At 42.9% G+C, this 64,031-nt stretch overlaps 1 protein-coding gene across 1 annotated transcript; it reads left to right on the top strand.

The window, feature by feature from the left end:
• The first annotated feature begins 32,783 nt into the window (after window positions 1-32,783).
• On the top strand, window positions 32,784-59,026 carry CASR (calcium sensing receptor). Its single transcript, XM_045556928.1, has 6 exons — window positions 32,784-33,152; window positions 35,465-35,771; window positions 39,633-40,517; window positions 51,045-51,275; window positions 55,621-55,744; window positions 57,344-59,026. The coding sequence occupies exons 1-6, from the start codon at window positions 32,968-32,970 to the stop codon at window positions 58,843-58,845; spliced, it is 3,234 nt and encodes a 1,077-aa protein (XP_045412884.1). The 5' UTR covers window positions 32,784-32,967; the 3' UTR covers window positions 58,846-59,026.
• The last annotated feature ends 5,005 nt before the right edge of the window (window positions 59,027-64,031 follow it).

The following is a 64,031-nucleotide window of genomic DNA, read 5'->3' as shown; positions in this document are numbered from 1 at the left end:
TAATATTTATTTATTAAGAATGTAATTTGTCTTGTAATCATCCTGATGTTTTTAATTAGGATTTTTATTATTGGTTACAAAGTTATATAGGATTTTCTTTCTATTTTTTCCATAGAAAAATAATTCATAATCTCTGTTATTTTTAATGCATGGTTTTCCAGAATGCAAGGATTTTTTAAAAAATACACATATTACCCCCAAAACAAGTTGATCTCATGGAAGTATAGAGTACAATAGTGGTTACTAGAAGCTAAGAAAGGTGGTGGGGGGTGGTGATAGCCAGAGGTTGGTTAACAGATACAAAATTACAACTAGAAAGGAGGAATAAGTTCTAGTGTTGTATAGTACTGTAGGATGACTATAATTAACAACAATTTATTGTATATTTTTAAATATCTAGGAGAGCAGATCTGGAATGTTCTCAACACAAAGAAATGATAAATGATTGAGGTGATTGATATGCTAATTACCCTGATTTGATTACTACACATTGTTTAAATGTATTGAAATACATTGTACCTCATAAATATGTATTATGTGTCAATTAGAAATGATAGGCCGGACACAGTAGCTCACACCTATAATCCCAGCACTTTGGTAGGCTGAGGTGGGAGGATTGCTTGAACCAGGAGTTCAAGACCAGCTGGGTAATATAGCAAGACCCCATCGCTACAAAAAATTTTTTTTAAATTTTTTGCGGTGGCACAGTCCTCTCATCTCAGCTACTCAGGAGGCTGAGGGAGGAGAATCACTTGAACCCAGGAGTTCAAGGTTGCAGTGAGCTATGATCATGCCACTGCACTTCAGCCTGGATGACAAAGTGAGACCTTTTCTCAAAAATAAATAAATAAACATATATTATACCAGAAACACTTGTATCCCTAAACAATACATTATTTAATGTTGCAAAGTTTTCAATTTTGTACAAATGCAGTCATACTCTTTGCGTTACTGTCAATGTGCTTTTTTAAAAAAATATTATATTTCTGAGAGTAATTCATGTCAATGACTATAGCTGTGGTTTATTCATTTTTTTACTGCTGTATAGAATTTTGTTGTATTAGTGTGCCAAGTTTATTTATCTATTCTTCTGTAACTGGAGCAATTGGTATTTGTAGTTTCCTCCTGTTATAAAAAATGTTATGAACATGATTCCTTGGCACATATTCAAGAATCTCTAGGAAATTATACCTAGGGGTAAAAGGAGAAAAATGGATTTCCAAAGTGATTTTGCCAATGTAAACTTCCTCCATTAATATAAGAGAGTGCTCAGTTAAGCACATCCTTGCCAATAGTTGAATTGTTGCCAAATTGCTGTGGTTTTGATTACCAATGAGTATGCGCTTCTTTTCTTTCTTCATTTTTTTGCCTCTATGAAATGCCTGTTGATGTCTTTTGCCCATTGTTTTTCCAGAGAGAGGTTTCTATTTTTCTTTCAATCAGAATGCTATATATTCTGGATATTAATCTCTTTATTTACATTGCTGCAACTATCCCCTTCCAGTTTGTGGCTTGTTTTTTCACTTTTAGAATCTTTTTATGAATACTAGTTCTTAATTTAATGTAAACAAATTTGTCATTTTTTCCTTTTATTATTTGTGGATTTTTTAATTTAAGAAATTTTTCCATACCAGAAGTTGTAAAGACATTCTCATATTATTGTCTTTTAAAGTTTTTAAAATTTTTACCTATTTCAATCTTTAAGCCATTTGCAATTGATTTTTGTGTATGATCTGAGTACAGTTCCAAATTCATTTTTCCCACATGGATAACCAATCATCCCAATACTGTTACTTCTTCCCCCAATGCACAGTACCATCTGTCAATTATCAAGGTCCTGTGTACCTCTGACTCTTTTTCTGGGCTCTCTCTTCTATGCTGCTTATCTTCCCTGCCACCATTAACTGTCGTAATTATTACAGGGGAATATTAAGGTTTGGCAACAAGTAGCGTGGGCCTCCCTTCTGTGTTCATTTTCTTTAGCAGTATCAGCTATTCTCAGGCCTTTACTTACCCATCTAACTTAGTAAGAATCAGGCCTTTACTTACCCATCTAACTAGTAAGGATCAACTAGTCAAGTTGAGCAACATGCACACACATATACATACACACTTGCTGAGATTCTCTACTACAACTGCAGTGAATCATTGATGAATTTGGGGAGAACTGACATCCCATCAGTGTTGAGTCTTCCTATCTATGAACACAGGAGAGCTCTCCATTTATAGTCATGTTTCACTTAATGCTGGGGATGCATTCTGAGAAATGCATCATTAGGTGATTTTGTAATTGTGCAAACATCATAGAGTGTATTTACGCAAACCTATATGGTATGGCCTAATACACACCTCGGCTAGATGGTACAGCCTGTTGCTCCAGGGCTACAAACGTGTACACCATGTTAGTCTACTGAATACTGTAGGTAGTTGTAGCACAATAATAAGCATTTGTGTATCTAAACATAGAAAAGGTACAGTGAAACTATGATATAAAAGATAAAAAATTGTACACCTGTATAGGGCACTTACCATGAATGGAGCTTGCAGGACTGGAAGTTGCTCTGGGTGAGTCAGTGAGTGAAGGCCTAGGACATTACTGTACACTACTGCAGACTTTATAAACACTGTACACTCAGACCACACTAAGTTTACTAAAAATAAAGTAATTTCACTAGTGTTATGATGGCTGTGGCGTCACTAGGTTTTAGAAATTTTTCAGCCCCGTCATAATGTTAAGGGACCCACCATCAAACACGCAGTCCGTTACTAACTGAAACATTGGCTTGTTTAATTCCAGCACTGAGTGGCCGTGTGTTTTGGAGCACATCTTTCTCACATTTGATTGGAAAGAGCAAACCTCAAGTTTAGCCTTGGAGAAAGAGGCAGGATTTCATGCCTTATCTGTAGATTACTTAGGCTACCATAGTAGAGAAAAAGGATCCTCCCTGTGGTCCCCCCTCAGTCACTGGAGTTTGACATTGGGGTTTGGGGTCTCAGCTAATATTCCTCTGAACCTGCATTTTCCTATGAACGCTTGAGGGCAAGATTTGGGTAGTTCTGAGGCCCCAGCCAAAAACCACCTCCTAAGGCAGTAGTTCTCAGACTCGGGTATGTATCAGAATCACACATTGTTGGGCCCCGCTCCAGAGTTTATATGACTCAACACGTCTGAAAATTTGTGTTTCTAAGAAGTTTCCAGGTGACACTGATGCTGCTGGTTCTGAGTCACCCTTTGAAAAACTCTGTTCTACTGCTGTCTCCTTAAAACAGTCTCCTAACAGTGGACAGTTCAGAGATAAGGAAATAAAATGATTAAAGTGTCTGAGAAGGAAGGAGGCAGACTGCAAAGAGTGACCATGAGTACTGCCCCTGGAAGATGACAGATGGCCACCCCAAACATAGGAGATTGGAAGGAGAGGGAAACAGGGGAAAATGGGAGATTTGGGATAGAACAATGGAGGGAACACATGGAAAAGTATGAAGGGGGCCATAAATAAGCAAACACACCAGGTGGGGCTGACTATTCAGTTTGCATCCCACAAGATCATAGAGGGGAAGAATGACAGGGAGACCTGTGCCGCTTCTGAGAGGGAAGACAGGATGCCCATTCAAGGATCAGTTCTTTGTAAAGATTTGTTCCACATAGAGATGGGTCTCTGCAAGTAAGACAGTAAGTGCTGGACATACAGAAGCCCCAGGAAGTAAGAGGCAATGCAAGTTTCCCGTTAAACAGAGAAACTGGAGATATTCTTTAAGTGGAAAAGGGAAGGTACTGTAAGTAGACAAGGCTGAAGGTCATTCACTCACTTCAGGAGCTGTGGTCCCTGCCAGAGATGATTTGATGGGCTCAGGTTCAGTGAGGTGGCAGGGGTGGGGCAGGGAGAGTCATCTAAGGAAGAGGAAGTTGGGGCCATCACCCTGATGCATGGGAATCAATACCAATGAGCCAGGGAGACCCAAAGGCCAGCTCTGCACATGGGACTGGAATCATGTGATGCTTTTCTGGGTTTCCTCTCATCAACAGGGTGACTAAACAACTGATTAACACATTGACTCACACACACACACGCACACACACACACACACACACACACACACCAAATTTCCTTGGGGCCACAGTGTTTTATTACAAAAGTAGAATAAATACTTTGAGTGTAATTTAAAGGTAAATATAAATAGAAAAATGAAATTTATTGACTTCTATTCATTTAATCCATGTTTTTAGAATTAAATTGTCAATATTAATTGTAAACAATAAGTAATTTTATATATGCTTCACGCAGCCCCAGGGTCAAAACTAGAGTGAGTTAAATACAATTCTCATGGCAGTTAATGTGTTAAAAAGAGGAAAGTATAAGTTCTGCTTTCTGCTCCCGTACCTGCTGCCTGCCAGGGCTAGCTTGCTCTCTGGGACGTCGTGTCTTAAAGCTGCCTCCGGCTTTGGTAGCCAGTGCACAGCACAGCCGAGCCGGAAGGAACCTCACAGGTCCGGCTGAGCCTACAGCAGGAGGGACTTGGCAAAGGTCAACCAGGGTAACTGCCTTCATTGACTTGATTTTACATATTTGTCATTAGCACCACTTGATTCAATTTATTGACTTATATGAAAACATAAATCTGTGACTTCATATTTACTCTATAAAACCTGAAAAGCTTACCTTGGATTTATATAATATCTTGCCTCTGGATAAACTCAAGTAGCTTCATATGTATAAGTGTATAGAAACCAGTGAAAATTATATACCTGGGAGGAGTTTTGATCCCAGATTTTCTACAAACAATTGTTGAGTAAGTTAATTCATTGTTCTGTGATTCGTTGACTCATGGGAGATTCAGGGTAAAATTACTTTAAACTCCAAGAATGAAAGGTGCATTGGGATTTCAAGATAGTTCTTAGAATTGCAGATTCTTCTAGTGGGACATGCATATCTCGTGCCCACAAGTACCCAGGGCCAGATGCACCCTCAGCCTCCCTTACACCTGATCACCCAGCCTCTTTTTGAATATGTTTACACCCTTACATGTATATTTATTGTTGCATAGTCCTAATTTTTAAAACAGGGAAATTTTTCCTGTGCTGTGTTGGAAACCTAATGCATTGTTGTACAGCTCTGATGGTTAGAAAATTCTTCCTTACATCACTCCAAAATCTGTTTCCCTGGAATTTGTCTGTCTGCCCAGTGTATGCCCACCTAGAAGAAAACCAGGAACTCTTTCAGCATCCTGAAGACCCCAATCATTTTCTAACTAGAGCTCTTTTCTCCAGGCAAACTCACAGGGAAGGTCAGTTCCCATAGTTGTTTCCTTATCATGGCTTCATTACCAAACCTTCATTGTTCCATTTTGCCTTCTCTGGACATAGGCCAGCTCGCCTGGGTTCCCTCTCTAAGACTGAAATATACATACTTGGCACCATACCCCATATGAAGTCTGGGCCAAGGCTGAGTATGATATGGGTCTTAGTCCTCCTGGTCCTTGTTAACAGCCCACTTCTTTAGCAGTCACCTGACCCTGTGGCTCATATATTGTGTATAGACAATCCAGATCCTTCTATGTTTTTTCTTACTATTTGGGTACACTTGCTAAAACAAGGTCAAAAACACTTATCTGAATTGCTGAAATCAACACTCATTTTTATCTGCCATTCCAGCAACCATACCCAAAGAGAAGTCAAGGGTAATCTGGGACAACTTGTGCAAGCTGGCTCCTGACTATTTCAGCTGTGCTTACTGAGAGGTACAAGCCCACTGCCTGAGAGTATCTTTCTCATTTCTTCCACATGGTTATCCCCTGGCCAGGATCTACCCTTTGTTCTGGACCCATATCATACTCAGCCTTGGTGCCCACGCTTGGCTCCTTGACACTTGATCCTGTGTCATGCCCTCTTCTTAAAAACTCCAAGATGACTTTTGGAAGTGCCTGGGATTTTGTTGCTGTTGTTGCTGTTTCCCTATCCCTTTGTCCATCTGCTCTCTATGCCAGATCCTGCCATTTGCTCTTTTAGGCTTGTTGATTCTACTTTATGCCCCTGTTTTCTTTTTTCTAACTGTAGTGTCCATTTGAAGATTCTTTAATGGAGGGTATCTATTTTTTCTCATTAAAGCCTTTGATTTGTGCTGTCTTCTAAAAGGAAAAAAAGCCTTCTTCATAACTTCTTTAAAAACATGCCACAGTGGCTTTATAGTATCTTAAAGGTGGGGGGGCATGGGGGTGCAGTATAGACAAACAATTGCAGAGCTGGAAGAGAACCCAATTCTTCTAACCCCCAGTCTAGAACCATCATGCTAACTGCAGTCTTTCACGTACATGGCTCAGACAGGAGAATGAAGACACAACATTGCTGTTCTCTCTTACTTCACAATGTTCATAAACCTCAGGGAGTGGGTGAGGCGGGTGGGGGTGGGCAGATCATCAAGATTATCTAACACCCCATGCCAAACACACCTGAGTCCTAGTTCTGCTCTAACAGGGAGAGGTGTACTACTATTCAGGTAAACTCAGTTGTCATTCACTTTGTACCTGGACCAGATAGGAACACTTTGCGGTCTACACTCTGATGGCTAGAGTTTAGGCAAATAAAATCTCTCTTGGTTGCCAAGGAGTCCTTGGAATGCAAATGACTAAGAAAAGACCATGTCCCATAAATGGACGCATGGCAACAGGGTAGTAAGGCAAATTCCTTGTTTGAAAGCACCCACAGCACAATGTCTTTTCATTGACTGGACTAAGGGTCACACAAAAGCCCATGATAAATGAATTGCTTTTCTCCAGAGTCATTTATTAACCTCATCAGTGTGGAATGCATCACTGAGAGACTAATCTTTGCCACATACTCAAAGGCATAAACTGGAGTTTTCAGGCTGCTAAGGGGGAAGGTGGAAGAAAGAAAGAAGTAGGTTTATTCCTACCCTTGCTGCTTTCCTAAACATGCAGCACCTTGAAGGACAGATAGGTAAAGCGTCTTTGCTGACACATTTGATGAAGCTGGGCCTGCTGTGATTACAGCCCTCTGCTTCCACGAGTGAGCCAAGGGCACAACTCGTCAGTTGGGCTGTGCATGAGGCATAAAATAGTCTGATCTATTTTAAATCAACACGCCAGTGTGTGCACAGCCAAATGAGCGTGGTCCCCTTTTAAGCAAAGCCCATTGAAAAGCTTTCCATGTATCCCTTAATGTTTCCATGTTGCTCAAAAGATTCTTAGGGAACTGAGTGAAGGAAAGCACAAAAAAGAAAATGACAGCCATCTGTGTCCACAACTCCGAATTAGCTGCTGTTAATATTTTAACATACTTGTTTCTAGCATTTTTCTATATTTAAGAAATTTCTTTCTGTTGTTTCTCATTAAAATGAAGCATGGCTAATTATAGAGATTTCAAATATTGCAAAAAAGTACAAAAATTAAAAGGTTTTTAAAATTATTTTTGTTTATGTTTAAGTTGTTTAAATTTTTTTTTTTATTTCAGTAGATTTAGGGATACAAGTGGTTTTTGGTTACATGGATGAATTGTATCATAGCGACATCTGGGCTTTTAGTGTATAAAAGGGTTTTTTTAAGCACCTAAAAATCTATCATTAATATTTGGTGAACATTATTGAGGATGTTTCTCTATACATCCCATTGTTTTGAATATCATCAGTTTTGACAAAGTTTCCACCTTTGAGAAAGGATTTGATTTTTCAAAATAGGTCAGCATTTCCAGGAGCCATTTAAGTCGAGTGAATAAAGTAATAATTAAGCTAGGTAACAAGATTTTGGTGCCAAGTCAGGTATAATTGGTTTTCTTGGACAGCTCAGAAATTGCCATGGGGGGCACCCATGTCAGAAGTGGTCAACAAGAGCTGCCTGGAGAGAGGCTGTCTCTGAAGGACAGGTGGGGGGTTGCAGAAGCACTGGGGAACATAACCTCTGGCCTGAGCCAGGGCTGTGCCCTTTGAGGGCTGTGGACCTCGGTCAAGCCCTCAGCCTCATTGAGCCTCTGTTTGCTCATCTCTAATGGGACGTTCATAATGTCCACTTTTTACTAGCTGTTATGAGAATCAAATTAGTTCAGGGACATGAAAGCTCTTTTGCAAACTATCAAGCCCTATACAAATGTTAGGCACTATTTATTTAAGTATATTTGTCAGATTAATCTTATTTCTTGATGGGCACATCTCCTATAGCTACAGTCAGCCCACAGGCAGCTACATCATCAAAGCCTAACTGGGTGGGGCTGCTCTCCCCACTTCTGCTCTCCTTGGGCTGCAGGTTTGTCCCTTCAAGCCTTGCTTGCCCTTGACTTGATGGTCATTTTGCCTATTTTTTCTGATACCTGAGTGCGGGCAAGGGGGACAAGGGAGGCTGGCAGGACACAGTTTGAATCACCACCATCATGGTTTCTAGCTTTCTGTAGCCTGTGCAGTGAATGATTTCAGTCCGGGGTGTCTATTTTGGAATTTTAGAAGGATATGGTAAGTTTCCCTAGCTACCTCGAAGTTCTTCTGACTTTCAAAACTCATCAACTCATCTTCACTGAATAGGGGAATATGAGATCTGGAAGGTTTTTCAGAAGTTCCCATATGCATAATAAAGGGAAGAAAGATTAAAAACTATAGTTACCTCATCTGTAAAAATGAGAGTAAGAACTGTGTCATTCTAATACTGGTTGGAAGGACTAAATTTCAGGCACTTAGTACAGCCTGGCATAAAAAGTGATTAATAAATGTTACTTATTGTTCATGGTTATTATTATTAATATGAGGATTAGAACTTATAGACTCTATAAGTGCAATAGTCCATTTGCATTGCTATAAAGAAAATACCTGAGGCTGGGTGATTTTATAAAGAAAGGAGGCTTATTTGGCTCACAGTTCTGCACACTGTACAAGAAGCATGGCTCCAGCATCTGTTTCTGGTGAGGATTTCAGGGAGCCTCCAATCAAGGGGAAAGGTGAAGGGAGAGCAGACCTATCACATGGCAAGAGAGGTAGGAGGTGGTTCCAGGCTCTTTGTTTTTGTTTGTTGTTGTTGTTGTTGTTGTCGAAATAGATTTTTTTTTAAGTTCAGCATATTATGGGGCTACAAAAGTTTAGGTTACATATATTGCCCATGCCCCCTCACCCCCGAATCAGAGCTTTAAGCGTGTCCATCCCCTAGACGGTGCACATCGCACTCATTATGTATGTATACACCCATCCCCTCCCCCCACCACATCTGCCCGACACCCGATTAATGTTATTCCTAAATGTGCTCTTAGGTGATGATCAGTGAAACCAATTTGATGGTGAGTACATGTGGTGCTTATTTTTCCATTCTTGGGATACTTCACTTAGTAGAATGGGTTCCAGCTCTATCCAGGAAAATAAAAGAGTGCTATATCACCATTGTTTCTTATAGCTGAGTAGTGCTCCATGGTATACATATACCACACTTTATTAATTCACTCATGTATTGACAGGCACTTGGGTTGTTTCCACATCTTTGCAATTGTGAATTGTGCTGCTATAAACATTTGGGTGCAGATGTCTTTGTTATAGGTTCCAGGCTCTTTTAAACAACCAGCTCTCACATGAACTAATAAAGTGAGAATACACTCATTATCTTGGGGAGGACACCAAGCCTTTCATGAGAGATCCAGCTCCATGACCCAAATACCTCCCACCAGGCCCCACACTCAACACTGGGGATCAAATTTCAATGTGAGATTTGGAGGGACCAAACATGCAAACTATATCAGTAAGTTAAAAAGATATCTGTGTATATGGCAATAGTGACTTTGGACACATGAAATAGTAGTCATCACCAGGGAGCTGCTGTTACTCATGCATAATTTGCAGGTATAATTTTACTATTTGGAATATCTACTTTTTTATTTGTATTCATTCATTTGACATATATTTATTGAGTGCTTACTATATGCCAGGCATTGTGCCGTGCATGGGAGATACAACCTTGAGCCAAACAGACCTCATCCCCATGGAGCTGACTGTCTAATGAAGGAGACAAGCAGTAAACAAATAATTACAGGAATGAATATTCCATTGGAACTTGTTTTGAGTACAGTGAAGAGAAAGTACAATTCTAGGAGGTCATTAGCTGAGGAGACGCAGGCTCAGGTGGATGGATGGCAAAGGGGCAAGGAGGATGCAAGGAAAGTTTCTGAAGCTAATTGACATGTGACTTAAGATCCAAAGAATGAGTCAGACCAATGTAGCAAAGAGTAAGGAGAAGCAGATTCCCAGCAGAAGGAACAATATGTGCAAAGGCCTTGAGGCTGGGAGGAACAAGACATAGTCACATCTGAAGCAGAGGAAGGGGCTGTGGAGCAGAAAATGAGATTGGAGGCTGCAGGGATCTAAACCTGGGAGGGCCTCCAAGACCGTGATGAGAATTATGGTCTTGACCCTCACAGCACATGGAAGCCATTGAAGTGATTTAAACAAGATGACCAGATTTCTGTATTCAAAGATCATTCCACTGCAAGGGGAAGCATGGATCAGAGGGGGTCCAAGAGGATGCAGTAGTAGTGGGCCTGGAAAGAAGTAGAAAGAACCAAGAGTTAATTAAGAGGCAAACTCTACAGGATCTGCTGATGAACTGGATGTAGGAGGTAAGAGAGGAAGGTGGGAAGAATCTGTTCATTCATTCAGCAAATATTTATTGAGCCCCTCCTGAATTCCAGACACTCTGTTAAGTACGTACTGAGGATTCAACTATGATCAAGACAGGTGAGTCCCTGCCCTCAAATCAGGGAGCAGTAAACAGACATCAGATGCATTTTGTAGGTAAAACCAACAGGCCTCATGGAAGGTCCAAATGACCCCCAAAGAAGTGGTGGCATGATTCAGTTCAGAGGTTGACAGCCTGGTGTAGCCTACCCATAGAAACAGAATCTATGATTCATCTCTTCAGTCATAGGCCAGGCCAGGAATTAGGGACCCTAACCCAGCACCAGGGTAACTGGGATCAGGGCCAGGGGTCACCAAGACTGGGGTCACCAAAGTCACTTGGGTGTCTGTAGCAGCCCACAGTGAAGGGAGGGGTCTGTTGAGCTGGGTTTCTACAAGTGCTGCCTGCCCGGGGCCACAAGTGGGAGCCAATTCAAAACCTGGATCAAGGGAGGGCTGTGCCAACAGTGGAGGTTAAAGTGGCAAAGCTGCCAGTTCAAAGTTAGAGGGGCAGAGATGTGCCACCTATGACACCAGTTGGGTGAGACATCTGGTGAATGATTCAGACATTTGAGATTTATTTGTAGGATAGCAAGCAGTGCAATCCCAGTGTTCTTTAGCTCTTTGTGATTTAGACAAGGGAGATCCCTGTCTTGCAGACTTGGTTTGATCTAGAGCATGAGGCCTTGTGTTAGCCTCACCAGTAAAATACTTGCCTTCTTGATCTCATTCTCCTGTTTCTCTACCACCTTGACATCATTTTGCACATAAGGTGAAATATTCAGGATTATGTGGTAAGTTTCAGCTCAGTTGCTGCTATGTGGATATGCCTGCATGCACATACATGTATACAAATGTTGTGTCTACCCTGGTGAGCATGTGTGACAGCTGCGTGTGAGTAATGGCTATGTCAGGGCATGTTATCCTGCAGGGCAACAGGCATCTCCACGCTATGAGTAACATATGTAGTTAAAGAATAAGCAAAATGAATCAAAAGTGATAGAAATCAGAATAGCAGTCGGGGATGTAATTGACAAGGGGTAGCATGAGGGAGTATCCTTGGGTGCTAGAAAAGTTGTATATCTTGATCTGGATAGCGGTTCCATGGATGTTGTACACATGTAAAAATTCATTGAGCTGTACTCTTAAAAATTGTGAACTTCATCTTACATAAGTTCTGCCTCAAAAATTTTTTTTAAAAAGAGAGAGAAGAGCCACCTGCTCCCAAGACACAGAAGATGAAGAAGGATGATCATTCTGGTGTCAATCACAAAAAGCAGAAGCATGCCCCCTCCTGGAATTGTTTGTGCCTAACCACTCCTTCCTACCCGTCCTCCAATCTCAGTTCCCAGCCAATGCTAATTCCTACCCAGCAACATGTAGTAGTTGGCAACTCATCCTGACAATAAGCCAAGAGCCAGTGGAGAGTCTGGTAGTATGAATTATTTCCAAATATAGGGAATCCAGTGTGACACAGACTGAAAATTTCTAGAGAAATACAAGACAGCATCCCTGTTAGGCATCATCAGCTTCCCCGATGATAACAGTTAACTGCAAATGAATTAAATTAAGTAAATCATGGAACACCAAGGATTTACAGCACTTTGAGCTTGAGATCCAGAAGAAAAGAAAGACGAACAAGAAAATTAAGAGAATGATTTTACTTTTGTTTTCTTGTTAACCTTTGTTGGCAGGATCACTGTTTTTGGACATTCTACAATGCACATTAGACCATTAAAGGCTCTGATAAATCCTGCAGTAAAGAGACATGTTTAGGTTTTTTTAGCCCAACATTTCCATATATATTTGATCAAGAACACTTTGGGAAATGCTACAATAAAGCTGCCATTCATTTTCTTTTCCCCTCACTCCCTTCCTTGAAGAACCATCAATCCTCACTGTTCCAGTTGCCATCTTGATGCTAAAGTCTCTCTTGTCTCAGCCCCAGCCCTCCCTAGGGCTGTAGGACATCCCTGCCCATAGCAAACCTTCACCCAGACAGATGGTTCACAATGGGGCAGAGTAGGGATGTATAGAGGTTCAGAGGAAATTCTGAATTCATGAATTCTTCATTCAACAAATATGAAAAATGAACCTGAAAGGATGGAAGAGGCTCTATCTCTGTAGTTTTCATTAAGCTACATTGAGAACTGAACCCTAAAGTCAATGAATCTTTTGTTATTAAAGATCCAGAACCTTTAGTGATCTATGGCCACTAGAAAGACAATAACAATAAAAATTAACAACACAAATCTCTAGGATGACACCACTGAACAATGCAATCCCAGGGAACAATGCAATCTAGTTTTAAATTCTTTCTTCATCATTTATTACAGCATGATTTGGCCAAGTCACTTTACCTCCCCTAGTCTCACACAGTTCATCCTATGAGTAAGGATAATATCTATGTTGGGATGATTTAATGAAGAACTATGGCAAATATAAAATACCTTTTACCTACTGCTAACCTCCCTCTTATTTGTCCATTTAACTCTCATCTTCTCCCATTTCCTTTTTTTTTTTCCCATTAAGCTAGCACAGTCTCCACACTAACACCTGAATCCACATCTATTCAAAGCCCTTCTTCCTACCCCAGCCAGCACATTAAGAATTCTACCAAAAGGGGATATCTAGCTGGCAGCTTTCTTCCAGGATTGCAGCAGATTGATCCTTTTTAGAATAACCTCTAAAAAACAAAAACAATAGTATTATTTTAGAGTAGATTCTGCAAAATGAGATAATGGAGACTGGAAGAGGCCCTTTGCCCTGGGGAGGGTCCATTCCTAGCCGGGGGTAAAAACAATTGTCTCTGACCCTTGGTTTTCTCATCTGCCAAATAATTCCTCAGGCACCCACCTGAGGTACACAGGCTGTCTGCATAAAGTGCTTGCCTGTACCACTTTTCCCATGAAATATTCAAGAAGGGAGGAGGTGGTTGAGCACATTACTGCATCATTTCTTAAAGAAAAAAAAAAGACTGTTTTTCTGCAGACATCTGAATGACTCTGTGGTCAAGTCAATATGGCTACCTCAAAAAATATATATTTTGCCCAGTGCAGTGGCTCACACCTGTAATCCCAGCACTTTGGGAGGCCAAGGCAAGGGAATCACTTGAGGCCAGAAGTTCGAGACCAGCCTGGGGAAATAAGTGAGACTTCAGCTCTATAAAAATTAGCCAGTGTGGTGATCAGGCTGCTGCACTCCAGCCTGGGTAACAGAGCAAGACCTAGTCTCTTTAAAAAAAGAAAGAAAAAAAAAAAGCACATCCTTCCTGAGATGCACATGCCTATGAGAGACACTAGCAGTCTGAGAGGGAAGTGAATTAGATTGTCCAGTAGAAGAATATTGAACTGGGAACCTGAGAACTGATTCCAGTTCAGGTTTTGCTAGTTACTAGTTGTATAATATTGGACAAGTCACTTAATTCTCCTGATTCTCAGATAATTTTGTTGTTGCTATTGTTGTCTAAGTATTATGGGATTAACACTAGTAATCTTTTCTTGGTCTGTCTCATAGGAGTGTTAATAATGCTCCATCTTTTCTTCCTATGTCTAGTCATATTTTGAAAACACATTGGTTTCACTATAAATGCTGTTTTGTAAGTTTGTTTTTTATTTATTTAATAGCGTATCATGAGCATTGTCTCATGTACTTAGGTGGTTTTATGACATATTCTTAAAGACTGCATGGTACTCTGAGACTATACCATCTCTGCCTACCAATCCTCACCTGTTGGACATGGAGTTATATTATTTGCTGTTAGAAATAGTGTTGCCAGATGCAAAGAAAAGGAAGGAATCTGAGTTCCTCAAATTAAGATCACACTGCTCGTGTTCTGTTTACATAGATCCATCTGTCTCTGGCTGGAATTGGGACCCTAAAAAGAAGAGGGACTGAAACACTGGTCACTCAGAAGAGCAGAAGGGGCAGAGTAGAACAGGGAAGGGTGTGCATTTGTTTATTGGGGACTGAAGTGGCAGACACCCGCATGTGCTTGTACAACAACCCTGTGAGGTAAGGCTTATCCCCTGTCACATTTGCTGCAAGAGCTGACTGAATCCATCTCACAGCTACCATGTTGAAAGGGGAAACTGACTGAAAAGGGCCCAGAACCACCACTGTGTCACCTCTCCTAAGCCTTCACCACCCTCTCCTCCCCACCATGACACCTGACCTTGACCTTTGCCTGTCTGCCCCTTTCATGCAGGTGCATGCACCTTTCACGCCCCACTCCTCTCAAATACATCCTTCAAATAAACCACTGATTAATCCTTTCTGGACTGCTCAACCACACATTTAGCATTTTATAAATGATCTAATTTTCAGATTCTTAGGGTTAAAACAGTTGATTTACATAGACTTGCTTGTGTACAGTTAAGTCCCTTCAAGATTGAAAATTCCCTGTTTGAGCTTAAAATTTCATAATCTCATAACATGGACATTCTACACTAAATGTATATCTTATTGTAAACAGTCTGAAATTTAACAAATATATTTTTTAAGTCTGCTAAACACTTTTTGCTATCCTCTGTACTCTTCCTGCCCTCCCCACCTCCTAACCCTCAAAATCAGGACAGACTAGCAGCAAAATTTCCTACTTTCTTACTAGAGCATGTGGAGATCATTTGCATTTCTGTTTAGGTGAGTTTATTTAACAATAGCTATGGCAGTGGGCAGGGCCCACAGGAGTCTATACCCTTCTCCGCTACTACACAGCTACTAATTAGATGATAGGGAGAGCTAGAAGACTGCTGACATCCTTTCCAAATTTAAAATTCCATATCACTTGGCCATATCTTAATGTTCCAGTGGAATGGATCTTTCCATTGTGGTTTACTTTCTTTTGTAAAAAGTTTGCACACTGAAAATGAGAAATAAGAAGTCTTCCATTCCATACCAAGTAAACTGAAATGAGAGAGTACATCCTACTCCTAACACTGCTGACCTCTGGAACCTTGCCTAGCCGCTTCCCCTCTCTGAGCCTCAGTTGACCCATTTGTAAAATGAGAGATTTATACTGAACTTATCCTGAGATGCCTTCTGGCCCTGCCATTACAGTATTGGATTCTAATACATTCTCAGAAGTGTCTCTCTGGTCTTATCAAACCCCTCGAGGAACCGACCGGCTCCTCCAAGCCCAGCCCAGGTGTGTGCTAGGGCGGCTGAGAAGTCGCCCGCGTGGACCAGTAAAGCGAAAGGCAGCGTCCCCTCGCCGTGGGGGCTGGAGCCCAGGGCCGGAGAGAGCCACTCCTTCGGCGCCACGCTTTGCAGGTCAAAACAACCTCTCACTGCTGACGCCACAGCCGGCTGGGGCTGCAAATCGAGCTGCGATCTTTCTGCTCCAGCACAGCCCGCCCGGCGGCGGATGCGGGCGCGCAGGGCTGCCAGGGCGGCCGGCCGTCAGCAGCCAGAAAGGAGCCTGCTCCCCGGGATCCTCGCCCCGCGCCGCCGCCACCGGACAGTCTCTGAGCCCCGCTCTGAGGGTGGGCGGCGCGGTGGGAGGCAGACGGAGACCCTCTCCCCTGAACAAGGCGAGGAGAGGAGGGGACAGGGACAGAGGCCACTTCCAAGCCCAGCCTTCTACTGAGGCCCCAGCTGCATGGAAGGACTGACCCAGAACCCCCAGCCCCTGCTGCCCAACTGGGTCATCGGACAGAAGAAGCAGCCAAAGCCCAGAGAGGGGCAGTAGTCGGTCCCAACGGGGAGTGGCAGAGCTGGGACTAGAACCACTGTTCTCCGGCCCCTTCTAGTCCTCTGTGCCCTCCTCCACGCTTCTTCAGCAAAGGGCTTTCTCTTCTTTCCGTTTCTTCACAAACCTGCTTCCAAATTGTTGCACTGACCTATCAGAGTGATACTTAAAGAATCGAGGGTTTGCACATTTGACACCTGAAACCCACCCATCTCTCCCCGTGTTATCTACCACACACCTTCCTTGCTTGTTCTGCTGTATCAGCTCTGCCTTTTTGCAGGTTTCTGAGTGTCTTCATCCTCCTGCAGTCACTTTAGAGACCTGGGAAAATGTCCCAACCGTGGTGCCATTGTAGAGGTGTGTCGCTCATCTAACCCCATCCCTGTGTGGACAGGATGCTAACTGCTCTCAGTGGGCACCTTTGCTCTGACCCAGCTGTTGGGTGGCCTGCCTGGCTTTCTGCCCCTGTCCTGTCTCTCAGCATCATACACCTGCTGTTTGAAGGTGGCCATCCTGGGCCATCCTGTGGGTGACTTAAACCAGTAGCATTCTAGGACCAGTTGGGAGGTGGCAAGTCACCATCCTGCTCTATTCAATTAGCATAAGGCACTGGTAGGGGAGAGAGAGGAGCGTCACTATCACTGTCATATGAAGAACTAATGTTTACTGAACATTTAGTGTGTGCTAGGCTTTATGCTTAGTTCTTACAACGATTATCTTAATATAATCTTTATAGCATCCCTACTGTTGATATTCCTGGGTTACAGATGAAGAAACAGAGGCACAGGGATCAAATAATCTGCCCCAAGTCACCAGCTAGTAATTGTCAAAGCAGAGATTTGAACAGCAGGCTCATCCAGAGCCTGTGCTGTCTGTCAGCTGTCATGCCTGTTGCCTCTCACAGGGGGATAAACATTTTGGTGTAAGGAAAGGATACTAAAAGGGGAATAAAGAAACTTGGCTTCCATTCTTGCTCTACCTCTGTGTGATGTTGGGGAAGTCACTGAGCCTTGCTTTCCAGGTGCATGAAACACCTGAATTGCATAAAACTATATGCATTATGTGCATTTGTCTGGGACCAGCAGCCACAGTTTTCATCAGCATCCCAGAGAGACCCATCACTCCCCCCCTCCACACACACACTTTATACATAAATGCATGTATGAGAACTCTCTGGACTATCTCATCTTTATAGCCTTTTTCATGATAAAGGGTCTACCCTACATTCTTTTCTAACATTTTAATTACTAACAGGCTTGAGCAGTAGCAACTTCAAACTACTGCCACCTGTGAACCAGAGCCCCCTCTGCGGCTGAGGGGTGTGGCGGGCCCCTGGCTGCCCGCCGGCCTCTCCAGCGCACCCGCATGTCCAGATACCCATCGCAGGAAGGACGACATTGGCATGGGATCATCAAATTCACCCTCTACCTACTTGCAACACCTCAGCATTTTTACTTTAGCCTGTTGTATTCTTTGTTTTGAGGCTCCAAGAAAAGATTCAAAATCCTTTTTTCTTTGTACTATAAAAGGAATTCTAGTGATAGAGCCTCCAGTAGACATGGGGGAAAGCAGCTGTTCATTATCGAGCATGTCTGTGTCCTGAGCATACAGCAGTGAATAAGACAGACCAGGCCCCTGACTGCGGAAGGAACAAGAGGGACAGTGGCAGGGAAGTGCCAGGCAGATGCACAGGGTGCTACGAGAAGAGTTTGAGCCAGTCCCTAAAGCATGAGGAGGAATGAAGTAAGCAAGAGGTTCAGGTGGTGGAAGAGCATTCCAAGCAGAGTGGGACGGGCCCAAGACTCTAAATAACCTGGCCCAGTGGAGGAACCGAAGGGAGGGCAGACAGGAGAGCAGAGAGAGGGAGAGTGGTGTGGGAGATGGCATGGGAAGGGAACAGGGCCAGTGTGTGCACGGCTCTGGGAGTCACCAGCTAGGACACCATCTGGCTGGGTGACATTAGCAAGGAAGGTAACATCTCTGATCTCCCATTTCCTTAACTTAAACTTGAGAGGCTTGAATTAGATGGCCTTGAAAGTCCTTTTTGACTCTACTATCCTGTGATTTTGTGACTTCAAAGAGAGTGAAGTGATCGCTGAGAAAGAGAAAAGCAGCTCCTGGCAGCCCAGACGTGGGTGCTCCTGTCATCTAGGCCTTGGTCTCCTGTCGAACATTAACAACCCCAGAGAATGTCACCGTCAAGCAAGGCCACTCTGGGACTGTTACAAAGATAAAAATAAGACCACCCTACAATCATGTCTGAACATAGACAGAAAACCAAACATCTCCCTATCCTGGCTCAGATGGGTGACTGCTCCTGCTTTACAGTTAGTTTCAGTCTCACTTTAGTCTTCCTTCCTTCTAGACAAGATTTATTAAGATACCAAATCATAGAACTTAGCCCTGCTTCTGACAGCATGCAAAGCCCCGCTTCCTTAAATCCTCCCCCAAATCACCTAACACAAGCCCTAATCCTGTAGGTCCTTTCTAGCACCTTCTCAGTGAGACACCTCACAGTTCTCCTTCTCTGCTGCAGGTAACAAACCCAAATTCTCCAAGCACGCAGTGCGGGGCCGGCCACGAGAAGCAGTGCCCCCTACGCTTTGCACCTGAGCCGCCCCTCTTGTCCCACTGGAGTCGCAGCCCCGTCCCAGTGCTCTGTGTCTAGAAGGCATTGACATCAGCCCCTCCTTTTCTGACTGCCCTCCTCTAGCTCTCCACCAGCGCCCTGCTCCGGGGCTCAGGGTGTCCATGGACTGGAGCTATGAAGTAGAAGAGGAAAAGAAAATGAGGAAGAGAAACACCAGGGGATGAAACACAAGGCGACGACTTCATGAGGAATTTTCTCTCACCTGATGATAAGGGAGCAAAATGAAAACTATCTCAGGGGAGGGCCGGGGCGCGGTGGCTCACGCCTGTAATCCTAGCACTGTGGGAGGCCAAGACGGGTGGATTGTTTGAGCTCAAGAGTTCGAGACCGGCCTGAGCAAGAGTGAGACCCCGTCTCTACTAAAAATAGAAAGAAATTATATGGACAGCTAAAAAATATATATAGAGAGAAAAATTAGCCAAGCATAGTGGCACATGCCTGTAGTCCCAGCTACTCGGGAGGCTGAGGCAGGAGGATCGCTTGAGCCCAGGAGTTTGAGGTTGCTGTGAGCTAGGCTGACGCCACAGCACTCACTCTAGCCTGGGCAACAGAGTGAGACTCTGTCTCAAAAAAAAAAAAAAAACCTATCTCAGGGGAAACATTTCTTTCCTCCTTTTATGTCTCCACCCTACCCAGATTATGCATGAGCTACTTGACTGATAGTGGTATTTCTGTTTCCCAGCCAAACCACACCAGTCATATTCTCCCGTAAAGTCATCCTCACAGCTCCCAGGAACTATTTGGCAGCATCTAGTGTTGCGGCTGGCGATTCATCTTTACAGCTTAGACTTCCCACCCTTAGCTAAAGGTTTTTCACTGGGGGGAGTCCCTACCACACGACCCACCCTATTCTGTTCATGTGAGCAAATGGTAAACAAAATCAGACTTCTGGTGCCTCCTGAGTCAGAGGACAACCAAGGGAAAGAAGTCACTTCTATCTTTGGACACAAAACAGACTATTGGACTCTTACTCCTCTGAATGAGAAAGCTTGTAAAGTCGGCTTCTGTTAACTTGCAGAAACCATTGCTCACACCAGGCACAGAACTATTTTCCAAGGCTGTCAGTGTCCAGTTCATGGCAAAAGTAGGGCTTTCTTTGTGCTCGGTTTAGTTGCAGGGGTCAATCAACTTTTTCTGGGAAGGGCCAAATAGTAAATATTTGAGGCTTTGTGGGCCAATCTTTGTCATAAGTACTCATATCTACCCTTGCAGCACAAAAGCAACCATAGCTATTGTGCAAGTGAGTAAGTATGCCTCTATTTCAACAAAACTTTATTTACAAACACAAGCAGGCCAGATTTGGCCCATGGACTATAGTTGACTGATCCCTAATCTGGTGTAATCAACACGTGGGCACAACTGAATAAGGAGGGGAATAATAACCTTTGCCTCTGACTTTTAAAAGAGCTTATTTCTCATCACAGAGATTTAGAGAAGACTTAAAAAAAAATCAGTGTGGAAACTTCTGGAAGATGAAAGAAAAAGAGGGAGAAAAGAGAGAAGAAAGCAAAAGTGAGAGGATAGAATTTTATTTCAAAAGAGGACTGGAAGAATCAAAGAGGAAAGACCTCTTTTCCTCTGCGTAGCAGGCTGCCCCGGGGGGTATCTTCTTACCCTGACCAGTTTGTCAGGAGCCACTCTCTGAGGCTTAGGAGCAGGCAGAGAGACGCCAAGAACACACTGGACATTTAAGAATGTCTAGGGCTGTGCCAGCTCCTGAAGAGGAGCCCCTGCAGAATCCCCACCCAGGGCTCCCAGGAGAGGGTAAGAGGACCAGGGAGTGTGGGACAGAGGGGATAGTTGAAGGTGACTTCTAGGAGCCACAGGTACACAGCGTCCCAGACCTTCCTGTCTGGGACTTGGTTGTGAAGAATATGTACTTACTTTGCAAATTTGAAAAAGGTATTAATAATGAAAGATTTAAGTTTAAGGTAGAGCTCCCAAGACTCTGCTGGGGAAAGAGGTAGAGGCGAATGATAACCAGGCAGGTAAATCCCCTGCATTTCGCTGGGAGAGAGTGTGAGAAGTGGTCTGTCTACGGTCAGAGGCCACCTTTTCTAGTTCACAGACCATGCATACTGATTGTAGACTCAGAAAGTCACCCTAGCTGTAGAGCAATGATTTCTGAACTGCGTTTCCTGAAATACTAGTTTCATAAGACGTTAGCAATTATTACATAAGAAAGATTTCAGGGAAAGTAAAGAATGAACTGACATTGACAGGAAACTTGTGTATCTGTTCAAAATACATTTTACGCTTGGAAAAAAGTTACAGTGTTAGAAGAAACAGGTTCATTTTGAAGAATCGTTCTTAGGAAACAGGGTTTTCACAGCCAAGAACAGAATATGACCCTGAGCTAATGCAGATGAAAGATAGTCTAGCAGTGGTTCTCAAACTTGAACATACATCAGATTTGCCCAGAGGCCTTGTTAAAACACAGGTTGCTGGGCCCCAGCCCCAGAGTTTCTGATTCAGTAAGTTGGGATAGGACCCGGGAATTTACATTTCTCAAGTTCCCATGTGATGCTGCTGGCAATGCCGGGTGACCACAGTTTAAGACTCACCGCTCTCCACCCAGCCCAGCTCGACAAATAGGAGGCTCTTTATCCAGTAACATGAAGTTTCTGTCTGAGGTTTACCACATTCCAGGAAATCAATTGGATGGGTTTCCACCATGCATGAAGATATGTTAGCTAACCCAACTTCAAAGCCAGATTTATAGAAACATACATGGGCTTTACTGGGAAAGTTTGAGACAGTCTTCCTCCAGAACAGCTTCGGGTGTCATCAGCAATAAAGAATCTTCTTATGTAGGCAACCAAATGTGGCAGGTTCCAGGATTTATTTTTTAAATGCTGGCACATGATTCCCCTGTGCAAAGTTGAAGAGGCCAGCTAATAAGTCAATAAATATTTTCTTACTGGGAGACATGTTTCTTCAAAAATGGGAACAAATTCAAAATGAATTTAACAGTGACATAGTTCTTCAAAAATAAAATCAAGTTTGAACAATTGCAATGCGATATATTTGGGGATTTAAAAAAAAAAATACAAATACAAGTTCTGAAGGGACTGCCCAGGCAAATGTATGTTAGAAAATCAAGGAGAACCTAAATGACCAGAATGTGGATGTGAGTCACCCAAATTACGATGTTAATGGACAACAGGTAGCAAATACATCTTGAGATCTGTCACATAAGGGCTGAGACACAAATTCTTTCAACTTCAGGTCAGTCTCAAAACATGGTACCAATTTCTGTTAGCATATTCTAAAAAGTTACATGAAGAAGTTAGAAAAGGTCCATGGGATATTAACAAATAGCTACAGAAAAAATATGAAATAGTCCTAAGCAGAAAGGTTTGAAAAGAACTTGGGTTGTTAAGCCTGGAAAAAGTGAAGGTGATTTTATCTTACCTTTAAATGAATGAGAGTTTTCTGTCTCTGGTCTTTCATTGCAGTGGTAAACTAAGCAAGAAAAAATGGCCTTAATTTAAAAATAGATGTGATTTTCATTAGTTAACTGAGAGGTAAAATCTTCTTTAAAACAGGGTGGTAAAACACTGGGGGTGTGTCATTTTGGGCTTTGGAAATTTGTAAGATGCTAATAGCAGTTATCCATTTTAAGTGCCTTAAAAATTCCATACAGCTCTCCCACGGTTCCTGCACCATATGGAAGCCGACTGAAGGAAAGAATTGCCATGCTATTGAAAAAGCCCAAATGCCCACCCATGGGAAAGTGAATGAATACATTGTTATATATTCACACAGTAGAATATTATGCAGCAGTCAAAATAATGGATTATAGTAAAACACAACAGTATAGGTGAATTTTATTAATATAATATTAGGTGGAAAAAGTCTTGAAAGATTACATATGTAGTATGATACCCTTTTGTAAAGTTTAAAACAACTAAAATTTTTAAAACATCTTTTAGGAATACAGGTAGATACAATATAACCATATAAATGGAAGGCAAGAGGTTGGGCACAGTGGCTCACACCTGTAATCCTAGCACTTTGAGAGGCCAAGGCAGGAGGATCACTCAAGTCCAGGAGTTCAAGACCAGCCCGAGCAACATAGCAAGACCCTGTCTCTACAAAAAAATAGAAAACTTAGCTGAGCATAGTGGCACAAGCCCGTAGTCCCAGCTACTCTGGAGGCTGAGGCAGGAGGATTGCTTATGCCCAGGATTTTGAGGCTGCAGTGAGCTATGAGGCCACTCACTGCACTCCAGCCTGGCAACCAACAGAGTGAGACCCTATCAAAAAAAAAAAAAAAGTGACGACTACAGTGAAAAAGACTAACAATACCAAGGCTGGGCAAAAATATGGAATAATGGAAACTCTCATAGACTGGTGGGAAGATAAATCGGTGCCACCCCTTGGAAAACATTTTGGTAGTATCTACTGAAGATGAAGATACACAAACTCTATGAGCCAGCAACTTCACTTCTAGGTATATACTCAACATATATTGACCAAAAGACATGTTAAACAATATTCATAACAGCACTATTCATTAAAACCCTGAAACTGTTCATTAACTGGAGAATGGATAGATAATGTGTGATAGAATCATATGAAAATATAACAGTGACAAACAACAAACTCTGGTTACACACAATATAGATGTATCTTGCAAATGCCATGTTGGACAAAAGAAGCCAGATACTACATAATTCCATTTGTATTAAATTCAAAAACTGGGAAAGCCAATCTGTGACAATAGACATCAGGCTCCTGGTCATCTTTGGGGAGGATGATGACTAGGGGGAGGCAGAAGTGGGGCCTCCAGGGTTCTGGTTCTAGTTCTTGATTTGGATACTGGTTACATGGATGTGTTTACATTGTGGAAATTCACATAGGATTTGTACATATATCTAATGTCTGTTATACTTCAATCGTTAAATAAGAGTTTAAGAGCAAAAGAAACATAACAGAAATAGAGAAAAAAGGGTAAAAACAAATTTAAAAAGGATAGAAGATATAAATAAATAAGTATCCATAAGCATATATATTTTCAAAATATATTTTAAAGGATATACAGTATGAATAGATACTAAAATCTTAGTATAATCTTTTTTGCAGTTTTTCATGTTTAACATTTATGTTCATTTATGACCATTCTTTTAATAACATTTTTCTGATTTTCTCACTTAAACAGTAATATGATCATCCCTTGGTATTCATAGAGTATTGGTTCTAGAACCCCCTTGAATACTAAAATCCTCAGATGTTCAAGTCCCTTATATAAAATGTGTAGCATTTGCATATAACTTACTGACATCCTCCTGTATACTTTAAATCATCTCTAGATTACTTGCAATACCTAATACAACATAAATGCTATGTAAATTATTGTTACACTGTATTGTTTAGAAACTAATGACAAGGAAAAAAGTCTGTATGTGTTCATGTTCAGTACAGGTGCAACCGTTCTTTTTCTCTCTCTCTTTTTTTTTTTTTTTCCCAATCTTCTGTTGGTTGAATCCATAGATATGGAACCCAGGGATACAAAAGGCCAACTGTACATGTTTATTTTTTTAAATTTCAAAAACAAAAAAACAAAACAAGGAAGAAATCCAGAATTCCACCACTGAGATCAAATTGCCCTTAACATTTTGGTGTGCGTCCTCCTGGTCTTTCTTATGATTTACAAAGTTGTTTACAAGGCTGGGGTAAGGAGGGAAGCAGAAACGATGAGAATGTGGTTCAGGATGATGTCATCTTTGGTGGGAAGAGGGAGGAGAATGGGACACAAGACAGGAAACTACAGGTCGGTCACTACTGATGTTCTTTGTTTTAGATGGCAGATTCATTATTTAAAATAACTTAATAAAGAATTAAAAGTGCACCAGGCCTGGACCCAGGATGAGGATGCATCACCAACAAAGGATTGTGATGAATACAATTTTGTGCACCTGCAGTCCAATTAAAATTAAAGAACTCCAATAATAAATGGATTTCATGCTGTAATTGAAAGTAAGTTTAGTCGTCTGAAGACCTAAACTGCTATTTTTAAGACACACTGTGCACTGACAAGTCAGGAGAAAAAAAATGCCTTCACTTTCCACTTAAAAGAAAACACTTTCTTTGATCACTAAACTTCACGCATCTTTTTCATTGAGCTGTGAATGATAAAATTGGCCACCATGATTCAAATATTCATATGTCAGAAGGTTTCAGTATAAGCTAGATAAACTTCCCAGGTCACCTTATACCTCTAAAATTCCATACTTTAGATTAATGACCTGATGTGCCAAGACAGTCTTTAATGAAACAAAAATGATCTTTCCAGACCCCTTCCTTCTAATTACACAGTTTCACCTGGGGACATTTCTTCTTGCCCACAGCAAAACTTCAGACTTGTGTATTTGCTTGTTTTTGTGTTTATATCCCTACCATTGCTTATACAAATGAAAGATTTAATGTGGTGAGGAAATTGGGGCAAAATAAGAGCAGGAATTAAAAATAATGCCATGAGTAATATTAGAACACTAATGTATTTTTGTTTTCTATTATATCTCAGCTAGAGCTGGGCCACAAGTTCAGCTTACAGCTTCCTAACAGTCAAAGCAAAGAGGGAAACAGGAGATGGAAGATTTATAATGCCTATAAAATAATTTGGACCAGGTTTTCCAAAGAAAACTAGTATTTCCATGTGCTTAGAGATATGTCCCAGTGATGTGCTAGAGCTCTTGAGAGCCAATGGTTAAATAGCCAGGATTTTTGCAAATTGGTTGTTAAACCATTGGTAGCTTGAAATTGACCTTGGTGGGAATATTTAGCAAATACTGCAAGTCAGGACTGCTTTTTTTTTTTTTTATTCAAAGAGCCCATTCACCAGCATAACACTGCATGTCCCCACTGGTCCTCATACAGGGACACTATGCAAAGTTGGGGGGGGGGGAGTGAGTTGCAAGTGAGTGGGGAAAGGCTCAGTGTACAAGTTTGTTATGTATGACAGAAGCATCCCTCAGGGGCAGAAGAGAGCAGGAATATATGCCTGAGACCAGAGACTGACTTTGAAGTTTTTGTCACAGTCAGCAGTCACCCACCCCACCTCAGTCCTTCTTTCCAATACTACCCTTTGGAATTTCATACCCACGATTATAAAAAATGCTGTGCTCATTGAGGAACAGACATATTTCCCCATTCGAAAATGCACCCAGAGAGATGGGAGAATCTCAGGTTAAGGCTTTTATGCTTTCACTAGGTCAACACTTCCAAGCCCATGTTTCACAGCATTGTAACACGTGTCCTGCAGGGGAGAAAAAAAGTGTTCCATACCGAAATATGGAATTCTCTTTACTGCGGGACTTCTCAGAGCCTTTGGAAGGCATATGTGCCCTTGTGATACAGAGTGCATATTAGCTTCCCAAACTTATTTTATCCCAGAACCTGTGGTAGCACATCTTGGGACACGAGACTGAAAAATTCTACCCTGGGTAGTCAGGCTTCCTTGCAATTTGGAAAGGCAATACCAGGATGTTATTACACAGAAATATTCCTTTCATGTAGGACTTGAGGCTCTGGCTTTAAAAAAAAAAAATAACATAACTTGCATATCTTTGCTTTTCAAAGGAACCCTTTCATTGACCTTGTCCATACATCCATCAACAGAGCTTACTTAAGCAATGAAGGGAAACATTTCAGGACAAGAAATTTCTTAACTATGTCCCTAGCAACTCACTCAGTCCTGTCGGGGAACACCGGGCATTGAAAATGTCAAAGCCCAAAGCCAGCATACATTTCAACTCCCAAGATTCTGGAGCAGAGAATGAGCATTTCTCGTCACTTTTTAACCTTGAATTTCCACCACCACCCCCCGCCACTCCCATCTAGCTCTTGTTTCTTTTTCTCTCTTCTTGAGCTAGCATCGTTAGCTCCTAACACAGAGTTTGTCGTTTGTCATGTCATAGGCACTCTACACATGTACGCATCCGCGCTGCAATCACTATGGAGCCCTCCGTCCCAGACCCCAGATGGGACAGACAAGGGCCTGTTACCAAGGAGCTCAGAATGCGGCATTAATGAATGTCAGGTTTTTCTCCTATTTATCGCCTTCGCTGGCTCTCTCTAGGCTTCTTTGTCGCCGCCTTGCTCCGTGCCCCGTGCTGCTCCTCACCACTCTCGTTCATCCTTTTTCCTCCCTTCCCTGACAGCTTTTTTCCAATGACTAACAGGAACCCAGCTCAGCTGGTTTTTATCACGCTCCTGTCCTTGCATTTTTCCGACTCAATTAAGCCATTACCCGGGCTAAATGAGGCATGGACTCTCCAAAAGTCACACCTGTTGTCAGGGAGCTGGAGGGTAAGGCCGTGCGCAGCTGGCCGGCAGACGGCAAGCCAGGCTCACTGGTGGCAGCTGAGTGTGACCCGGCAGTTTGTGTCCCCCCCAGCGCTGAAAGAGGGCCCTCATTTTAAAACAAGATGTGCCTTCCTTTGGCACAGAAGGAATGAAGTCTGACACAGAACCGGGGACGGTCACATTGGGGATGGCAGATAAGATATCCCGCATTCTTTGGCAAATGTGCACCAGGTGTGTACAGAAACCCACACTGTGGATGTGTCCTCAGCGAGAGGTAAAGAAAGCTGTAACCAGAGCCAGGTACATGGGTTTTGTGATTATTGGTTGAACTTTTTGAGGTTTTTTCCCTGTTCACCCTCATTAAAACACACACATTTCACCTTTCCGCAACAGTGGCTTCAAACTCTACTGTTAATATTCTTGGTGATCAGTGTGAGGAAAGAGGGCAAAGATTACAGTAAATAAACCAGAGACACATCAGTGTACTCATCCTATGAAAACAAATGATCTCCACTGGAAATAAAATTTGGTTTCATAAGCATCTTTTGTCTAGGCAACCTAGAATTTTTACTTCAGCAATCTAGCAATTGAGAAATTGTAGTTTTTGAGATTGCCATGCCTTTAATTTACTGAGTGATTTGAAGTTCAGAAGGTCTGGGTCTTGGTTTTCTCTATCTGAAATGTGGGCAAAATCATTCAGCTCTAGAGTTGTACAATTTCCATAAATAGCAGAGCCAAAAGGTGAGAGTGGGGGTGGTTTACACTGTGATGAAAACTGAAATGTTGCAGTGTTGACTCCTAACCTTGCCTTGCTATCCACTGTTAGCTCGGCCTGTACTACAGACTTGGATGAGACGTGTAACTACTTCTTGGACAAATGCAAGTTCAACAGATATTTTTATAGCATCCACTCGACACCAGCTTCCTTGTTGAATGCTGGGATACACCTGTGATAGTGGTGAAGCCCCTGTCCATGAACCTTCAGTCTCGTGGGGTGACCCCTCCCATGTTCTGTCCTGGAATTGTCCACCCAGCCTCTGGCCTTTACTGGTCACACTTCATTCACTTATTCAACAAATATCTGTGGAGCATCTACTAAGTTCCAGGTGCCGTGCTTGGCGCTAGGCTACAATGGTGAGAGAAAGAGACAGGCCCCACCCTCACGAAGTTTCTGGTCCCCACCTTGACTTACTTCTCTCTCCTGGCAATCACCAGCCAGAGGACATCACTCTTCTCTCCATGCTCCTTCAACACTTAGTTCACGCCTCTTTATAGCATTTGCATCACTGTAATTATAACACATTTTTATGTCCCTTTTTAAACCATGGACACTTTGATGGCAAGAATTTCAACTTTCTTTCCCTAGTGTTTTGCACTCCTAGTTTCTAGCACATGCAGAGCTCAATGAATGTTTTTGAATGAATAAATAATTGCACAAATTTATAAGCTCGTGAACCCATGAGACCCCAAAATCAGTGTGCCCTCATCTCCCATCATTCCCCAATTCTTGGCTAAAGAACTTAATGAGCACTCATCTGCCGGAACTGAAACACTCCTCATAGATGTCGAGGGCCTTCTACACACAAACCAGCTGGCCCATGGGTCGTTTCTTCTTCCCAGATGTATCTGCCGTTGAGAGAAAGAACAAATATTAGCTTCAGCTTTTTCTGTAGTACTTTTTTGCAGGAGGGCAAACATGATTATTTATGATTTAAATGGTATTCCACTTAGCTTATATTAAGAAGAACAAATGAGTTTATTTGTGACTCTTAAATTGATACTGTTAGAGACAGCTTCAGTAATAAAAATATATGTATAACAACAGTGGCTCAAACCAGCCAGAAGTTTTTTTCCCTTTTATGTTAAAGTCCAGGAATAGTCCGATAACGAGGTTCTGGTCCTCATGAAATCTTTAGCTCATGGAACCGTCATTCCCTAGGATGTGGGTCATGGTCAAGATGGGCTCTAGCAGTCTCATCCCCCCCACACACAGCAGAATGGAGGGAGGGGAGGAGGGACCAACAGCAAACTCTTTCTTAGCAAGGTTCCTGGAAGCTTTCATGAGATTTGTCTGCTTATATCCCATTGGCCAGAATTTAGTCATACAACCATACATAGTCATTAGGGAAGATGGGGGAAATAGTCTTTATTTTGGACAGCCACTTGTCCAACTAAAAACTATTTTACTGTAGCATAAAAGGATACAGGGGGGACAATGAGAAGTCTCTACCACAGATACTAACACTGACATGTTGGTTGTGATTATTCAAGAACGTTTGTATTCTAACGACTGCAAGCTGAAGTCACAATGATGAACTCTAGTTGTTAAGCCACTGTGCTAGGATCACACTTCGTGTTGCCCTGCTGTTGATGTCTAGGGCATGGGAGGAGTGAGCTACAGAGGAAAGAAAGCTTTTGCAACAGGAAGGTGGGAGGCAATGGGAGCCTGGACACAGGCACAGGCCACAGGAGCATGAAGGAAGGCAGAGTGGAGCGCGATGGCAGAATCACAGGATCAGGGGACTGGATGTTGGAGAAAAGGGAGGTGGAGGATCTAGAATGACTCTCAGCTTTGAAAGCAAATTAGACTCTGGTAATTGGACTAAAAAGGGTGGTTTGGAGACTACTTTACACTGGTGGAGTTAACTACTGCAAATTGACCCCAAATCTCTCCTTCCTCTATTACTTCTTGCCATGAATTTTCTGTTGAATAGACTAATGAAGTTAATAAACTTCTCCAAGTAGTTAATCTTTCACAGGAAAAATTTAACAGATCCTAGTGACTTAACCTAACTAGTTATAATGTTCCCTCTCCTACCTAATTCAGTACATGGGACTCCTTAAAATTCTGAATTCTTGAGGCATTCTTAAGTCAAGTGCCAGAATTTCTCACTTGAGTAAGCTGAATGTACAGAGAAGCTATTTCCCCACCTAGAAAGCAGAGTTGGTATTACTCTTTACAAAATTGTTGTAAAGTTTAAAATACATTGGGTGTTTAAAGGGCCTGGCACAATACCTGGGTCAATAAATGCTAATTTCTGTCTCTTTCCAAATTACTTTCTTTTTTATGCATTCATTCAACAAACAATTATTCAGCATTTACTATTTCAGGCACTGTCCTAAGTGCTGGAAGGCAAAGTTTAGTTTAGTCAGAGAAAACAAAGTTACTTTTTTTTTTTTTTTTCACTTCTGAGTGTTGTAAATTCTGATAGTCTACATGCCTGCCCACTGGACTGGGAGCTCCTCAGGACAGAAACAAGCATGTGTTTGTCCCCTTTATATTCCTAGGCCTCAGCACATATACCTGTTAAATGTACAAATGAAAATATGACCAAGGTCCAAGGAATGAAGCCAAAAATCTAAAAACGGGACTGGAGTCAGAAAACAGGGATAGTCATGGATACTCAGACATTACCGGAGGCAACCCCACAAAGCTGTGCCTGCTGGGGTGCTCCTTCCATAACAGGCCAGTGCCCTGTGCTAGGATGGCTGCTGGAGGAGAAGGTGGGATTCCCAAGGGGCAAGAGGCAACATATGAAATGGTTAAGAGCTTGGGCTTTGGAATGAGACATTTATGCAGGTAACTATAATAAAGTCTGATGAATCTCCCAAGATGGAAGCTCTAAGATCCAAGACATAAGAGACTGTGTTCTTACAGGTAGACCTTCCTAGCCTGAAGGTTCAGGGGAGGCCTCCTTAAAGAGTCTTATAAGTTGCTCACTGCACAACTGAGGGCTTAACATGGGCTGAAATCAAACCCGTGCTCCGCTCAAGCTGCACACCTCAACAAAAGGCTGTGTCTGCCCCGGAAGGAGCTCTTTTCTTTGTTCACGCAAAGGCCTACAGTTCAGCAAGTCATGCCCTCACAATTATGGACATCTGAAGGATGAACGATAAGTTGATGTTTTCCAGGCCTAGTTTAGTCCAGAGGAACCAAGAAGGGGAAACAGCATGTGCAAGGTCTGGGCATTGAAAAAGCCTGGTGTACTTGAGGAACTGAAAGAAGTTCAGTAAAGTGGAGTGTGAAGTTCAAGGGAAGACTAGCAAGAGTGAGGCTGGACGGGTATTTGTTACAGCTAGCATTTTCTACGAGTTTACTAGTTACATGGTGCTAATGGCCCTCCATGCATTATTTTATTAAGGTTACAGAGGCTCAGTGACTTGCCCAAAGCCATATTAGGAAGTAGTGGAACTATGACTCCAAGCCAGGTTGAACTCCAGAGCCTGTGCTCCAAACCACTTGTTCTGTAGCATCCAAAGATTTGCAAAGGGGCAAAATTGGGGGCAGGAAGGCCAGTTAGGAAATAGTTGCAGAAATTCAGGTGAGAAATAATGACAGACTTAAGATGGCCTTGGAAAGAACAAAGAGCACATGGATTCCAGAGATTTAGGAAGCAGAATCTACAGGGCTTGGTGGTTGTTTGAATATGGAGAGCAGTGACGGGCAGCGAGAGGAGGCAAGGATGACTCTTTATTTGTGTCTTTGTGGACAGCACATAATCTTCTTAGATAGAAAGTGAAGGAGGAGAAAGTTTGGGAGGGAGGTGAGTTTAAAGCCTGTTAAGTTGGAAGCAGCTGTGGGACATCCAGGTGGAGGTGTCCAGCTGAAAGTTCAGTGCTTGGCCCTGAACCTCAGGACAGGCTGTATCTTTAGCCGACACCAGTGATTGGCCCACGGGGTAGGTGAGATAGGACTCAGAGTGAGAAGAACAGAGAGTTCCTACTAGGCTAATCATGCTGGAGCAGAAAGCCTTTTCCCTAGATCCAGCTGTTAATCTCTGTAAAACATAATCTGACCCATGATTTTTCTGAATCCTGTGCAGGAACTATTCCTAAAAAGCTTATAGAGTGCCATATTACAAACTGGAACCAGAGACCCGTACACAAAAGGAGGGCTATCATAATAAAGAAAGAAAAAGTGACCTTTTCTGACACTTTTCTTTGGTTCACAGTCAGATTTAAACTTAAAAATGATTCATTCTGTATTTCCTGTAACAACTTATGTGCTGAATAAAATATCATTACTATTATTATAATAGAAGGAGCTGCTGCTACTGGACCGATTTTACCCCTTACTCACACAGAAGAATGAATGGATCAAAATCCAGCAACAACATCAGCAGAGGCCTTAGCTTACCAGCGGCCGCTTGAAAATGTGGCTTCTCTCAGACAGATATTCTATCCCAACAACAACAATAATTATTTTTTAATTTTAAAAATGTAACGTCTCATAACTGAACACAGTTCTTCTCTGGGCAACTGAATTTTCCTGTATCTTACATGAAGTGCTATAAAAATGGGACTCTAAGCCATGCCTTCTCAATCTGCTTCTCCTAAACCCCTCTAAATGGAAATTCTGAGCCACCTCTGTTTCAATCATCATAATAACATGGGATTTAGGTTTAGTTGAATCCATTTTGTCTCTCTTTTCTTTTAGAAAGCATCACAGCCAGTGTCTACATGATGTGGCTTCCAAACACTCAAGGACTGTCCACCTTACAAGTCTGCAACGGAGAAGGCAGGAATGGAGCAAACACCACTGCTTCCATTCTGTCCTTAATCACGCTGTAGACATGTGTCCCCACTGCAGAGAGTGAACTGCACCAAAGAGGAAAGTTCTCAGGGCCCCCAAACCACCTTGTCTCTCACGCGGGGGAGCCGGCAGAATCATGGCGTTTTATAGCTGCTGTGGGATCCTCTTGGCTCTTGCTTGGCACACCTCTGCCTACGGGCCTGACCAGCGGGCCCAGAAGAAAGGGGACATTATCCTCGGGGGGCTCTTTCCTATTCATTTTGGAGTAGCAGCCAAAGATCAAGATCTAAAATCAAGACCCGAGTCTGTGGAATGTATCAGGTAAGAGAAGGAGCTAAAATTCTTGGAGTTGTCTTCTCTTCTGAGTGGTTGGAGAAGAGCCGCATCAAACCCAAAAGGATTCAGACTTGATTCTCTCTTTTCAAAAATGGCAATTGATAATCATACTGAAGCTTATTTCCCCCTCCCAATTTTTTTTCTAAAGAATTTTTTCCAAACATAAAATGTCAAGGGAATTGAGTAGAAAAACCCATGGCCTGTTAAAACATCTGCCTGGTCATTTGGTGACCAAGTCATCATTGTTACCTGGCAGCAGCATTGCTTAATGGAAGACTAAGTACCTAGAAGGAAATTGAGGTCTTGCAAACCTGAGTAGTAACATCCCCCACTGGCCTTGCATGTCCAGTGGTCAGTAACACCTGAGTGCTAGCTGCCTCCCTTCTTTTTCCAGGAATTTAGAGTTGAAAGAAACCTCAGTATTTAGCATGACCCAGGCACCTTCAAAATTCAGTCCATAGCATTTTGGAGCTGCACCCATTAGAAAGTCTTTCTCTCATAGGAATCTGAACCCCACACCCTCCCCAGCCCCCTAACACAGAATACACCATACTTTCTCGGTGAACTCTCTCTGCAGCCATTTGAAGACAGCTAGTATGTCTCATTAAATCTTTCCTTCTCCAGGCCAAATAGTCTTGGTTTTCTCATCAATTCCTCCATGACATGCTTTTCAGACCCCTCACTGTCCTGGTTGTCCTCCATCCAATGCTCCCTAATTCATCACGACCCTTTGACTATATGGCATCCAGGACTAAGCACAACTCTTTCAAACGGAATCTGATTTCTGCAGAGTACAGTGGGACTGTGTATCACCTCCCCTAATCTAGACCTCAGAGACCATCACTGAACTCCAAGTCTCAATCCGTCTTCTCAGAGAGACACAACTTCCAGAAGGGATCCAGCACTTTTCCTTGATCTTCCTGATAGCTGGAAAATGAAAATGAAAACTAGGACTATTCGTACAAAACTGGATTTCTGTTCATGCTCTAATGAGAGCTAATAAATTAGATAACATTTTCATATTTTATTAGGAATGCAGAAAAACTAAGTGCAGAATTTCACTGATACTGGTTTTATCATTCACATAACCCATGTGGACAAATACTGTCTCTGTTGTACTCCGCTGGACAGATTTGTGTCTGTGCCACGTGTATACAAACCTAAGATCAAGCAAGAAGCTTGCCCTGCAATTATACATATATTTTTAATTACATTAAAGAAAGACAGTAAAATCAGTTTAGCAGCATGATGTTTAACATAAAAAAAATTCTGTAATATTTCTTAATAACTTTGCAGATTTAAAACAAATAATTAAATAAATGAAGGAAACATAAAGAAAATGAAGGGAAGATGTTACATTGAAAGTTAGACCAGGAACTTCGGGAACCTGAACAATACAATGGAGTATAAGAGATAGTATTTTTCACCTCCTGTCACTGAGTTCAAGCAATGAAACCCACAATATGAAGAGAGAATCTGCCGAATTGTTATGTTCTTTCCTTTGGACCCAGAAACACTAATTCAGCACAATTTATTGAGCCCTCACTCTGAGCCAAGTGCTGGGGGAGTGAAAACTATGTCATTGCCCCTATTTCTCTTATTAACTTACTTGATTTTTATTTAAAACAATATCCTTCTTTGAAAAGCAATGCATGTTCATTTTTTTTAAAATACAAAGTATAAATAAGCCCAAAGCACACAATTTTTAAATAATCATTTCACCACCAGAATGTGTACCCCAAAGTAACCACTGTTCATGTATAGCCTTCATATATTTGTTGTTTGTTTGTTTATTAATGAAATGAGATCATCCATCACCTTTTCCCCTTTGATCTCCAGGAATGTCACAGTCTAAATTTGTTACTCTGCAACTCTGAGGTTATTTTTAGGCACCCACATATTAATAGCCTAATCTATTTATATTTTCCCTGGTCCTCTTTCTTTTTAAATATATATATTTTATTAAAGTACCTCACATCAACTACTTCGAATTTTTTCTAGAGGAGGCAGATACAAATTATTCAATGAATTACAAATAAGAGTCTTTCATATTATTGCTCCCTGACTCTGTGTGAGGCACCATGCTGTGTATTTTGCATAATTATCTCATATCATCATTTTCACAGCTACCCTACAAGCCAAGGGTTATCTCTGTTTTACAGAATGGACTTTGTAAAGAGAACCCACAAAACCAAAAAGTGACAGAGCCAGGATTCAAACCCAGCTTTGCCCAGTTCTTGCTCTAAAGTAGTTGACCAGCAAGCCTCCCATTTTCTTCCACTTCTTCTTTCTTCCAGGTATAATTTCCGTGGGTTTCGCTGGCTACAAGCTATGATATTTGCCATAGAGGAGATAAACAGCAGCCCGGCCCTGCTTCCCAACATGACTCTGGGATACAGGATATTCGACACTTGCAACACCGTTTCTAAGGCCTTGGAGGCCACCCTGAGTTTTGTTGCCCAGAACAAAATCGATTCTTTGAACCTTGATGAGTTCTGCAACTGCTCAGAGCACATCCCCTCTACTATTGCTGTGGTGGGAGCAACTGGCTCGGGTATCTCCACGGCGGTGGCAAACCTGCTGGGGCTCTTCTACATTCCCCAGGTACCCGCGCCTTCTTAGATGGGGTACTGGGAGCAGAGTCAGGACAAGCAGACTTGGAGGGTGCCGGGCCCAGTGCCCATGCAGTTTGCTATTTTCCTACCTCTGGTGCAAAAGACCTTTTATTTAGTCAGTGTGCTGGATCATGACCATTTGGGATTTCTGAGACCCCCAATATCAACAATTTCAACAATCCCTTCACTAGCCTTCCAAAATTCTTTTAAACATAACTTGTATAAAACTTGGTCTTTTTAAAAAAAAAAAACATTGTTATTTATTTCCCAGTCCTTTCCTTTAGTAAATGGCCTTTCTTCTGCTTTTCTAAAAGGAATGAGACCATACGATGTAAATCCCATCTTTTGAACCCAAAATATCTGTCCCTACTTCCATTCCCTTTAAAGTTTCTGCTTCTCTACTGTCTGGTTGAACATTTAGCTCAGAGGGAAACAGCATGTTTTCTCACAAAACAGGGACTTACTCATTGTCTTGCACATTCCAGAAATGGAGAATATTCTATTTCATTTGACAAATATTTATAGAGTGTATATAAATAAGCATTCACAACCCTGGAGGAACTCAGCCTAGGTGGGGAGATGGTTTGCATTTTCAAACACTACTGTTTTCAAATAATACTGTTTCAAAAACAGTTCACTGAAACAAGTGCTTTAATAAACATTTATTCAAAGTTGCATTTTTTCACCAAAAAAAGGACAGCAAACTCTAACTGCCATTTTATAACCTGATTTTTTTCCCCTTAACACTATATAGCAAACCTTTTTCCAGTTTAATATTTATAGATTTATGACATCATTTTATAATAGTGAAAAATTGGAAACAACCTAAAATGTCCGTGGATGGGCAAATCAGCTCAATTGTGATGCATCCCTTATGTCGAGTTTTAAATTAAATTATAAATCACACTTTAAATTTATTTTTTCAATGTTTAACATATAAAATTAATGAGAGTACCTTTGATAAATTTACATTTCTCTATTGGGAGGGCTCCATTTCCTTGGTGATAGCCATTATCCCTTTAAATATGTATGATAACAGAAAGTCTGTCATCATTTACCGAATCTTCACTTCAGGGAATTAAAGGTGTTTTCCCTTGGGGAAGCCCTGGCTTTGTAACTTTTGTGCCACAGTGACCTGGCAAAGCCCATATCAGTAAATGCGTTGGGCATATTTACATTTGGCATATTGTTCAGTATTATTTTAGATACACAGTTAAAGTAAGTTGTTGTTACCCAACGGCCAACAGCCATAAGATGTAATTCCCATCAAGTAAAGAAAGACTATGAAGGGAAGGTTTTAATGCTTTGTGTTTTGGATGAAAGATAAAGTTAATTTGAATTTTGTTTATAAAATTACTGAGAAGACCCTAATGATCATCAGTCAAACCAATATAAGTTTATCTACAGCAGTGGTTCTCTGCCATGGCTGCATGTTAGAATCACTTGGGGAGCTTTAAGAATACTGATGTCTGGGTCCCACCACCCCTCAAAGATGGAGGTTTAACTGAGCTGAGATGAGGAGTTATAACACTTCCAAGGCAGTTCTGATGTGCAGCAGGGCTGGAAATCACTGCTCTGCAGGGTTAGGTCAGGGACCCAGTGCTATTTCTTATGTCAGCCACGCCACCAAGTGGATGGAACAAGCAGACCAGCTAGAACAAATTGTGGTTAGCACGGTTTTCTGAATCATTCATGAGAGTCTCCCCTCTTACGATATAAAGAAGTTTTGTGTGTTTTTAAGGGTTTTTTGCGGGGGAGAGGAGATGCAAAGTGGCATTTACCTCACTTTGTAGTTTTCTTTTTAAAAAATGGACAAACATTAGAAATATATTCCTGAAGAACATATCCATGAGGGATATTTTTGTTTGTAATTTCTATCCCTTTAAACCCCTTTTTGGCCCATTTTTCAAAAGAAAATCAAGCAGCAAGCAATAATGGATGGATTTACAAAATCGTAGGTTTTGCATTTGCAAAAACCTGATTTAAAGCCTATTGTTTGAGTCTGCAAACTTCCATGGTAGCGCAAGAGTGGCTTATTCTGATAAAAGAAAAAAATTATCCATTTCAGATTGTAACTTCTAAAATCAAAGCTTTTGTCAGAAAAATCATACTTTTCCTTTAGCACAGTTGGCTTGGTTTTTTCACAGACCCATGCCTTTTATGTTTTAATGTAGGAACTATTCATTAACAAGAAGGAACATATTGGAAAACTTCATTTAAAAACATTGAACATAGAAAACTAATTGTTTCAAATAGCAAGAAATATTTAAAAGGCATTTCCCCAAATTTCTTTAACTTGTTTTCTTACGTTAAAATCTCTCTAGAAAACTAGAGAACATGAGAGATTAAACACTACTTCATTTCCTAGATTCTATTAAGTGTACTTAATAGAATTCTATTAAGTATACCTCTACTAAGTACAAAAATGTTTTGTTTTTTAGAAGAAATGGTCCAGTAACTTGGAACTTCCTAACTGGTGAGCCACAGGGACACACAAAAGGCTGCAAATGGGCCAAAGCCTGCCCAAAGATACTGCTCCCCTCAAGCTCTGGGATGGCAAAGGTGGGCCTGGGTGGCCAGAGCACTCCCCACCACGTTTCATCAGCCTCCTCCACTGACCCCGTGTTCTGTGTTTCCATAACATGGGGGAAAAGTTGGGAAGCTTTACACTGGCAAATGCTTTACATGGTATTTGGCTACTTCTTCAGGCAGTGATCTCTTACCATCAAAGGCAAGGCTTTCTTCTGGTGGTCCACACCCATGCTCAGATACAGAAGTGGCTATGTCTTAGAGAATGGGAACATATCAAGGCAGCTTCCCCAGGGTTCCTTTTCAGCCCCTCTAAGGTTTTGGAGACCCACATCAAAAGCCTGCCAAATGGGCTCAGGCATCATCTGCAACTGCACAAAAGAAAGAGCTCAGAGCCAAGTGCAGTGGCTCACTTCTGTAGTCCTAGCTACTTGGGAGGCTGAGGTGAGAGGATGAAATGAGGCCAGGAATTCAGAAAGAACTCCTTAAAGAGAACTCTCTTAAAAAGAAAAAAAGAAAAAAGGAAAAGACTCCGGCTGGTGGTTGAACCACTGAAAAGTCAGGAGTGGAAAGGATGTTTTTCCGATGATATTTAACGATATACATCATTGTTATTGTGGTGCAGGGAAATTGAACCTAATGAGCCTAAATGGCTAATTGAGCCTAAAAGATAAACAGTTCTCAAAAATGACTGCAATTGAGGTTTTGAGCTTACTTTTATCTACAGTACTGGGAGTGGGGGAGAGTAGGAGAGGGAAGATGGGAAGAGGGAAATTAGGCAGAATAGGAAAAAGGAACTCCCTGGGACTCCTCTGAATAACCTTAAGTTTATAATCTTTAGAGAACCTGAATCCTTCCAGAGGTGGGTTATGGCCAAAGTGTTCATCACAATAAAGGGAAGTTAAACTGTTCAGATCAGAAATCAGGCCCAACAGACTGAAGATGTGTACATGGATAATTATAACCAATGAGGCAGCACAGGGGAAGTTAGAAGAAATATGAAACAGTGCACAAAGACTCTTCTTGAAAGGATAAGTACATCCCTCTGTTGCTGGGTTGCTTTTATGGCCATTTTTGAAGGTAGCATTGTGAAGAATCACCATTGGGAATGAAGGTGCTCCCCCACAGACTGACAGGTGCTTGGGCATACTGGAAGGGACAGATTCTGGTTGTCCTCACTCCTTCATTCTGTGCACAGTGGACACCATGTTTGATAAATGAGCCTAAGCTATACCCAAACAGCCACCTCCACAATAGCATTGAGGATCACCCAGCACCTCACTCACTCACTCATTCGTTCTGTGTCCCTGGTTCTTTCCAGGTCAGCTACGCCTCCTCCAGCAGACTGCTCAGCAACAAGAATCAGTTCAAGTCCTTCCTCCGTACCATCCCCAATGATGAACACCAGGCCACCGCTATGGCAGACATCATTGAGTATTTCCGCTGGAACTGGGTGGGCACAATCGCAGCTGATGATGACTATGGGCGGCCAGGGATTGAGAAATTCCGAGAGGAAGCTGAGGAGAGGGACATCTGCATTGACTTCAGCGAGCTCATCTCCCAGTACTCTGATGAGGAAGAGATCCAGCAGGTTGTAGAGGTGATCCAGAATTCCACGGCCAAAGTCATTGTTGTTTTCTCCAGCGGCCCAGACCTTGAACCCCTCATCAAGGAGATTGTCCGGCGCAACATCACGGGCAGGATCTGGCTGGCCAGTGAGGCCTGGGCCAGCTCCTCCTTGATCGCCATGCCTGAGTACTTCCATGTGGTTGGAGGCACCATTGGATTTGCTCTGAAGGCCGGGCAGATCCCAGGGTTCCGGGAATTCCTAAAGAAAGTCCATCCCAGGAAGTCTGTCCACAATGGTTTTGCCAAGGAGTTTTGGGAAGAAACCTTTAACTGCCACCTCCAAGAAGGTGCTAAAGGACCTTTACCCTCAGACACCTTCCTGAGAGGTCAGGAAGACAGTGGTGGCAGGTTTAGCAACAGCTCCACTGCCTTCCGACCTCTCTGTACAGGGAATGAGAACATCAGCACTGTCGAGACTCCTTACATGGATTACACACATTTACGGATATCCTACAACGTGTACTTAGCGGTCTACTCCATTGCTCACGCCCTGCAAGATATATATACCTGCCTACCCGGGAGAGGGCTCTTCACCAATGGTTCCTGTGCAGACATCAAGAAGGTTGAGGCTTGGCAGGTACGTCCTTCACGTAGATAGCAGTTTGCTGTACAATAAAGCAGAGTTGGGCTGATCCAGGCAAGAAAAATAGTGGTTACTTGAAAACAGGCAGTTTCTAAAGGAGGCCACTAAATAGAACTTTGGATTCAAATTGCCTTTTTAAACATCGTGAGCAACTGACTTCTACAAAATTTAGTAATTTGATTTGATTATCTATTTAAAGCCTTGACTCAACGGTTCTTTACCAGTGGTTCAGAATACCCAAAGTATGTTCCCTAAAAGTTTTCAAATTGGTGGAACTGAGTATTTTTCTAACATCTAAATTAAAGACATTGTTCCCTTGTGAGTAACAAGTATTTGTTGGGTGCCTATTACATTCCATACACTAAGGGGCATAAAACCAGTGTTCTTATGTTCAGCCACCACTTTTGCCATTATATTATTCACAGCCTGTGCTGAGCCACCGGCAGGCCAACTAAGCACAAGCTTAGGACACAAGCAAATCAAAGGCACAGAAAAAAAAACTCTTCTTAAAAGGATTTGATATTGAATGGCTTAAAAAGAAGCACTGAAGTTGTTATCTTAGGAAAAAATCAGAACTTCAGTGGAGTTCCTACGCTCATTTTATAGTTTAGTCTTGTTTCATATTTTTTAATTACACACAGGAAAGACATCATACTCTTTTTCATTTGTAGATTCATATCCTACAAAGCTGTTCATATCTTGCACATGTGCCTTGTTTTTCAATCAGACCATATTTTACACTCCTTTTGTATTTTCCTCAGTTCCAAACTGACCTATCAGACAGAGTACATGATAGTGGGAGGGAAGTCCCTGAATTTGAATTGAATGACCCAGCCCTTCAACTCCCCCATTTCCTAGCTGTGTGATCTTAGGCAAACCACTGTTCTAAGTCGCAGTGTCTTCATCTGTAAGATGGACCTAATGTCTAGTCTACTTTCCACCCAATGTTCTTTTGACAATTAAATGAGATGACATATGTGAAAGAAATTTATAAACTTTCAAGCTATAAATAGATATGTAATTATTATAGTAGGATTTCAGTTCACATCTAATTAATTAATTAGGCAAAAAATGATCCCTAGAGCAGCTTTGTGTACAGAACCCAACCACCATAGACCCTTTAGGAAAGATACTAAGAGGCAAAGAGTGTATACAACTTATGTCAGTCATTGCAGAGATCCTCATGAGAGGGAGGAGTGACTGTCTAGGCTGGGAGAGAGAGCCAGGACTTGCAAGTTCTCAGCCCTTCTGGTATGGAAAAATCTCACTCAACTATGATTGTTGGATAAAATTTCTAACCTCTACGGGTGCTCAAAGCTTCTTTTCTCACACTGAACTTCCACCCTGGCAAAGATAGAAGAGCTCTCTAATGAGGATCAAAGACTTCAAAGACTTCAGAAGCCATGATGCTAAGGTGTGAGGTTTTAAGTAGGAGGAATAAAGGTACAATCTTTATGTGGTAAACACTATTGTTTTTCCTCTCTTCCCTTCCATGTCCCCTGCAAAGAGGACCCCAGCTCTTGAAAAGCCTGCAAGACCAGGGTGGGTCTGAAGGGAAAAGAGGCTTTCAGTGGGAAACTTGGCAGTTCTACTCTTTAATGACTTCTCTCCCATACATGGAAGTAAGATCCAGATGGTCAGTACCAGAGCTCAGGCCTGTGAGAAGAAAGCTATGCACGCATTTGGCTATAGTCATGATTGGGACTTTTAGTTGTATAATAGAAAACCCAAAGCAAATTGGCATAAACAAAAAGAAAGGAAATTTAGTGGTTCATGTTACTGAAAATCTCAGACATATTCCGGGTACAGCTAAATATGTTCATCTCTATCTCTTTGTTCTTTATTCCCCAGGCAGAGTTAGTGGTTTTCATCTTCTGAAGTAGCATCAAGCTCAAAAAAAATCCTTGCTTCTGGGATCTCCTTACTTCCCATAATTTCCTGTAAAAGTCCCAGAAATCATGTGTATTGACCAGTCCTAAGTCATGGATCCATCCTTGATGCTAGGAGTCCACCCAAGCTACATAGACCAAGAATAAGGGGAGAGTATATCCCCATGGGAAATCAGGATGCTAGTCCCAAAAGAAGGAGGAAACAGAAGCAAAGCAGCCAAAAATTTAAAATGCCCACTACACAGACAGCTCACCTGTCCCTAGTCCAGGTAAAAATATGTCCTCCTGATGCAATTCATGCAGGAGAGGGCACCTTAGGAAATGGGATCAGACTCTAGGGAGGAAGAGTGTGTAAATGTTGGCCAGAACGTCCTGCGTGCTTGCTATAGGTCTCCTTTGAGCCTTACGAATCCAAGCTGTCGGGAGGGCATTCCAGAATTTAAGATCTTTGGCATGTCTCTATCAAGAAGTGAACCAGCAATTATTCACTGTCATTCCACCTGTATGGAAACCTGTCCCTATACAATCTAATCCAAGTATCTCAGCCTGGAACTTCACGCCTGCCTTCTCTCAATCCTTCCATTGCAAGCCAACCTCCCACAAATCACTTATTAGTTCTTGGCACTGCACCAGCAGAAGGGCCATCAGTTTTTGTCTTTACTACCACTGTCTACCAAGAACTTTTAAATCTTTTTCAAAATTCACTTTCTCCTGGAAGTCTCTTCAAATCATATTTCCACAAACATTCATTTTCTGATCATTCTTTCTTCCTCATTTTTGCTGTTTAAGTTTCCACAGTTTTTCAACTGGCTGAAATAGATTCTTATTAGTTAAACTTCTGGTTAAATAAGGGTCAATCACAATTTTTTTTTTTTTGGATCTTTTTTCCACCAAAAATATATCAGTCAACTCATATGCCTTAAAAGTAGCCCTAGTAGGTAATTTATGAGCACACAACCCACAATTGCCTCCTGACCTCCATGGAGACCCCAAGCCCTCCTCACACTCCTCCTCACACCCCTCCTCAGCTCTCTCTTCACTGTAGTCCTCTGCTGTACTCTAAGCTTCCTAAGAGCAGGAACCATGCCTGTGTTGTTCAGAATGTGTCCAGAATTCCCAACACCAGAATATTCGTAGAATGAATGAGCAAATGAGTTGATTTGACACTACCTAGAGTCCTTTGCAGGGAACTGTTTGACCCAACAACCCATTCCTGGGTCAATCACTGTGGCCAAGGTATTCTAGGCTCTGATTGGACAAGCTTGGGTCACGTGCCCACCATAGAGTTTGAACAGAACATCAGGTAACTAAGTACTGAATCACCTTCCTTCTTCTCTCAGGATGACTGTACACAAGGCATGCTTCCTGCTTCTCTCCCCCTCACACCAACCACTCACAGACATGCCCAGTGACAGAACTGTGGTGATGACAGAAGTCACATGGAGTTGATCTTTCCAGGAATTGCTGGTACTCTTAGAGTTGGGGAAGGGGAAGATAAATTAGGGTGAGAGACAGAGAAGATGGAGGGTAGATAATAAAATATGGCTAAGGCCAGAGAAGGGAATGGGGCCTGGACCTTCCTTACACTCTTAGCACAGGAAGTGGGCAAGAAGCAAGACGCTCATTATCTGTGTGAACTCTCCCTCACTGTCTGTGTGAGAGCTGGAAGGCCTTGACCACAGTGGGAGATTTCTGGTCTTTGGCTTAATTCAGTTGATGCTTAGAGTGTGGCAAGAGGTGATTCCCATTTATGCTTGTAATGAGCAACACTTTGACTTGAAAATCCTTTAAGGGAAACACCCTAAAAGGCCACAAGATGGGAATATTATTGCATAAAAGAATATGTGACCTTCTAAATGTGTTCTTGTCCTATGTATTTGCCCCTCCTTTAGATCTGTCTTTCTCAGTGTTTAGTTTTCTTTGTGAGCCTGTTAGTCTTTTTGTGTCTGTATATTATTTTCTATGTTTTGGTCTTTCTACCAGCTTTTTCTTGTTTCTCTTCCCCTTCATTTATTCTTTCTTTTTCCCCATATTACTCCCCAAATAAAATAATGTGGAAGCATGTTATATTGAATTATAATCTCAAGTAAAATTTTATATTTTCTTCTTTAATGGAACTATCAGTTCCTTCTTTTAAAATTCTAAGAGAAGAAGAGTGTTCTCTCTGGGGAAAATATCTAAATTATTTTTTAACTTACGTCGACATTGTTTTTTTTTTTTTTGAGACAGAGTCTCACTTTGTTGCCCAGGCTAGAGTGAGTGCCGTGGCGTCAGCCTAGCTCACAGCAACCTCAAACTCCTGGGCTTAAGCGATCCTACTGCCTCAGCCTCCCAAGTAGCTGGGACTACAGGCATGCCCCACCATGCCCGGCTAATTTTTTCTATATATATTTTTAGTTGTCCAGATAATTTATTTCTATTTTTAGTAAAGACGCCCGGCCGACATTGTTTTTTATGGGTCATTGATTATCAACTTAAAGGTTCCTGGCCAGGCTACGCGTGGTGGCTCACGCCTGTAATCCTAGCAATTAGGGAGGCCAAGGCAGGAGGAGCATGTGAGACCAGGAGTTCAAAACCAGCCTGGCCACATAGTGAGACCCCCGTCTCTACAAAATATTAATATAGACCGGGCGCGATGGTTCACGCCTGTAATCCTAGCACTCTGGGAGGCCGAGGTGGGTGGATCGCTCGAGGTCAGGAGTTCGAGACCAGCGTGAGCAAGAATGAGACCCCCGTCTCTACTAAAAACAGAAAGAAATTATCTGGTCAACTAAAAATACATATAGAAAAAATTAGCTGGGCATGGTGCCGCATGCCTGTAGTCCCAGCTACTCGGGAGGCTGAGGCAGGAGGATCGCTTGAGCCCAGGAGTTTGAGGTTGCTGTGAGCTAGGCTGACGCCACGACACTCACTGTAGCCCGGGCAACAGAGCAAGACTCTGTCTCAAAAAAATAAATAAATAAATATTAATATAAAAAAATTAGCCAGGTATGGTGGCAGGCACATGCCTATGGTCCCAGCTACTGGGAAGGTTGAGGCAGGAGGATCACCTGAGCCTAGGCATTCAAGTTTGCAGTAAATTATGATCGAGCCACTGTACACCAGCCTGGACAACAGAGCAAGACCCTGTCTCAAAAAAAAAAAACTGAAAAGATTCCCTATCATTGATTGCTCTTAAGGGTGAGAAATATCATGCTCACTGAAAGAATACAGACTAAAAATAAAGAGTACATGCTGTATGATTCCATTTATGTGATATTCTGTCTCTGGTGACAGAATGCAGATCAATGGTGGCCGAAGGCTGTGAGCAGAGTGGGGGGTGACTTGGAGGGGCACCAAGGCACCTTTCAGGGTTCAGGCAGTGGTGGTTACATGGGCATATACATTTGTCAAAACTCAGAACTGTACACTTAAAATGGGTGCACTTTATCTATGTAAAGCACTCACCAGACATAGTATGTACAGCCACTGAAATCCAGGCTCTCTACAAACCACTGGGGATACATAAAGAAATAAAACAGTGCCTTCTTTAGAGGGCTTTGGCCTAATAAAGTGTGAGTATAAAATTTCTAGCCACAGAGATTCCAGGATGCTTCCTTTTCTGGATAAGATGTCTGTATTGCTACCTCTTCCCTTCTGCTCATCCTTTATCTCCCTGCCGCATCTGAAGCTAGATTTGCTATGTCTCCTTAGTCAACTCTCTCCACTAGGCATCCTACAGATTCCCTGCCTGCTGCTGAATGTCAGCTCCACTGGTGAAGTCATATTTGGATTTTTAAAGTCCTTTCTATACCTTCTTTTTTTGTAACAGCTTTTTTGAGATATAATTCACACACCATACAACTCACTCATTTAAAGTGTGCAATTCAGTTTAAATATACTGAAGTGGATTTTAGCATAGTCACAGTTGTGCAGCCATAACTACAATCAGTTTTAGAACATTTTCACCACATCAGAAAGAAATCCCTTACCCTTTGACTGTCACTCCCGAGGCCTCCCAACCCCTCATCCCCGGACAACCAATAATATACTTTCTGTCTCTATACATTTGGACATTCCATATAAATGGAATTATAAAAATGTGATATTTTGTGACTGGCTTCATCCACTTAGCATAATATTTTCAAGGTTCAGCTGTGTTGTAGCATGTATCAGTACTTCATTCCTTTTTATGGCCAAATAGTAGTATCCCATTGTATGGGTATACCACATTTTATTCATCTATTTATCCAATTGATGAACATTTGGGTTGTTTCCACTTTGGGTTATTATGAATAATGTTGCTCTGAACATTTGTATATAAGTTTTTTGTGTGGGCATACATTTTCCTTTCTCTTGGGTATGTTATATACATGAGTGGAATTGTTGGGTCAAATGGGAACTCTATGTTTAACTTTTAGAGGAACTGCCAGACTTGTTTCCCAAGTGACTGTACCATTTCACATCTCCGGCAGCGGTATATGGAGGACTCTGAGTTCTCTATGTTCCTATCAACACTTTTCATTATCTGATCCATACCATTTTGCTATGAAATCTAGCCTCTCTTTGCCTTGGCTCGTCCTCACTTATCTACTGCATTTCCCCTTGTTCTCTGTCACATACACGATTTTTGAGAAATTGGTCTCTTTGCTGCCCCTACAATACAGTGTGTTTATTCCTGACATTCTGTCTTTGCCAATGCTGCTCCCACTGTCTTTAACGCATCTCTTTCCCTCTGCCTTTGCCAGCCCAACTCTCTACCATGCTTCAAGCCTGCATTGACTATTTTGACCCTTTTAGTCTCTATTTCTTCTGAATTTGTCTGTACTTAGAGTTGATACCCCATAAATTAGCCTTTCACTGTATTTTATCTTGCACTGTTTACTATTTCACTGAATATTTTTATGTCTTATATTTCACCCCCAAATCCAGATGTAAACTCCACGAGGTCTGGATGACCCTGTCTGGTATTTCTGTAGCCCAGTGCAGAACACACAGTGGATATTCTATAAATATTTTCTGGTTGATTGATTCTAATAGTATAAAAATCCAATCTTGTTAGGATTATGGTGGAAATCTCTAGCCCATGCCAACAGCAATGCAGAAGACTTGTAGCCAGGAATGATCTTTGAGTCATTATCCAGTCTGACCAGTGTGAAAAATGACCATGTAATCATGAAAAGATCTTGTCCAGCTTCCCTCCCTGCATCTACTCTGGTGCCTAAAGAGGTGCCACTGCAGAAAACCAGGAGAAAGGGAAAAGGAGAGAAGCCCCTTGTTGCCTGGCATGTAGAGAACCAAGGAACTGAAACCTGAATAGGAGGAAGGAAATTTATGCTAACTACTCATTATTGCTATATATTCATTTTAAAGTATTCTTCAAATAAGAATGATGCTTTTAAAAATATATTTAATGAGGAAATATTACTACTGATTGCTGACAAATATGGACACTCTAATCAATTTCTATTAGAGGCAGGATGGTGTAGCAGAAAGGCCATGTTTAACTCCCCAATCCAGCACTCACTAGCTATGTGACTTTTGCAAGTTTCTTTTTTTTTTTTTTTTGAGACAGAGTTTCACTCTGTTGCCCGGGCTACAGTGAGTGCCATGGCATCAGCCTAGCTCACAGCAACCTCAAACTCCTGGACTCAAGCAATCCTTCTGCCTCAGCCTCCTGAGTAGCTTGGACAACAGGCATGCGCCACCATGCCCAGCTAATGTTTTCTATATATATCTTTAGCTGTCCATATAATTTCTTTCTATTTTTAGTAGAGACAGGGTCTCGCTCTTGCTCAGGCTGGTCTCGAACTCCTGAGCTCAAATAATCCACCCACCTCGGCTTCCCAGAGTGCTAGGATTACAGGTGTGAGCCACCGCGCCTGGCCCTGCAAGTTTCTTGACCTCTCTATGCCTCAGTTTCATCATCTATAAAGTGAAGACAATAATAGTTCTTATCCATAGAGTTGCTGTGAGGATTACATGAGGTAGCGTGTGTCAGGTGTTAGAACAGTGCCTACCTACCACATAGGAAGTACAAATAAGAGGTAGTTTCCTACCTCTCCACTCTTTTCAACTCCTTTTATACATTAGAGCAAAGATAGAGTTAGCATGGAATGTGGAAAGGAGACTGGGAACTGTATGATTAGAATAAAACATTTGCACTGACAAGTCATGGTCGGTCGGTGAAATCAAAGTATGAAGGGCTGTGGTAGCTACCTAGAGAGGTTTGAGGCCTGTTTCATCCGAGCCATGGGAGGTCCCCAGCAGGAAGTGGGGGAGGCACATTATGGCATGAAGGAGGTGGCTTGGCCACGTCGTAAAGGTCCCAGGGTGGGTGGGAGGAATGAGGCTCCAAATGCTGCAGGAGGGAGCAGCGTTAAAGAGCAGAGGGGCCGTGTGTTCCTCTGAGGGAAGGAAGGGTGTGTCGAGACAGGGATGTGTCAGAGTAGAGACAAAAGGACATACACCACTCTGAGTAGCAGGAGGTCAGGTCATCCCAAGAGCAAGGAGGGAAAGGAAAAAGAGGTGGAGGTAAAAGACAGGAGCACATGTGGGACACCTCCTCTCCACAGACTGCTTTAAGGACTCAGCAAAAGTGAAGGCAAAAATAAGATTGAAGACCATTGGGGAAAGCGGGAAGGCTTGGGAGAACTTGGGCGGCACAAATCCTTAGTAGGATTCATTCTCCATCTTTTTTAGAATGGCTCAGCAGCTCTGGTTGCAGAACCAGGTAGTAGGGAGTGAGAGGTTCCCTCCCACCCCATAGGCCTGGGCCAGGAGTCAAGCCTGCCAGGGAGGAGGTTAGGTGACACACCAGGGTGCTGTGCCTGTGAGCACACATGCCCTGCCCAGACTCTGCTCCCAAACACATCTCAGAGCTGCTTATGAGCAAACTCAGGTGACTCCTCTTCTCTATTTAATCTTTCTTACCATAAGTGTTCATTTAAAAATAAAGTTAATGTGGATATAAATTGTGAAGAAGTGGTATCATCTCTGGAGTGGAGGGAACATGAGAGGTGCTCCCAGGGTGCTGGCTAGGTCAGTCTGTCACACACATCAGATTAATGTGAATGACGGGTGCTGGGCTGCGTCTCAGAAAGGCCTAGTAAGGCCATCCATTAGATAGACTTGGCCCAAACTTTGCCCCATTGTCAGATTAGATGTTTTTTAGGGCCATAAAAATGGTAAAAGAAGCGGAGCCCAATGGCTCACGCCTATAATCCTAGCACTCTGGGAGGCCAAGGTGGGTGGATGGCTCGAGGTCAGGAGTTTGAGACCAGCCTGAGCAAGAGCGACCCCATCTCTACAAAAAATAGAAAAATTAGCGGGGCATCATGGCACACACCTGTAGTCCCACCTACTTGGGAGGCTGAGGCAGGAGGATCCTTGAGCCCAGGAGTTTGAGGCCACAGTGAGCTATAATGACACCACTGTACTCTAGCTGGGGTGACAGAGCAAGACTCTGTCTCAAAAAAATGATAAAAGAGAGAGGTGCCTCTAAATGTACTCCTGGGACCACCAAACCACAGAACAAAGAGACATCCAGACTAGAGCTTGGAGAGACCCTGCAGCCTCTCTGGCCCAGCCCTCTCATTACACAGTGAGGAAATGGGCTCAGAGCATGAGCGTGACAAAGACTCGTGAGGTGCAGTGGAAGTGAGTGCCCCTGTCTTACTCTCACTTGGTGCCTCAGTGGGGCAGGGCAGGTCCCACATGAGCTGCTGAGTGCCCACTACCTCCTCTAGGCCAACGTCAGGGCCACAGCAGGAAGCAGAGCCCAGAGCCCATCAACATTGCAATAGAGCATAATAGTTAAGAGTGCAGGTTTGTGACCCTGAACAAGACATTTGTTTTCTCTGCCTCAGTTTCCACATCAATAAAATGAGGGTAATCATACTATTTGTTCTGAGGGTTGGATTAAATAGTGAATATAAAGTACTTAGGATCATGCCTCAAAGTTAGTGAAAATGACTAGTATCTAAAATTTTTAAATGACTAGTATATGTTAGTAATTATTATGATTTGTGTGTGTGTGTGTGTGTGTGTGTGTGTGTGTGTGCGCGCGCGCGCACGCAAAGGCTTTGTGACCCATAAAACCTGTAAAAATTCAAGGATTCGCCATGACTGTGACAACAGTGATGGCCAGGCCTCCACCCACAGCCTCATTTCTTTCTTCTTTCCATCCCACTCTGTGATTTTTGGCAGCAAGTCACTTCCACAAGAACAGAACCGCAGGGAAAGAAGGTGGGGAGAGGTAGAGCACTTGGCCATCCCTCCTCTCCTCCCCCCGTGCCCATCTCAGAAGACCCCAGGAATGGGTTCTGGCTTACAAGCCCTGCCCTTCCTGAGATGCCACAAGGTGAAGGTGCACCTGTAGCTTTCACCTGGCCAGTGGCCAGGTGAGATGTATCCTCTTTCCCTTTCCCACTTTCAAGACAGTGTTTCCTACCCACTTACAATTTGAGCAGTAAGTAAAGCCCATGGCTTACCAGGGCTACATGCAAGTACCTCGGTGTAAATTAGAAAGAGATGCCTCTTCCTCAAGTCACCTTTATCCCACTTTGTTGGAACAAGATAGTTTACTGTCCACATAACCAGTTATATGTGGCAGCCCTGTGGCTTTTACTCATTCATCTCTGTTCCTCTTTAGGTCCTGAAGCACCTACGGCACCTAAATTTTACCAACAATATGGGAGAGCAGGTGACTTTTGATGAGTGTGGTGACCTGGTGGGGAACTATTCCATCATCAACTGGCACCTCTCCCCAGAGGACGGCTCCATTGTGTTTAAGGAAGTCGGGTATTACAACGTCTACGCAAAGAAGGGAGAAAGACTCTTCATCAACGAGGAGAAAATCCTGTGGAGTGGGTTCTCCAGGGAGGTACGTGCCGTCCCTCAGAACCCCAGATGCCTCCACCATGGGCAGGAGGCTGTGCTGGACTTTGGGAGGGCCTTTGGCTTCACGAGTAGACTTCCAAAATCAGTGGATGTGCACTTCAGGAAAAGACATGATGTGCTGAAATTATGACCATTCTATGATGGATGTGTCCTAGAATTAGTACCCCGCTGAGGACCCAGATCCTCTGTAGGAACACACTCTGGACTGGGCACCCTCTTTAACTTTCCTAGGAGCCTGTATTAGACCCACCACATTTCCCTTTCCATTTGCCTTTTTATTATCACCTTTGAGCATCTTGGACTACTTTTCATAACATGGCCAAAGATTCAACTTCATCTTTTTACCAAATGCTTCTTAGGTTGATGGGTTTCTAATGAGATGCTACAATATGTAGGATGGGTTATCCATGCGAGTGTCTCTTATACATAGTGACCTCATACACAGCGTCCAAGTCTTTATTAGCTTCTACTTCAGAGAGTGGATTCTCAATGACAAACATGTCATGACCTTTTCCAGATGGAGATTTTGAGGTTCCAGAGGTTATACTCCTCTGTCCACTAATTATACCCTTATCTAAATCATTACACATGTCAACTGCCTGGAGTCTAAATTGATCAGCTATCCTATCACCCATTCATCCCTGTTGGATCATCCACGTTATCTTTCATCCTCATTAATGCACATCTTTATCTCTAGTCAGTGCATGTTTCATTTCCTTTCCTGCATGGAAACTATTTTCTGAACAGCTCTCTATAATCCTATTGTCCTCTACCAGACTACATTCATCATGGGCTTAAATATTGGCAAATGAGTAACATGGAATTCTCATAAATTCAGTTCCTTATGTTCCTGGGGTAGTTAACAGAGTTACAAATTAAATAGAATTTTTCCATAGAAATACTACCTCCAACCTAGCACACAGTTGGCATTCAACAAATCTTAGGGTCTAGTCTACTGTTTTCTTTATTTTTTTGTAGAAATGACCACAAGAATACCATCTACATTTAACTATAAATTACATATTAATAACTCCTCTACATATACCAAAAAGTTGTTATTAAGATCAAATGAGATCAAGAATATAAAAGCATATTATAAACTGAATTATACTACATAACTGCATAGTGTTACTAATATACCATTATATCTTAACTGATGTTCTCAGTTTACTTACAAATGCAGCACTTTAGAGCTAGATGGGTCTTTAAAGATCCTTGTATCCAACCCTCCAATTTGAAGTTAATGACACTGAGGTCTAGGGACTTCCCAGGCCAGACAGATGGACAGTGTAAAAGCTGAGACTAGACTCCCAGGGCCCTAACTCCGACCTCAGTGCTCCATCCTTTACTGCTGATAATTCTTTCCTTGTTTTGCTACAACTAATACAAAGTCAAAGAGATATATTAATTAGGAGCTTGGAATTCAGATGAGCTTCCTTGGCCAGAATTGCATAAGCATCTTTAATGAAGTTGTTGGGGAGACTTGGAGATATTTGACGGCTTTTTACAAAATAGATCTTCCTGGTGGCTGCCTTAGCCCACTCCCATGATGATAGGATTTCTCTTTAGCTGATGAATGCTGAAGGATGCAGTAAGAGAACTCAGAGAGTGACATTCTCCTAAGCCTTGACTGGTTTAAAACAGAATTTGGTACAGTGAGACATGCAGACTTTGTAGACTGACCTGGGTGTGAATCTCAGCTCTCCATCCGGGTCATTGTGTGCCCTTGAGCCTGTTCTTTAACCATTATGAAGACGAGAACAAGAGGCATGGCAGAGACTGCCAAAGGCCCCCAATATTTGTACTCTCCTTTTTCCTTAATAATAGAACTCTATTTTAGCTGGACACGTGACCAGCCAGAATAAAGATGATATTTCCCAGCCTCCTTTTCTGCTAAGTATGGCCCTATGACTAAATCCTGAAGAATGGGTTGTAAATGGCAGTGTTGTGTGATGGTTTCTGGGAATCTTCTTTAAGAAAGTGCATGCAAGTGTACTTTGCCCTCTTCTTCATCTCTTCCTCTATCGTGCTTCCTGGAAACCAGATGCCACCATCAAGGACTGTGAGGCAAAGACCAAACATGTTAGAACCACAAGGTAGAAAGAGTCTAGATATCCAACACTGTGGAGTGCTGTATCATGATGGGCCATATCCCTAGCCATTTAGATGAGAGAGAAATACTTTTCAGTCTTGTTGGAATCATTCTTATACTGAGATTTTTGGCACTCACAACCTGACAGAAACCGATAAGGAAAGCTACTAAGCTCATTTTATGAGGCTAATATAATCTTGATACCAAGAACAGAACAGTACAAGCAAAGATCATTATAGACCAATGTTGTTTATACACATAAATGTTCAAACCCTAAATAAAATATCAGCAAACCTAGACCAGCAACGTATAAAATATATAATACATCATGACCCAGTAGAGTTAGCAGCGAATCTACAGGAATGTCATGATAGCCAAACAGGACAAAGTTCATAAATGTAGCTTATCACATTAACAGAATAAAAGATAAAAATTCTACTACAATGTCAATATATACAGAGAAAGTATTCAGTGACATTCAATACCCTTTCAGATTAAAAACAAAATTTCATAAACCTAGGAGTAGATGGGATCCTCACTTTACTGTACCTTGGTAAAGGATACAGCAACCATTCTTTGATAGAGAAAATTTAGAAACATTCCTAGTGTGGATTTGGGAAAAACAGGGTCCATCACTTTCACTCCATGAGTGAATGGGTCGATACCTCAAGAAAGATTGCAAGAATGTCTCTGAGGATGCCTTGTCACCATAGTTGAACATGCTAATATGAATTGTCCTTCACTCTTCCCTTCCCATCCTTCCCCTTCTAAGTTCACGAGAGTCTTAGCAATCATCAGGTCCAATACTGCCATTCCACTCCTACGCCTCTTTCATAAGAAGATAATGTCAATCATCTTCTGTTCAAGTTTTTAAACTCTTTTGTCAAGCTTATTTCTTTTCTTCTAGAAGCAATGACAATTATTTTTATTGCTCTCCATGTTTTTAACTTTATATCTTATAAAGTAGGTAGGTACAGGGCAGACTTATTAAAGAAAACTTGTGGATATAGTGTGAGCCATACTATGTATTAAGTATTATTCAAAGCTTTGTAACTAGGATTACAAAGATGAGTGAGAATTGCTCCCCACCTTTAAGAAACATATATGCTGTTCCAAGATAGACTTCATTCTTATGACATATTCATTGTCTCTGAAACATATGGACTGTTAGGTGGTAAGTAACTAATAAATTTTTAGAGTAAATACTCAATTTCCTGGCATGATCAAAGAATGAGATAGAAGCAGGACTTCTGAAACAATGGAACAATGATAAAATTGGAGAGAACTGTGGATCACGGCCATTTAAGGACCTGGAAATCAACCAAAAGCAAATAACAAAAGGCAAAACTTTTTTTTTCCTAGAAAACTAATGAAACTGATAAGAACAGTGGCAGCCTGGTATTTTAGCCTGGAGCTTCTCTCCAATTATTTCTAATAATTTAGTAGTTCTTTTGGGTTTTATGTACAGCAATCATACCTTCTGCAAGTAATAACAGTTTTATTTAGTTCTTTCTGATATTTATGCCTTTATTTTTCTTGTGTTATTCCACTAGCTGGGACCGCCAGGGCAATGTTAACTATCGGTGATGATGGGCATTCTTGTTTTAAAGGAAATGCTTTTAATATTTTCCCATATAGAATGATGTTCACTGTAAGGTTCTTTTTTTATGTTGCTCTCTTTCAAGCTAAAGATATTTCTTCCTACTCCTTTTTCACTACGTTTTTACCACTAGTTTGTGTTAAATTTTATCAACATTTTTTCTTCACCTATTGATGATCACAGGATTTCTTTCCATCAATTTGTTGATGCAGTGAATGATACTTAAAGATTTTCTAATATTAAACTTCTCTGCACTCCTGGCATAAACCCAATATGGTCATGGTGTATTTTCCTTCTCTTATTCTTTGAGTTTGTTTGCTAGTTGTTTTAGTATTTTTCATCTGTTTTCAAGTAGTAGAAAGTAGTGGTGTTCTTCCCAGATCATCACAGAATCCCATGGATATGTGTGTACATGTGTATGTGTGCATATGTACACACTCACCCATAGGTATCTGTCCCTTTCACAGATAACAGAACCAAGGACCTCTGGACCTCCCCTTCCTGGAATGGGCCCAGAGTTTGCCACACTGGTCCTTGTGCCCAAGCTCCTCTCCCTTGCATGTGTCAAAGGAGCTATAGGACTGGCCCCTGACGCCATGGCTGCAGCCACTCACCTTTGTGTTCCCTGTCCTCCAGGTTCCCTTCTCCAACTGCAGCCGAGACTGCCTCGCAGGGACCAGGAAAGGGATAATTGAGGGGGAGCCCACCTGCTGCTTTGAGTGTGTGGAGTGTCCTGATGGAGAGTACAGTGATGAGACAGGTAAAGTGACAGCTCCTCTTGGGCACTGTGCACAGCTCAGTCCACTTCAGGGGTCTGGGGTCCGTGAAGCCCACAGAAGGGCTGGGCTGAGATGATGTTTAGCACAGTTCCTCATTACCAGGGTATATCTGAGCATTGCACCATGTTGGACATGGAGAGGGAACAGAAAAGCAATGTTAGATGTCATTTTAATACCATAAAAGCTAACAAACACACTCACTACACACCTTCCTCTTATTCTGATACTGCTTGCAATATTGTTTTCCTTTTCTTAGAGCCCAGTGGCCCTGAGTGGACAAAGTGCTGTCTGCTTCAAGCTTCAGAGTTAATAGGCCACGATAGATTTTGCACTGGGTTCCTGGCACTTACTGAATTTGCTGTCTTACTTGTGTTTTTCCTGTGCCTCATGTTCTTCCAAAGTGAGAATAATTATTAAGCCTATCTTACAGAGTTTTGAAAGTTAAATTAACATTGGTAATGCACATGGTAAGTTCTAGACAAATAGTTATTAAAACTTTGGCATATTGGAAGCACTCTGTAAATACTAACTATAATTGTTATTATTGTTACTTCATCCTCACCACAATAACAGGGTTATTGCTGCTTCCATTTTAAAAATGAGGAAACTGAGGCTCAGAGATATTAAGCAGCCTTACTAATCACATGACCAGGATCCCATCCAGATCTCTAACTGCAAAACTCATGCTCCTTTCACTGCTCCGAACTGCACACTGCCTGGCACATGCAGAGACTTAGCAAACGTGGTCATTGAATGAGTCTGCAGCTTCCCTCACTGAAAAGCCATGGATGTGGAGTGAAGAAAGCACAGGTCATATGCATGGGATACTCTGCTTTGATCTAAAGGCAGCACCATTGGTGTGCAGGGAAGCCACCTGTCCAGCAAGGTTGCTCATTCTCTGCTATAAACCATCAGTAGGTAGTGTTATAGGAAACAAGTGCCCCCCACTTGTGTGCAAAGGAAAAACAAACAGTAGAACCATCAAAGGTATATGAAATTAGATATGTTATTAAATATATATATATATATATATATATATATATATATATATATATATATATATATATATATATATTGTTTTGAGACAGAGTCTCACTCTCTTGCCTGGGCTAGAGTGCTGTGGTGTCAGCCTAGCTCACAGCAACCGCAAACTCCTGGGCTCAAGCGATCCTCTTGCCTCAGCCTCCCAGGTAGCTGGGACTACAGGCATGTACTGCCATGCTCGGCCAATTTTTTTCTATATATTTTTAGTTGTCCGGCTAATTTCTTTCTATTTTTAGTAGAGACGGGGTCTCGCTCTTGCTCAGGCTGGTCTCGAACTCCTGAGCTCAAACAATCCGCCCGTCTCGGCCTCCGAGAGTGCTAGGATTACAGGCATGAGCCACCGCGCCCGGCCTAAATACATTTTTGATATATTGAAAAATATATTCAATATATTTTTGATAGTGTAAAAATTTCATCAATAAAGAAAATATAAAGTGACCAGATCCAATAACCTATGCACCCCCACCACCACATGAACGCTCACAAATTTTAGTCTGTGCCACACAGTAACTAACTCTTCTGGGGACATTTTACAGACGCCAGTGCCTGTGACAAGTGCCCAGATGACTTCTGGTCCAATGAGAACCACACTTCCTGCATTGCCAAGGAGATTGAGTTTCTGTCGTGGACAGAGCCCTTTGGGATCGCACTCACCCTCTTCGCGGTGCTGGGCATTTTGCTGACAGCCTTCGTGCTGGGTGTGTTCATCAAGTTCCGCAACACGCCCATCGTCAAGGCCACCAACCGCGAGCTCTCCTACCTCCTCCTCTTCTCCCTGCTCTGCTGCTTCTCCAGCTCCCTGTTCTTCATTGGTGAGCCCCAGGACTGGACGTGCCGCCTGCGCCAGCCGGCCTTTGGCATCAGCTTCGTGCTCTGCATCTCGTGCATCCTGGTGAAAACCAACCGCGTCCTCCTAGTCTTTGAGGCCAAGATCCCCACCAGCTTCCACCGCAAGTGGTGGGGGCTCAACCTGCAGTTCCTGCTGGTCTTCCTCTGCACCTTCATGCAGATCGTCATCTGCGTGATCTGGCTCTACACCGCGCCCCCCTCCAGCTACCGCAACCACGAGCTGGAGGATGAGATCATCTTCATCACGTGCCACGAGGGCTCGCTCATGGCCCTGGGCTTCCTGATCGGCTACACCTGCCTGCTGGCTGCCATCTGCTTCTTCTTCGCCTTCAAGTCCCGGAAGCTGCCGGAGAACTTCAACGAAGCCAAGTTCATCACCTTCAGCATGCTCATCTTCTTCATCGTCTGGATCTCCTTCATCCCAGCCTACGCCAGCACCTACGGCAAGTTCGTCTCCGCCGTGGAGGTGATCGCCATCCTGGCGGCCAGCTTTGGCTTGCTGGCCTGCATCTTCTTCAACAAGATCTACATCATTCTCTTCAAGCCGTCCCGGAACACCATCGAGGAGGTGCGCTGCAGCACCGCGGCCCACGCCTTCAAGGTGGCGGCCCGCGCCACGCTGCGCCGCAGCAACGTGTCCCGCAAGCGGTCCAGCAGCCTCGGGGGCTCCACGGGATCCACCCCCTCCTCGTCCATCAGCAGCAAGAGCAACAGCGAGGACCCCTTCCCGCAGCCCGAGAGGCAGAAGCGGCAGCAGCCGCCCGCCCTGACCCAGCCAGAGCAGCAGCAGCAGCAGCCCTTGACCCTACAGCCGCAGCCGCAGCCGCAGCCCAGATGCAAGCAGAAGGTCATCTTCGGCAGCGGCACGGTCACCTTCTCGCTGAGCTTCGACGAGCCGCAGAAGAACGCCACGGCTCACAGGAATTCTACGCCCCAGAACTCCCTGGAGGCCCAGAAGGGCGGCGACCCACTGGGCAGACACCAGGCGCTGCTCCCTCTGCAGTGCGGGGAGACAGACTCCGAGCTGACCGTCCCGGACACAGGCCTGCAAGGGCCTGGCGGTGGGGACCACCCGCCAGAGACGGAGGACCCTGAGGAGATGTCCCCAGCACTCGTAGTGCCCAATTCACGGAGCTTCGTCATCAGCGGCGGAGGCAGCACTGTCACAGAAAACGTACTGCATTTGTAAAACGGAAGAAGGCCAGTCCAGGGAGAACAGAGAGGTTTCTTGGGCTCATGGGGAAGTAGAGTCTCCCCGACTCCTTTCCTCTGAGGAAATGGGGATAACGGATACATCAAATGCCCTGAACTTAGTTGCCCTGTCTTAAGTGACAGTGAATTGACTAATGTTCCTTTTAAAATTAAAAAAAGAAGAGCCATGTGTTTCTGTGGTGGTATTTGTTTTCTGTGGTCGTACTTGTCAAAGCATTGAGATTCGCTGTTCACCCACATCCAACGTCTCTTATCTGTTCTCTGCCACCCAGCAGCTCAGAGATGAAATCACAGCTTTAAGATACCCACCTACTCCCTCCTTCCTTTTTCTTTTTAATATTGAAATGCCCTGAAAATGTGGACAGCCTGGTCCAGAGATGGATGTGTGCTGACTGACAGGACATCAGATGTGCCACTGCTAGAGTTAAGAGTCTGAAAGACAGAATGGCACCAGTGTTGCCCAATGCCTTGGCAGTGGAGAGAACTTTAAATGTTCAAAACGTAAGAGGAATGTGTCCCCCCCTATTTATGAAAACCCTAAGATATTTGGTCTCCTACCTGCTGCTGCTATCGTCTGACATCAGGTTTGCATCCCTCCTATACCGTGTGTCTGGTTTTGTCCAGGACATGATAGTGATGCCATGTTTAGATTCCAGGATCACAAGAATCACCTCAAATTGTTGGGAAGGAACTGCATACACCAATGAGTTGTATCTGTAATTAATATTGCTATATTTAGCTTCATCCTTAAGAAATGCTTCTGTTGTGATAGTCCCTGGACAATATAAACTGAAAAAAATGTCACAGTCTGGTTTATATAAGGCAGTATTATTGAGCTCCATTTCCTTCCCATCCCACCGCCCTCCCCCATAAGCTGAGCCTCACGTGAGCCCTTTCAGGGTCTGAAGGGTCCAGAAGCTTCCTCTACTCCTGACCCAAAGGATTTCTGAAGCCAGATCTATGCCTGTCCCTGTGGAGAATGAGCTCCCACTTGGTGGCCCCCTCACAGTTGCTGGGGCAAGGCAGTACGGTTCCAAGAGCACACCATCCCCCAAATGCCAGAGCTATGTTCCCTGCAGCAATGGTTTTACGGACATATTGCTGGGCAATCAGGCTGTGGAGCCAGAGAGAGTGGGGTTCAAGCCTTGGCTTGGTCACCTGCAAACTGGCTTTGTCACCTGCAAGCCCTGGCCTGGTCACCTGCAAGCTAGATTCAAGCCCTGGCTTGGTCACCTGCAAGCTGGGTCACCTGAAACCTGAGGGAACTTTATCCTCCTTAAGCCCCAGCTTCTTTGTATCTAAAATGGGGGTCATATTCATTCTTTTCTCTCAGAGCTCTTATGTGGATTAAATGAGATAATGTATGTAAAGTGCTTTAGCGCAGTGCCCAGCACATAATAAGCATTCAATAAATATTAGTTAATATTATTACTTATATGATACCACAATGATTGTTTTTTCACGTGCTTAGAATACAAAATAAAACTTATTTATTAACCATTCAGATTTTAATGACTAGCCCGCTGATCACAATAGCTCTCTCCATCATAAGCCCAGTACAAGGGTCAGCCCTGGTAATACGGGGTCACGGTAAGGAAGCCAGAATGTCAGTCAGCATCCTGGGGGCCCAATGTCCTGCCTCTGCGGTGCCAGGGCCCAGATCTCCAGTGTCAAGGGAAGGCCACCATCAGTCTTGGCAGGAGTGTCTCAGACCACTCTAAATGCTACTGTACACTGAGGCCAGACCACAACAATTAAATCTGTCTGAGGCTTCAAACTGCACAGCTTTAGTGACTTCTTCCCCTGGCCACTTTCTTCCAAAGGGCTCCCTTTCAATGATTTTTTTGGGTGACCTGTTGATGTGGTAGTTGTTAGGATTACGATGAGAAACCGTTAGGGTACACCATGTGGGAGTGTGACTGTCAGACAGCAGGTGGCCACCCAGGATGACTCTGGTGAGGAGCCCACCCCCCTCAAAAGGACACCAGCCTCCAGCCCCACCTGCTGCCCCCACTGGGCATGCCTCTGAGCAAGGCACCGTGCTTGAGAGGATTTATATTGAACATTTTACATGGTCTTGGAAAAACAAAAAGCTGAAAGTGTGATGGCTTCAAAGTAGCTATGGGGAAACAGCCTCAACAAAATGTCACCTGCTCATCCTTCCGGTGTGACGTCAATGTACACGTCACCCAAGTAGCTGATGTGAAGGAGGATGAGCCTCTGTGAGGACGACAGGAAGACACGCGGCATTTACATTGAGCTTTCATCTCACAAAGGTGCTTGCAAATAAAGTAATCTCTCTAATGTTCTGTCAGAAAGGTAGACATGACACCATTGTCCCCATTTACATGCAGCAGGCACAACTCCCAGCACAAAGTCAGAGGTGTAAAATATGAACTATCATTTTTCTACAAGAACCTAATTTCTATCTCAGATTCCCATTCAGCTTAGTGACAGAAACTTCATCTAAGTCAAATTGGGGTTTTCTCAGTAACTTCAGATTTTTCTGAACCACTGAGATGTTTGGGAATCAGTTCAGAGGTTTTGTCCCTCCCCCTTCCAGGAGGGTGTTGTGTGGTGGAGTGGGTGGGGCTCCTCTGTCATCAGCAGCTCCCACTGACATTGCTGAGAGGGACCTTGTCTGGCCCTCAGTCACTGTGCCATCCTGTCTTCATCTGGTCCCCAGTCCTGGGTCTGCAGTGGTCTTCATGGATGCATCACTGTCCCAACCCTCAGCCGCTCCCCAGCCTGCCAGCTCTTGCAGCCACCTCCACGCCCTTCCCTGAGGCCTGGGAACTCCTGGCAGGTCTCACTGCCCTGACCACTCAACTGCCATCTCCGCATGACAGGACAGAGAATCCATGGAGGCTGACGAGTTTCCAGGGCACCAGAGAAGAAACAACATGCAATCTCCAACCCTGTACAGACTTTTGAGGGGGCAGAATAACAGTCACCCCAAAATGGCCACATCCTAATCTCTAGAACCTATGGCTATGTTGTCACGTGGCAAGGGTGAATTAAAGTGGCCAATGGAGCTAAGATTGCCAATCATCTGACCTTGAGATAGGAGGAATATCCTGAATTATCCAGATGGGCCCCATATAATCACAGCGTCCTGCCACGTGGAAGAGGGCCGCGGAAGAGCCTGTCAGAGTGACAGTGTGAGAAAGACCCGCCCCCCACTGCTGCCTTTCATAAGGAAGGGGGCTGTGAGCGGAGGACTGCAAGCGTCTTCTAGAAGCCAGAAAAAGCAAGAAAGCCAATTCTCCCCTAAAACTTCCAGAAGGGAATGCAGCCCTGTCAACACCTTGAGTTTAGCCCGTGAGTTTAGCCCTTTTTGAACTTTGACGTCTGCAACTGTAATGTAATAAATTTGGGTTGTTTGAAGCCACTAAGTTTGTGGTAATTTGTTTCAGCAGCAACAGGAAATGAATACATTTTCACTGTCATCTCCTTCCCGAGCTCTGGCAGCTCGGGCCACAGGCCAGGACGTCTCTCCCGCTCTCACTGTGGTGCTCTTCCCAAAAGAAAGTTCTGACCATTGCTCTCTTCCTCCACATCTGCTGGGGAAAGTGTGAGCCTCATCTTCTGTCTTTCCCGGCTTTGGCTCATGGAAAATTATCAGCCATGTTGTCTCAGTCTATTATTTGTTAGCAGCAGAAACCTGAAAAACAGTGGCTTCAACAAACTAGTGTTTGCTTTTCTCTTGTATTAATATAAAGGAAGTCGGGAGGTAAGCATATAATCACCTTTCACTTGATTTTTTTTTTTTTAAGATTCCTTAGGGTTCATTGACAATGGGAAACTGCTTATATTTCTTTTGAAAGTAAAAGTGAGTCACATAGTTAAAAGAATTTTCATTCAAATGAAAGTTTCCTAGAAGATTTGAAGAATTTATGTTGGAACTTCAGAGGTGACAATCAGCATGTAACATTATCATCCTGAAAGTCCCTATGGTTGTCACAAGTTGTATAATCGCGTTAGTTTAGATTTTGGGGAAGTTGGGGCTGTTCTACCTCTGTCTCCAAAAGTCACACTTCAGGGCAATCTTGTCTGTCCTTTTGATCTGGCTGAAGTCACCTAGCTTTGGGAACCAAAGCTTCCCTTTGCTCATCTCCTGCATTTGAAATCATTAGTGCTGGAAAAACAATGAAACATCAATAAGGGGTGCTGGTTAATCCTGGGAGAAGGTAGCCCTCATTGGTAGCCTGGCTGGTCAATTTAAGAGTCCATTGGAGACAAAGGCACCCCCTCCAAAGGTGGGTGGAATTGGGGTCGGTGGGAGGAAGTTGTGAGATCACAGGTCTCTGGGAGACCCTGGATTTTTTAGCTCAGATCATGGAAAAATACTAAGGATTGGATGAGAGCTGAATGAACCTTGCTATTTTACAAGGAGAGAGGTAAGGATCAGGGATATCCATACAGGGTAGGACCAGTCACAGGAACAAAGGTGCTTTCCAAGGATAGGAAGAGTTTAGCCTTGAGGGGAACTACTCAGCAAGTGGTAAGAGAAATGGAAAACTACCGATGATGACGGCCAGCGGGGGCGGGAAACGGGGCAGAACCAGCATGAAGGTGTATCTGGGAATGGGAGAGACACCTGCAACTCGAGCACCAAGTGGGGCCAGGGGACATTCTCCTCTGCTGGGGTGACCACCACATCCCTCCCCTCCCCTGAACCCTGCACAAGAGTGCCAGACACGTGGAGTGGAGGCAAACAGAGGTACGTGTTTATATCAAGAGCTGGGTTGGAAGATGGGGGTGGGGGAGTCACCAAGATGCATCGCAGGCTGCCTGCCCCTGAGATCTGAGCATCAGGCACCCGGATAACTGGCAGTGAACTCTGGGGCTGAAGTCCCAGCACATGGAGGGCTAACATTTCGAATTTAGTGAAAATCAGTAAGAGATCAAAGCTCAAGAATAACCCTTGGCATCAGTACAGGATTTGATCCCTGACAAAAGCATCAGGAAGTGTTTTTGGAAGAATGTGGTTGTCTTCCTTGCCATCAACCCAAAGATGTGGTTATCGCTCAAAACATCCTGATTTCTTTACATGTTTTGTTTCTATCTGACCGCAGACAACACTCACATTATAAGCAAAAATTGCTGCTTGGTGGTGGATTAATGGATGATCTTTTCCGCTTCTTTATAATTTTCTAAATT

The sequence above is a fragment of the Lemur catta genome, chromosome 1, assembly GCF_020740605.2.
Source record: "Lemur catta isolate mLemCat1 chromosome 1, mLemCat1.pri, whole genome shotgun sequence".
NCBI lineage: Eukaryota > Metazoa > Chordata > Mammalia > Primates > Lemuridae > Lemur > Lemur catta.
Note: the sequence above shows the minus strand (reverse complement) of the source record. Positions and strands in the feature narration are given on the sequence as shown.

Bases quoted from the DNA above. Each gene is read 5' to 3' on its own strand.
- CASR (XM_045556928.1), top strand. From the start codon at position 32,968: ATGGCGTTTTATAGCTGCTGTGGGATCCTCTTGGCTCTTGCTTGGCAC. The intron at 35,772-39,632 runs GTACCCGCGCCT...GGTTCTTTCCAG, and splicing joins GGCTCTTCTACATTCCCCAG to GTCAGCTACGCCTCCTCCAG. The intron at 40,518-51,044 runs GTACGTCCTTCA...GTTCCTCTTTAG, and splicing joins AGAAGGTTGAGGCTTGGCAG to GTCCTGAAGCACCTACGGCA.